This window comes from Miniopterus natalensis, chromosome 8 (assembly GCF_054644295.1).
Source record: "Miniopterus natalensis isolate mMinNat1 chromosome 8, mMinNat1.hap1, whole genome shotgun sequence".
Classification (NCBI taxonomy): domain Eukaryota; kingdom Metazoa; phylum Chordata; class Mammalia; order Chiroptera; family Miniopteridae; genus Miniopterus; species Miniopterus natalensis.
The window spans coordinates 70,769,138-70,841,226 of NC_142088.1; the positions used below are offsets into that span (position 1 = coordinate 70,769,138).

At 38.9% G+C, this 72,089-nt stretch overlaps 1 protein-coding gene and 1 pseudogene across 2 annotated transcripts; both read right to left on the reverse strand.

Annotated features, from left to right (window-relative positions):
- Positions 1–17,401: 17,401 nt before the first annotated feature.
- On the reverse strand, positions 17,402–52,018 carry SLC35F5 (solute carrier family 35 member F5). 2 transcript variants are annotated; one of them, XM_016199495.2, is made up of 16 exons: positions 51,940–52,018; positions 51,077–51,167; positions 50,792–50,933; positions 46,857–47,000; positions 44,387–44,449; positions 42,355–42,436; positions 41,399–41,589; positions 36,027–36,108; positions 35,195–35,282; positions 33,868–33,932; positions 31,850–31,954; positions 28,448–28,607; positions 24,721–24,811; positions 21,138–21,292; positions 20,546–20,632; positions 18,225–18,303 (listed from the first exon to the last, which is right to left on the reverse strand). In XM_016199495.2, exons 1-15 carry the CDS (start codon positions 51,977–51,979, stop codon positions 20,557–20,559), a joined length of 1,575 nt encoding a protein of 524 aa, XP_016054981.2. In that variant the 5' UTR covers positions 51,980–52,018; the 3' UTR covers positions 18,225–18,303; positions 20,546–20,556. The 2 variants fall into 2 exon arrangements, with proteins under 2 accessions (XP_016054979.2, XP_016054981.2); XM_016199493.2 differs by lacking the exon at positions 20,546–20,632 and having other exon boundaries at positions 17,402–18,303.
- Positions 52,019–71,529: 19,511 nt separating this feature from the next.
- LOC148092638 (U6 spliceosomal RNA) lies at positions 71,530–71,643 on the reverse strand (annotated as a pseudogene).
- Between the last annotated feature and the right edge of the window lie 446 nt (positions 71,644–72,089).

A 72,089-nucleotide genomic window follows, 5' to 3' on the forward strand; every position in this document is an offset into this window, starting at 1 on the left:
TGGTAATTGAAGACCAGTAAAAATGTGCCAAACACCACATTCACCTGATTCATCACCACTTGACTTCTGGCTTTTCTCCACGTTGAAATGAACTATAAAATGAAAGAAATTTGGCACTTTCGAGGCAAACAGTTCTACACAGCAGACTGCCCGAAGGTGATCAGACAGATGCCAGTAAGTTATGTGATTAGTGGATTGAGTGTGCAAGTAGGGGAGGGATTCCTTTGAAGGCCATTATCACTCATCAGTCATCATTCATTCATTCTTCTACCGAAAAGCACAATTTCTTTATTCTATTGTTAACTAAATCTGTGATTGGCCTCATAAAAAGAGCTTCTATCAATCAATAAGTAAAATACCAGTAACCCGTTGGGGGAAAATCAGGAAAATATAGTTCACAGAAAAAAAAAAAGATTTAAATGTGAAAAAGTACCCATCCTCCCACAAGAGAAAAATGCAAGTTGAAACTACCTCAAAATTCCATATTTTTCCTGTCAAGTAGCAATTATTAAAAAGCTTACGTATGTGCTGGTTTTTCAGAAGTGTTAAGAAATAAGACCCTCATGCATTATTGCTGCAGAAGTAAAGCTGGCCCAGTCTTTCTGGAAGGCAACCTGACAGCATCTAACAAAACATACAACGCCCCCGTCCTGCGTCCCGGAGAGCCCCTCTGTAGTCTCGCTACGGATGCACTTTCCTCTTTTCTGTCTTCTCCTCTCTTCTAATCTCCACTCTATGCCTCAATTGAAATCAATAAATGGGTAATGATTCCCTTAAACTCTACAAATTAATTTCTTTTGACTATAGGAACTGGCTGTTAAAAAAAAACTACATGCCTTAATAATTAAAGAGAAACCTTAACAGTTCTTTCTATGAAGGTTCACAGCTATAAAAGTAATAAATGAAGCTCCCCAAACATTGCCCCGTAGGCTGGGTTAACAATCCCCTTCAACTAGACCTAGCGTCACAGATTCTAGGAAGCGGAGCCCAAGCCACCAGCATCTGTGCTGCCATAGCGCCCCCTGCTGGCCTAATGCTAAAACTAACTTATGTGGTAAATTAGTTGCAGGTAAATTAGCACCTGCTCACTCTCCATTCTTTCCTTAATCCAGGGTTTTTAAAAAATGAGGTCTGTGGCCCATCTACATACTATGACTCAACTGGCTGCTTGCTAAAAGTGCAGATTCCTGGGCAGCCTGAATCAGACCCCCTGGAATCCCGGAACCTACATTTATAACAAGCACCCTTGAGAATTCTTATGTACACACACACACACACACACACACACACACACACACAAGCACATACAGATGCACACACTACAATTCACCCTGATTTTTTTAAAAAATCAAACCATACACTCTTGTCTAGAAACTTGGCATCGCCCCCAACCATCTAAAGAATTAAGTGCAAGAGATTCCTACTGGTTTTCAAAGGTTTTGGTAAATTGTTCAAAATAGCTGCTGTCCCTTTCTTTATAGCCCCACCCCGCTGATGGCGGGGTTGGCCACATGACTTGCTTTTGCAAAAGAAACCTGAGTGGAAGAGATACCTGCCGCTTTCACAGACAGCGTGAGAGCTACTGCAGTTCTCCCCACGGCCAGACCCCACGGCCCCTCCGAGGGGCTGCTTCTCCGCCCGGGCCTGGTGGAGCGGAGCTGCCGCAGCCCCAGTGGAAAGGGAATGTGACCAATGGCTCGCTGTATAGTCCTGATTGGAGACTCCTTTGTTCCTGGGTCTGATACAAAGTATGTCACAATTTGCTTTTCTAACTCTGTTTCCCATGACTCCCAAACGCTTACTCCCAGCTTCCTGCCAAACTGGACTTGCTTTTCCTCAAACACTCACAGATTTTTCAAACTCTATGCTGTTCTTTGCTTTCCAGTTCCTGCCCACCAACCACGCCTCTCAAAATCCGACTCAGCCTGCAGGGCCCACGTTGAATGCCCCTTTCTGTGGAAAGCCTTCCTCGGCCCTCGGTGGCTGGGACACCCTTTCCTTTCAACCCTCTCTAATGGCAACCGCTGTAACTTGCTTAGTTTTGTTGTTTTCAAATGATTTTCTTATCCCCCCCCCCCCCCCTGCCAAAGATCATTAACTCCTTGAGATGAAAGGCAATCTTACTCTTGAGGGTATGCACTGAAATACGAACAGTAGGTGTCCATACGAGTATTGTTGGGTTGAATTAGTGCTCAGTTAGAGAGCTGCTGTGTAATATATTTATGATGTTTTTAAGGGTAGGTTTTTACAGAATGCTTCACATCTCCCATGGAGGCAGGGGTTCGAATCCCACTCCTGACAGAAAAAATAAAGAATGCTTAACATACTTGTTGAGGAAGCAAAATTAAGATGCAAGTAGAATTATTTCCAGTAGCTAAGGTTCCTGCTGAACAAAATAGAGCTGAAAGTTTAATTTACCTGTGTGTGTGTCTTGTAATCATCTGCAAAAAACAAGCAAAGAAACAAAACCACCACCCCCAGTCAAGATTTTCATCCCTTTATCTCCCTTGCTAAGCCCAACAGGTCTTATAGCAAAACTTCAGCAAAGAAAAATAATGTATCATAAAGTTATTGTTCCCACTGTTACATTCCATATGCTAAGGGCAGTAATTTTTACAACTACGGCTCAAATTGGCTGATAGATATTCTTACATTCAGGAAAATGTACTTTGCTTATAATTAAAATTCAACAAGCCCTAGCCGGTTTGGCTCAGTGGCTAGAATGTCAGCCTGCAGACTGAAGGGTCCCACGTTCAATTTCAGCCAAGGGCATGTACCTCGGTTGCAGGCTGGATCCCTGGCTCTGGTCAGGGCATGTTTGGGAGACAAGCAATCGATGTGTCTGTCTGTCTGTCTCTCTCTCTCCCCCTCCCCCTGCCCCCTTCACGTTCTCTGAAAAGCAACGCAAAAAATATCCTCTGATTAGAATTAAAAAATAAATTCAACAAAATATTCCAATTTTAAAAATACACTTACTAATAACAAAGTGCTGCCCCTACAAATGCTCGTCGCAAATAGAGCCTTATTTTTGGTGACAAGCACCTGCCTCCTTTCCCACCCTCTCCCAACTTCCTCTAACCTAACACCCTCTGAAACATTGGAACATTTTGGCAGTAGTCGCAAAGCTTTCAGGTTTTTCTGAATCTAATTTTAAAGGAATAGGAGATATTTTTGAGCTGCTTACCAATCTAGGGATGCGTCATATTTTACTACAAGCTGAAGGTAAAGGTACTTTGTATTTGTTAGGGCTGTGGAGTTGCTTGCCAGCGCGCCTGAAATCGGCCATCTGTGCCAGGAAAACATGACATCCATTCAGCCTCTTCATTAGCTCAGGAGACAACACATTTCTTCTCCCCCAAACTCCAAATGACACAGAAATGCATAAAGATTCCTGGCCTTTTGTCAGCCGTTTGCCATCTTCGATATCAGCATTTTTTAAAGCATATTTTGTGCAACAAAAGCGTCTCCACATAGATGGATGTTTAGCAAAACAGCAAGGCCTTGGGGGGGAGATCAGTGCTTATATGTTTGAAAAAAACTGAAAATCGGACCTCATTCCCTTTAGGAAGTTATTGTTTATATAGGATATTAGTGTTTCATGTGATCCTATAGTGAAACAGGAGCATGTGCGTGTGTTTCCCAGTTTATTTGACTATGGAATCAGCTTCTATTTCCATGTTTTATTTTGTTTGTATTAGGAGCCCCAGTAAGTTACTCTCATGGGACACTAGGATCCAGCGGGACTTGAACTGAGAAGTAGTTTCGGGCAGGTATACTTAAATAACCCACCTGAGATAGGTGTCAAGAGAAAGTTATCTGAGCTGTAAATTCAGTTTCACACAAGTACATCCAGGACTGAGTGGTTTCTCAGCACTGTCCAGGAGAGTGGGGCTAGCACTACAGCTCTGAATTAAACGCACCCAAACGAAAGGTCTCACAGTCATTCCGTTTTAACTGGTGAAGGGCCTCAATGCACTTAGTTGAACTTCTGGGATTTTTTCAGGTCCAGCTGATGCTGTTGGTCAAAGTGAGTCTTCTTTTTCTCTCCATCACATTTACAGAACTTCCATAGTTGATATTTAGAGAGCCCCTGATCACATTTTCACGCTGCTCACTGAGCACGTTCCTTGTGTTCTTTCCTTTCCTATGTGCACGTGTTTTCTTACTCCTTACAGAGGCCTAACTATTTGCATTTTTTGCGGGTCTATATCAGAAATGTTTTCTGTTCCAGGGAGTGAAAACTGCTCCCTTATTACAGCAATTTTAAAATGAACCCACTAAAGTCATATATATATATATATATATATATATATTTTAGGACTCACCATCTTGATTATGTTTCTGGAATTCAAGACACTGAGAGGTGATGCAGTAGTTGGTCATTTAACAAAAGCACGGTTACCTGCTATTTTCTGTTTGAATGTACAGTGACTTACCTGTTAAGGCTTTTTCCTTAATATGGAAGCGGCATCCATTATATATTTTAGATTTCCTTAGCAGGTGATTTGGGTTGATGTGGCCAGAGTTGATTTTAAGTGTTTTTCTTCACTGCCAATTTAAAACCAAGTATTTGTGGTGCTCAGCAAGATTCAAATAGGGGTGCTCAAACAAGAGGAAGGCCTGCGCAGCCCAGAGGAAGAACTATTTGCCGCTTAAGAATGTCATGCCAAGGACACTGCCAGGGTGGCTGGATAGGAGGTTCATGACTTTCCCTTCCCCTTTGGACACACTAAAGATATAGCTGCACGTGAGTCAATTCCTTCTGTGTGAAGTCCAGACCTAGTTCAGTGACTCCCAAACTCAATGTGCTCTGCACATTAATGATTGAGAAAATACACCAAAATGGGTAGGAAAGGCTGAGACACACTCTCACCATAAACCCCACCCCAGCACAGCACCTTACAATGGAGAGGGAACCCCAAACTCCCAGTTTCTCTTTGAAGAGCAAAGGGGAACCACATATCTAGTGCCCGACTTTTATGGCTGCTACGTAAGGGAGAGGCCCACCGCCCCCCATCTCTGACAGCCAACAGGGCTCAGCATTCAGGAGTTTCACAGGAGCATATTAAACAAGGCAGCAATGTATAAAAATCAGATGTGTTCCTAAACACTAACAACAAAATACTGAAAAAAGAAATTAAGTAATTCCATTTACAATAGCATCGAAATTCCTAAAGTATTCCTAAAATACTTAGGAATAAATTTAACCAAAGAGGTGAATGACCTGTACACTGGAAACTACAAGATACTGATGAGAGAAACTGAAGACACAATAAATTAAAAGATATTCTGTATTCATGGACTGGAAGAAGTAATTGTCCACACTGCCCCAAATGACCTCCTGATTCAATACACTCTCTATCCAAATTCCAATGACATTCTTCTCAGAAACAGAAAAAACAATCCTTAAACTTATATGGAACCACAAAAACCTCCAAACAGCCAAAACAATCTTGAGCGAGACGAGCAGGAGGCATCACGTTTCCTGATTTCAAACAATATCACCAAGCGGCAGTGATCCAAACAGCATGTCTCGGCATAAAAGCAGGCACGCAGGTAATGAAACAGAATAGGGAGCCCAGAAGTAAACCCATCCACACATGGTCAATCCATTTTTGACAAAATCATCAAGAACACACAATAGGGAAAGGACAGTCCCAATGCAGCTGGGAACACCGGATGTCCACTTGCAAAAGAATGAAATTGGACCCCTATCTTACAACACTTAAAAAAATCAGCTTGAAATCGATGGACTTGAACATGAGAACTGAAACTGCAAAACTTCTAAAAGAAAACATAGGGATAAGCTCCTTGACATTGGCCTTGACAATGACTTTTTGGTTTGATACCAAAAGGCAACAAAACCAAAAATAAGCAAAAAGGACATCAAACTAAACAGCTTCTGCACAGCAAAGGAAACCACAGCAAAATGTAAAAGCAACTGAGAAAACATCTGCAAACCATATATCCAATAAGGAGTTAACATCCACAATACATAAGGAACTAGTACGACTCAATAGTAAAAACACAACAAAAACAAATATCCCAATTTAAAAACAGGCAAAAGTCCTGAATAAACATTTTTCCAAAGGAGACATATAAATGGCCAATAGGTACATGAAAGATGTTCGACATTACTAATCATCAGGGAAATGCAAATTAAAGGCACAGTGAAATCTCACCTCACACCTATTAGGATGACTATTATCGAAAAGACAAAAGATAAAAGCTGGTGAGTGTGTGGAGAAAAAGAGGGCCGTTGGTGGGAATGTAAGCTGATACAGCCACTCTGGAAAACAGTAAGGAATTAAAAATATAATTACCATATGAATCAGCAATTTTACTTCTGGAATTAGATCTAAAGCAATAAAATCACTATTTCAAAGAAGTATCTGTACTCCCATGTTCATCGTAGCATTATTTGCAATAGCCAAGGTGTGAAAGCAACCTAAATGTCTGGTGATGGATGAATCAATAAAGATGCGTGTGTATGAATATTATTCAGACTTAAAACAGAAGAAAATCCTGCCAGTTTTGAAATGGATGAGCCTAAAGGGTATTATGCTAAGTGCAATAAGCCAGACAGAAGAAAGACAATTACTATATGGTATCACTTATATGTGGAATCTAAAAAGAAGAAAGTCAAACTATTAGAAACAGAGTAGACTAGTGGTTGTTAAGGGCTAGGGAGTGGGGCAAATGGGTAGAAGTTGGTACAAGGTACACACTTTCATTTATAAGATGAGCAAGTTCCAAGGATCTGAAGTACAGCAGGGTGACTAGAGTTGATAACTTATTGAATAACTGAAATTTGATGAGAGATCCTAAAAGTTCTCAACAGAAAAAAAAGAGGCAACTACGTGAGGTGATGGATGTGTTATTTACCTTGACAGTGGGACTCTTTTCGCAGTAAGACTATCAAATCACCACATTGTATGATTTAAATATATTACAATTCATTTTGTCAATTACATCTCAACAGAGCTGGAAAAATAAAAATAAATTTTTGTTAAAAAAATCTACTTCCTCCTAATAATTGGTTTATGGCCTTAGGAAGGAAATTTGGGCCGATAATCTAGTGGATAATTGGTCTGAGTGACCTGGTTCTTCGCTTACCTCCATGAAGAACCCTCGCATTTTATTCCGGGGGGGGAAATGAATCCAGGGTAGGACTCAACACCCTGGTCGGGAGCCCCCAGCGTCACGCTGGCCAGTATGGCTTCCTTGAAGCAAGCACACAGGCCCAGTGCGAAGAACAATAGATCGGGATCCAGAGAGTGTGAACTCTGTCAGTGGCCGAGTTGTCAGAAACAGGTATATTAGGGTGGCCGTATGGTCATATAACTTTTTATCTAAACTGTGACAGTTTTGAATGAAAGGAGGCACTATTAATAATTACACCAGGACAGCAAATGTAAACTGGGACTGTCCTTAGCAAAGTGGGACACGGGGTCACCCTGATTCAGTCACTCGATATTCTGTAGAGATGCTTCCAGTCGTAAAGCAATGATCCTATAATTAGTGAACTGGTCTACATTTATTTTTTTTCTCTAAAGGTAAGGGATGGCATACGATTAAGTGACTTTTCTAAATAATTAGGTAGATGAAATTTTAAATAGAGGTTTTGAGAACACTATCTTCTTAAGATTTATTTTTTGTCTTTGATAAGTCTTTTAAGAAACGAAGAAATTCCTGTTCTTACACCCTTTCCCGACACTTCCACGAAGGCAGTATCCTGAATGCGTTAGCTCTCTTCCTGTCAGGCACTAACCATTTTTTCATGTTCTATTTTGGTTTGATTTTTAAAAAGCAATACTGTTGGCTCACATTTCCCACCAGCCCAGTTTGAGGGCAGGAGGAGCCGGGGAGGGCGGGTGGTGGGAAGTGGTAGGGGAGGGATGCGGGTGAGAAACAGAAGTCCGGGCAGGCCTTCCCCCAGGTCTCTTTCTGGGGTGCACTTAACATGGACAAAACCAGTCTTGCTTCCAGAGTATTCCTTGTCCTGTGGCGTCTTCGCCTTCTGCAAGTCTGTTCTTTAAGGACATGGGTTCTCTGCACAATCTGGCCTCCAAATGCAAGTCAGCAGCTCGGCGCCTGTGCCGATGCTGGACCTGCTGGACTTCTGCCCTCACTCAGGGTTGACACCCAAGGGCTACACCTCCCAAGCTGCTGGGGCCTCCGGCTTCCAGTCAGGTCCTGCCAATGCACGTCAATGGCAGAAAGAAAAGCCAAAGTAATTATTTGCCCTCTTTGCCACCAGCCGCATGGCCTCTAAAGCCCCCGCTCTTCTCTGCTATGGTTCAGTTTCCTCTGGATGACCCTGGCCTTGGGCTTGCCCCACTTAGTTCCTTTTTCCAGCCAGCCTAGGAATGGTGCTGGCTTCCTGCTGTTGCTAATTTCTGAGTGACAGCAGTCTTTTGCTTGTCCTCTCAGCTCTTAATACTGAGCAATCAGTAGTTTTAAATTCCCTCTACTTAAAGTGCTCAAGAGTAGTTTTCTTTTCTTGGTGGAACCCCGACTACTATAATACTCAGTAGAAGAGTGAGCTTTTCCAACTTCGAGGAAGACTCGTTGGAAGGGCCTTATCGTGAGATGGGATGTAGATCTCCTCCATGAAACCTTCCCAAGAATAATTTGACTATTCAAAAATTTCACCTTTTATGTTGGTTTTAGATCTTATTGTGCTTAAGATGCGACTCGCTGAGCATGTCTGGTCTAAGCGAACCATGTTGTTCCACAGGAAGATCTAACTTACCAAGAACAAGAGATATATCTTAGAGATTGGCGCATGAAAGAATGAGTAGAAATGTTTTAATAAAAGGAAACTTTACAAATCAAGTACTTGCTTGTACAAAGATGGATCTGAGCTTTTGGTGTATTTTTACTGAAATAGAAAATACATACTTATAAGTAGAATACACAAATGATTTTACACAAATAATGAATTAAAATAAATCATGCATATTTTACATTAGGTTATCCACAGTCTATAAAATAATCTTTCCCAAATTACATAGTATAAAAATAAGAAATGTTTCAAATTGCCTCCAAAACAGGGATAGTTTTGGCCCCAAATTATAACTGAATTAATAACATAAGCAGAAATTACAATTAATTTTATGTTTAACTTTTAAATACTCCAGGGTTTGAAAATATTCGTTTTATTAAATAGATGGAGGAATTAAATGATCAGGTTTAATAACAAACTTGAGGTAAAAATCTGCATTAAATTATCCACACCAAGGAGAATATATCTAAAAGACTATTTCCTTAATTTATCATAAACATTTCATCTTTCTAAAGTACTCTTTCATTCAAATACACTCTGGTATTTGAACTATTATATGAAATGATTTCTATACTACCTGCTCCTTCCCTGGGAGTATCTGCACATAGGTACTGATTACTCAACATAGATCTACCAGATAAAAATCCAATGCTGCAACTTGACCAAAACTATACATTCTTGTTTTATGTAAAAATACAAATCACAGTATGCTGGCTTCTGACAACTTCCACTTTAATTTACTAGCCAAAGGGGATTAAGAATATACTAGAGACAACAAGGTGGCGAAGGTAACTGAGGTCCCTGCCGCCTCCCACAACCACATCAAAATTACAACTAAAATACAGAACCACCATCACTCAGATCCTCCTGAGATCTGGCTGCACAGAAGCCCCACAACCAGGGAACTGAACAGGCACCGAGACGGTAGGAGACGCGGGCGGATTGGGGCTGAATCTGAGACTTGCCGTGGGCCTAAACCTGGTGCTGCGGGGTAAACCCTGGAGGGAATCTTGGTGGCAGAGGTTTCCCGGAGGAGTGAGGGGTCTCAGCCCCACATCGGGCCCCCAACCCAGGGCTCCAGGGCTGGGAAGAGGCGTCCCCACAACTTCAGGCTGTGAAACCAGCGAGGACTGTCGCTGAGGGTCGCAGAGACTGTGGGAGCCCCAGCAGCTCCTCTTAAAGGGCCCGGCACGGACTCACTCAGATGCTCCCTCTGAGCCCAGTGCCGGGCAGCAGCCTGAAAGGACCTGGGACACAGGGAGGAACTAACCTGCCTGGAATCAGGGTGAGAGGTGGAGGGGCAGCTTTCTCCCAGGAAGAAGAGCTGGCAGAGGCCTTTGCTCCTTTGGCGAGTCCTCCCCCACAGAGCCAATGGGCAGGCGCCTTCTCTGAACCTCACTCACACCTTTGGCCCCGCCCCATGATTCCCGGAGGCCCCGCCCCTCCCCACCTGCAGGCTCATCCAGGACATTTTCAGGGGCTTTTCTATGCAAGTGGCCTCTCTAGCCTTATGCTTAGGACCTTTCTAAAATTTCTCAAACAAGCAGCAGCTGGCCTCAGTGCGCCCCATACCTCTTGATAAGTGGTCCCAGGCCTGGCACTAGCGGCAGCCTGCACTGGCTCACAGCTTGGCCTCTCCTGGACACCTCTAAGCCCAGCACAAGTATCAGCCATCTATGGTTTGCTGTGTCGCTCATGCTGGGTGGCCCTAGATAGGACACAGGCAGAGGCTGACTTTGCACCTCCTGGGGGGCCCCAGAAACAGTGCACGCAGTGGTCAGCTGTGACCATGTTGGATTACAACCCTACCACATCCACGAGTGACACATTCAAGGAGCGCACTTGGTGAACACCAAAGCTCCACTGAAGTAAATCCTGCTCCATAGGGGTGTCTCCAGCACAGCAGCTCTCTGGCTGCAGTTGCAGCTGGTCCTCACAGCTGATTGGCCTGGGGGTCAGTTCCTCCCAGGGACGCCAACAACAACCAAGGCTCAACTACAACAGGACAGTGCACACAGCTCCCTCTAGGGGAGCACCTAGAAGGCCCAGCTCAGGTGACTGGGGAGGCTGAGCCACTGGACCCTACAGGACACCTACTACACAAAGGCACTCTACAGATTCCAGGAGACATAGCAGCTCTACTTAATACATAGAAACAAACACCAGGAAGCAGCCAAAATGCAGAGGCAAAGAAACATGTCACAAAGGAAAGTACAGAAGAAATCTCCAGGAAAGGAACTAAATGAAAGGGGCCAAGCGCGCTAACAGATACAGAGTTTAGAATAATGGTTATAAGGATGCTCAAGGATCTGACTATTAAGAAAACTAGTGAGATCATCAATGACATAATAAAGAACCAATCAGAAATGAAGGCTACACTGATAGGAAGAACAATTTACAGGGAGTCAACAGTAGAGGACACTGAGAATCAAATCAGCAATTTGGAACATGAGGAAGCAAAAAACACGCAATCAGAAGAGCAAAAAGAAAAAAGAATCCAGAAATATGAAGATAGTATAAGGAGCCTCTGGGAAAACTTCAAGAGGCCCAACATTTGTATTACTGGGGTGCCAGAGAAGAAGAAAGACAGCAAGAAATTGAAAACCTATTTGAAAAAATAATTACAGAAAACTTCCCCTACCTGGGGAAAGAAACAGACTTACAAGTCCAGGAAGCACAGAGGGTCCCAAACAAGAGGAACCCAAAGAGGCCCACAGCAAGACACATCATAATTAAAATGCCAAAGTTAAAGACAAAGAGAGAATCTTAAAAGCAGCAAGAGAAAAGCAGTTAGTTACCTATAAGGGAGCACCCATACGACTGTCAGCTGATTTCTCAACAGAAACCTTGCAGGCCAGGAGGAAGTGGCAAGAAATATTCAAAGTGATGAAAATCAAGGACCTACAACCAAGATTGCTCTACCCAGCAAAGCTATCATTTAGAACTGGAGGTCAGATAAAGAGCTTCACACCAGACCAGCACTATAGGAAATGTTGAAGGGTCTTCTTTAAGAAGAAGCTAATGAACAAAGCAAACTCATGAACAAAATAGACCCAGAGACATTGATGCAGGCAACAGGCGATCATATCTCAGAGGGAAGAGGGAAGGGGGGTGGGGGGTGGGAAGAGATTAACCAAAGAAGTTATATGCATATATGCATAACCCATGGACACAGACAATAATAGGGTGAAGGCATGGGGAGGGAGTGGGAGCGAGATGGAAGGGATCATTGGGGGGAAAATGGGACACCTGTAATACTTTCAACAATAAAGATATATATATATATATATATACACACACACACACACGCACACAATAAAATTTTAATATAGGAAATATTTCAGATGCAAAACAAACTTAGGAATTTACCAGAATGACTATAAAGAAATGGAAACTAAATATACAGGGGCAGAAGGTTTATAGTTGTGAGTACGTGAAAGTTTATTCTTGTATTATTTTTTATTATTTTCCATACAAACAACTATAAACCCACTTTTGCCCAACCCTGTCTCTAGCTGATCCCACATAAGTATTTCTGCCTAACCACTAACACTAATCTGGATATTGAGACCCACTTTAGATTATACCAGTTGAACTTTATCATGCATCGAATCCTGGCATTTATTTTATCATCATGTTGTGCTAATAAAAGAACTTAACGTTGTCAGTGTCTTGTATGCATTTTTTTTAACCTATTTTTGCTGAGGTTTTTAGGAATAGATATTTCAAATGCAGCTACAGGACCCAACGTGTGGGGAAAGCCACCCCACCCAGGCCCCCGGGCTCGTTCTGCTGGCACTCAGCGGTCAGCAGTTTAAGGCCATTTTGATGAATTCAAATGTTTTATTCAAGCCAATTAGTTACATACACTTCTTACGGTATGTACTCTTCTCCATATTTACAGCACAGAAGAGTTAGATAGCGAGGGAAAGGCCAGGGGACCCTCGTGGCAATTATTTTAACAAGATGGAATTAAAAGATGAGAAACTCTAATAGTATTTTAGCGTCCTCAAATTTTAAGGCTGCAAGTTCACAATAGTGAAGACCTAGCGACCATTTTTAAATAAAACCGAGTTTACATGCTATAAAAATCATGTTTGCAATGCGTTTGGATTTGTTTTGCAGCTTGTTGAATGCTGTCTGAAAATCAAGCAGTTAATGAAAACTACGTGTTTGGAACATGTGTTCTAAGAGGCAGCGCAGTGGAGACTCATAAGGCCAGTCACTTGGAAAAGTTAGCCACTTCATCGGACAGCCGCGGCCTCCAGAGACCTGTCCTGAATGCCCACTGCGCAGTGCTGCTTTCCACACCCAGCTGAAAGCCTCCCTTAGTCTAGATGCCAAGGCCTAAGAGAAGCAAACACGGAACCACGGTCGATGCGGCATCACCGTTGTCACTACTCTCTCCATGAAGCACCTGGGACACAGGTGGCGGTTGGCATTCCTCTTGAACTGGAGAACTGTCAGCATCACAGAATTCGAGAGCGGAGAGGGCCTGAGAAGACAATGAGCTCAGCACCTCACTTTCCCCTTGAGGACAGTGAAGGAGGGTGATCCAGGGGCCCAGCATTTAGCAAGGAAGCGGGCACGCGGAGCTGGGCGCTTCCACTTGACTCTCGTCTCTCACAGTCCCTGGGAGGCAGCATTAACCTCCCTCTCACAGCTAAGGAAACGCAGGCACACCCGGGTAACTCCACCAATGGGAAACGGGGAATCTGACCCCAAAGTTAGTGCTCTGGCCTCAGAGTAATGATTCACAAAGTGTGATCCTGGGAACAGCAGCAGAGACGTTACCTGGACACGTGTTAGGAATGCACATTCCCAGGCCACACAGACCTACTGAAGTAGAAGCTCTGGGTGGGACCAGCAGGCCCTCCGGGATGCACACTCAAGTTTGGGAGCCACGGCCAACCTTCAGCATGCTGTCTCTGTGAAACTTTACTTGGAGTATGTATATTAAAATACACATAATTTTACACTTAAGCTACTACAAATGTCAAAAGAACTTAGTGTATTATTTATACTTTATACATAATTAAGACAAGGATAGACTTCAACAAAATTTTACTTTGGATGTTACATAGTCTGATTGACAATAAATTTTTTCATAAGAAAAGAAAATGTGAAAACTATTCAGAATAAGCAAATACTGGTAATGAGATTATAAAGAACTATTTCTACATGGTGTCAAAAATAAGACTCTTGAAGCAGGAATGTTCTACAAACCTGCAAGGATCACTGAAATTAATGAATATGCTCCTGTTGGCTTGATTACTTGCCATCATTACCACTAGGTATAGGAAAACCAAGTTCAGAAATATTGAATGCTTAGCATACAAGGATCTAAGTTAAAGTTAATAAAAGTAGCTCTTAAAAAAGAAGTCACATGTAAAATTAAATTAAAAACTAAAAATTTCACAGAGTGCCTTGTTAAAAGTCAATTTGGAAGTTTTACTTTAGAAGTTCCAATCTGGAAGTCTTTCTTTTCCAACTTTAAAATATCATGAGGAAATGTCTTCATCTGACTTGTTGCCACCCCAAGTCCCCAACTCAAAAATAAAATCACATTCACGTTACCAAATACTCAAAATGTTCCCACTGGATATTTTGCCATTTCAATTAGCATTTTGGCAAATATGCCTAGAAAACTAATTATTTTCATATATAATTTTTCTTAAATATATGTCAATGATTTCATTTGACATTCTAATAATGAACATATATTGCATATAGAAAATTTTAGAGGAAACCATCGTTTTTTAAGTGCAACGGCATTAAAATGATGCTTAGTTTTAATATATATGTAATAAACTAAAACTTTTTAGATAATCAAATGAGAATGAAAATATGGTAATTTAGTAAGAGTTAAAGATTTCAATTATTATGTAATCTTTATGCCCAATAGCAAAACAAAAAAGTTTCATGTTGATACAATAGTGAATTCCCAAGAGCCATTATTTGCTTCTAATTTATAATGAGCTCCTCTTCTGTCTCCAGTTTATTACAGGCTCTTAGATTTAAAGGGAAATTTCCTGTATATATACAGTACACAACCTATGTATTACTGTATTATTAATTTTTGTACAGATGTGGGAGGCTGATACTAAAAAAAAAAAAAAAAAAAAAGGAAATGTGGGTCTAACTATTGTGACTCTATGTAAAAATGTACCTCAATCTATCTAAATGGAACTTTTGGTACTTAACAAACATATTAAAATAGAACTCTAACTTCAAAGTCTGTAAACCGAGAAGCTCATATATGCCATGTCACCATTACAAAAATCAGCACACAATATGTTAGCTATATGTTAAATCTGTAGATGTCACAGATAATGATACTCATCTCTTATTTCTGTGAATTTTTCCTAAAATATTTAGTAGTAAAGAATTCTCTCAAAACGAGAGAGAAATGAAGCTGGATTATAACAACAGAAAATGCTTAAAATTTCATTTATTTGCTAGTACAAATATGAAAAATTATCTAATTAATTTCTACTTTATCATCTTTGAAGATATTTTGCTTCTTGGAGTTAGTGCTACAGATCTCACCACAGTGCATTGTGAAAAACCTTGGCTTCCACTGAGGTCATATTCTGCAACCCCAAATTGGCTCTGCCTGATTGACTGTAAAGGGAAATTAGCATTCTTCCTGAAACAAGGCTTCATACATTTGAGAATATTTACATTTAACCTGTGAGCTCACATCTATAGCGACAATGAACTTTATTCGTCAGCTTCCAGGAGGAAATTGGTTTAATTTAGAATTAATTAAGTCAGGCTGATGGAAGCCAATATTTCAACTTTTTTAAAACATCAAAATTTATTAAAGGAATAAGTACAGGTGCATTAGATAAATCTAAATGGCCTTTCTAAGCTCCAGAAAGCACTCATCTAAGCAATCCCAAGGCTGCTTTATCTTTCAGTTTTGTTTTAGTAGAGATTCTGATGTTCATGTAACAAAGTCTTTCTGAGAAAGCAGCAGACTTCCTCAGTCAAGCCGTAATTTGAAACATCATAAAATAATGGGATTTAAATTATGTATGGGAAGAAAAGTAGAAGACTGCAACGAGGTACTGGAAATCTCTATTTGAGTCTTTACTTTCAGGAAAACATGAACACAAGCCAACACTGTTGTAAGAGAGTGTAACCTCTCCCAAGCGTCCCCAAAGGCCTGCAGTGTGGTTGCTTTGATCCTAGGGCTTTGACACCTAGATTTCTGGGTACTCACAGAGTGCCCAGAATATTTACACACAATATTTATTTCTTGAGAACATGAACCCTTAACTACAAAGGTGCAGAAAGAAGTCCTCAATTGCTCACTCTGGCTATAGTGACCGAATACAAAAACCATTCAGATAAATAAAACCTGAGAGAAAAGACAGTAACAAAGCAGCAGTAACGCTTACTTCAGTTAACCAATCTGAGGGTGCTTCCTTCTACAGAAGGTGCTCTTCAATAATAAAACGGCTCAACAGAGGCCTAGAAGTCCTCCTCAGGATCTAACCAGCATGCTAGCTAAGGCTTACTACTTCCTGAATCCTGAGTGACAACACATGATCTGCATGACGTGGACACAGGGCACATGAAGAGCCCCAAATTCTAAGTTCAACCCCTTTTCCTACCTAAATAATTTAAAATTTGAATGTCACTTCCACTGTTGCAACTATTTACCCTGTAAATTGTGAAAGGTGTGGGTGAACTGTCAAACAGCAAAAACAGAAGGTAGAAGTGGCTAGATAACTTCAACCAAAATTAGTCGTTGAGTAATTGAAATGTTACTTCATTAAGTTCTTTTTAGGAGAACAATCCGTAAAAGTCCACACTCTTTACATGCCTTACCCGTGTCAAGCTAACAAAATCAGTATTACTTTAGCTTAACAAGAATTGCTGGTGGCACCAAATAGGAAAACAGCTGTCTGGTTTTTAAATATAATATCATACATGATCTTTTAAATTAATATAAAAGTTCTCAGAACAACCAGAAAGAGGGCTAAACTTCATTTTAGACTCATTGTAACACCAAAGCATGTTGAAGAATTTGAGTAAGACAAACTAAAGCTAAACATAGCAAAGGGAATTTTTAAAAAAATTGATTTGGCCCAGCCAGGCGTGGTTCAGCGGTTGAGCGTCGACCTGGGATCCAGGAGATCAGGGTTTGATTCCCAGTCAGGGCACATGCCCGGGTTGCAGGCTCGATCAATGACTCTCTCACCATTGATGTTTCTCTCTCTCTCTCCCTCTCCTTTCCTCTCTCTGAAATCAATAAAGATTTTTTTTTTTAATTGATTTGTTAAGTTTTGAAGAGTAATGACCTATTCTCAAGAAATTTTAAAAGGAAATTGGTTCTGATTAATCAAAAGCCTGGATGAATCCTGAGACATATGTTCATCCCCGATGTCTACAGTGAACAGAGTTTAGGAGCAGTTGCACAATAAAAATATTTAAGACCTAAGTTTAAGAGTTAAAATTAGGAGTATTTTATATTTAACGTAAGCTTGGTAGAGGAAAATTTCAAATGTAATTTTAAAGTAGAATTTCTTCTTGCCTTCCTTTGGTATTTTACCCATTAAAAAATTATTTAAACATAGAATTATATAAAGAAGAGGCATCCAATTCTATAGTAATTTGGAACGTTTATATGTGAAAAAAAATCAGAAACCAAGTGATAGATCTATAATACACAAATATATATATAAACATTTTATTTTTATAATACTCTTTATCACTTCAATTTAAATCATTCCATTATGAAAATGTCTTAATTGAAGAGAGAATATTTCTCAAAACTCTAAATTAAGCAGAGCTTTATCAACTAAATTTACAGCAACACAGTGTTTAGAAACACATGATTCTTCATTTTACAATACTTCCCTTTTAAAAATTTGTCATGTTTGTCACAGATTTAAAATACAAGGCACCTAATGCTATGAAAGGATAACACAGTATATGTAGTGTCAGTGAACCAGATCTTTTCTCAAATATTCTTTCTAAAGTCTAACCAAATTTGCATTACTTGACACGTAAATTAAACATTTTTTGTGTGAATTTGCAATAGTCTACAAAACATAAAATATAATCTGTACCTATTACAGGCAGCTTAATTTAGCATTTTACCTGTAAGAAACACTGATCTACATACTAAACGATTTCTTGAAAACATTTTCATAGTATAGTCCAGCATTTAACAAATAATATGTGAAGATAAAGTCTCCAGACATTAGGATTATATCCCTTGATTAGTTCAGATTATTTCATCAGCTGAATTCCTTGAGATGCGTAAGGCAGGTGGTCCTTTAGATGGACTATGGACTGAAATTTCCTATAACTGTAGTGATGTGTACACAGCTATATAACAAAGTACTTCATCAGGAAAATGAAGAACACTGATATGAGGAAAATATATTTTAGAGTTCCAAAGAACTGAAACTATTATTTTTCAGACTAGGCACTGAAACATTTTTCTCCAAAACCGTGCCAGAGATTGTCTCTTCGCTATATAATGTTCCATTGTCAAGCTGAAAATAAAAACAAACACAAAAAAATCATCATTAGATAACAACTACCACAGCTTTCATTTTCTATAGTTTGTATTTTAAGGAGTAAATTACCTTTACATTGAAATATATACCAAACACAATATATATAGTGTATATAACTGGATACTGAACTTGAGCTGAGTCCTGAGAACTCATGAACATGAGTTCTACAGCATTCAGCACTATCAGAGGCGGACACCCAACACTACTTCAAGATCATGTGATTAAGTTTAGTCACGTGTATTTCACCATTTCACCTGAGACAGGCTTCCCGCACAACCTGTCCTACTTTATTGTAGTCCATTTTCTTTAGTCTTCACTATCTCCCCTTTATCCAGCTCTCACTTCCAAAAATACTGAAACTTTGTGTGGGGGTGGACATGAGTGTGAGTATGGGAATAGCACAGCACACTAGGGAGGGAAAATGCCTAAGTCATATCAATAAAAAGCTTTAAAGAATAACTAGGTATATATTTTTTTAATTTAAAGATGGCAAATAAACACATATTAGTTCCACCTTGTCCCTAAAACCTCAGTAAAAAGACAATAAAGGGATTTTTTTTTTAAAAGGAATATACCACATGGGCAAAGAGAAGAGCAGAGACAAGAAAACAGTGGCTAACTCTTAGCTAGCAATGGAGAAATATGACCAGATATCTCTAAAGTGAAGACAAGCAAAAACAAGCAGATTGGTGCAAATTTTATAGATAAAGCAGTTAGACCCTCAGATGTCCTCCTCTTATTTCCACAGTTGGTGCCTCTGCTCTACCTCAGAAGAAAATCTGAGGTTTATTCCCTAAAATAAGTAGTAACAGAGGGTCTCTGGACTGGGGAAACGCCAAGCACATCCTACATGGCTCAGGAAAAAGCAACATTTGTATAGTCATAACAATGTAAATACTGATTATAGGTCTACCCAAAATTATGCAATAACGATAGTGAGCTGATGAGGAGGAAGGAATGATATTGGGTTGGCAAACAGGCAAGTGGGGTGAGAGCAGAGGAGGGGGACACTTGAAAGTAACCTATCCTCATTTACCATAGTGGGAAAATCAGCTGAATATGCCTAAAACTGAGAAAGCAAGAAACAGAAGTATAAGCATGGTACTTAGAGCAACAGGGAGGAAAATATCAAGAGAATCCACTAGGAGTTCAAAGTGTCTCCTAAGAATGGGAAAAGAATGACCGCGGGATAGATGGGCAGAGCAGGAGCAGCTGCTCTGTGCAGGAAGTCCTGCAGAACCCCAGCTTCCGAACTACAGGCACGTGCAGCCATCATAACAGGCGGGAGAGGACCAACCACGGAGGAACACACAGCCAAGACAATTAGCTTTAGTTTACATGGGAATTCACCATGAAGAATTTACTTAAGCTCCAAGGTCTGTGTGAATGCGAGGAATTGCCAGGAGTTGTCCAATGTTCTAGGTGAGGAGGGAAACCCAGTTGCAATCAGGAAACATTTCAATCAGAGTTGCCTAAAGTTATCTTAGAAGAAAGGAGCCTGACTCTAGAGAATTTCAGCAACTTATTGTGATCTCTCATTCTAAATAATTACTTTTGTACCTGACAAAGAGAAATGTCAGGTATATTTCAAGCACTCATTCAGTGAAACATAAAATATAATGTACTCTTTCTGTCATGTAAAATATAAAAGATATTTCTTAAAATTTAAAAAAAACTGGGGAAATTTTCTTGAAACATTGGTAAATGAAAACGCATAGAAAATCAGGATGTACACTGTGCCAGTTATAGTAACACACATACATAGAAAAAAGACGGAATATACACAAAAGTATTACATTTTTCTAAATTTTATACTCAAAGAAAAAATACGTTTCTAAAGTATATCATTAAGTAAAATGATGACCCTGAGCATGAATAAAAGTAACAGTTAAAACTTGGAATCACTTAGTTTGAGTCAGGCACTAATATTGTACGTACTTCAAACTTACGAAGTGTTTAATATTTCTAACAGACTTAGGAGGGAGGTTCTATCGTAACCCATTTCTACAAACGAGAAAACGGAGGCACAGAGAGGTTAAGACGCTTGTATAACGTCACACAACTAGTCAGGGAGGAGCTGGAACCGAAACCCAGGCAGCGTGACTCCGTCAGCCTCCAGGCTGCACCGCCTCTCAAACATCTAGCTGCGCAGACTCGGCTCTGCACCGAAGCCGCACAGGAACCAGCCCCGGCCCACACGGCGCCAGCCAGCACGCACCTGGGCGGCGGCTAGCTCGCTGCATCCTCCTGAGAGACGCCGTGCATGGCGATGAGGCTCTCGCACTGCTCGCTGTCCTCGGGAACCCTTGGAAAAAGGCAAGAGTGAAGGGAAGCTTTAGAGCTCAAAGGGCCCTTAAAAATATCCATACAAATGGCTGAAGCTGTGTGCTCAGAATAAGACTAGGACAAAATTCCCCAACAGTCTGTCCCAAGTTCTTTTTCTAGGAGAATGTGAAGACTTTCTCTCTTTAAAAAAACTGAAGAAGAAAATTTGAGGCAATGTTATCATATTTTATTATGAATTTTATTCAAACCAATAAAAGTTTTCTACATTTAAATTTGTTATAGCAAAACAGTAGGAACTTTGGTTTTACCTGTGAATCAAAACATTTTTTAAAAAAGTAGATCCTATCTTATCACCCAAAGGAGCTGAACAAATTATCTTAATTTCACCTGGCATAGCACATATATAAATTATAATCTTTCAATAAGTCTTCATAAAATCTCTAAAAGCTAGGCCAGCATGATATGATCCCCAGTTTATTTAGCAAACATTATTTTTTTAATAATTATATTGTAGCTAAACCTACCTCTGAATTCGATGTTTTCTGCATATAAAGGCAAAAATTCTCCTGATTCCCACCATCACAGGGTCCCAATTATTATAATGGCACAGGAGAGTTACAATAAAAAATGAAAAAAATACAGGGATAGCGCCTGCAAAAAATAACCAAGAAAACTGCACCTAAAAAAAAGAGATAGAAAAAATTCACCACAATTATCATGAAGACAATTTTCCCCTTTAATGTAAGTTTTCCTTTTATGAAAAGTTGCAGTAATAAGTTAAAACACCAAGAAAATAATACTAAGTATTGACAATGCATTGCTAAATGCATTATTATTAAATATAAGGATTCAGGACTTCGACATACTAACCACTTGCTTAAATTACCAACAAGAATATTTCTCACTCAGAAAACAGCCTAGAGGAGTCAGGAAGGCATGCTTTTCATTCATCAGGCAGCCGCACTGCTGAGAGCAGAATTATGAAACTTTAAGTTTCTGTCTTACACATCACATTGCCCATTTTCTCTCCACTGATTACTGCTTATCTCAAGTTGATCCCTCCCTTCAGTTTCTGAAGGCATCGTCAAAAACTCAAATTTTAAAAGACTATGTTATGCTTTAGTTGTGATATGCTGTGTTGTTACAGTTCTTAAGTCAGTATTAAAAAAATTCTTAACTGCAACTTATATAAACCTTTTATTAACAATCTACAACAAACTCTAATCCTGACACTTGAAATGAGCTTGATTATTTAGTAACAAGTAAAAAAATTTCACAAGGAAATCAGGACTAAGTAAAATAAAGACTACAAACAGGATACTTTTACTAAGAAATGTGAGCCAGAAAAGATGAGCAGCAAGCCAAGCCTCAGCGGCGCAGTGCCTCAGACATCATCAGGTCTGATCTGCCATCCCATCATTTTATCAGCGTTGTCAGGAAAATTAAAAATAATGAGATGCCAGAAATTACCAAAAAACAAAAACAAAAAACCATTCTTCTCTCTCAGTAGTTTACCTTTACCACCTACATTCAACTAAGATAAAAAACATCTCTTGAAGAAGCCTGCACTGATAAACTACCGACACTTATCTACAATACAACGGTGGTTCGCTTTCAAAATAATGATGAAAATATAACTCCTACCTTTAAAACAGGGAGAAAAACTGTGCTTGCCCTCTTTAAGAGTTAAAAAACAAGGTTTAGAATCACAGGCAAGACTCCCTCTGGTGGGAAACATATGCTATTTCATTTCACAGCACCGTGAGTCAGAGCAAAGGGGTTTTGTGGGAATGATGTTTTTATGAGGGACTCACAATGCATAACACATGAATAATCACTGACAGCTTTAACACGGACATCCTGCGTGTATGGTACACACACAAGCTAAGTCAGCCTAAGAACACCCAGGAAAGGTCAGTCAGTAAAAGAAAAGAAAAAACCTTCATGATATCAAATTATTGGTATAACAAATTCTTGGAACATTTCCCAGCATATTCAATAATCTAGAAAAACCATGATGCACCTAAATGACCCATGACCAGAAAAGTATGATAAACGTATGACTAATGAGAGCTAAAAATGCAGATATAGTTGACAGAATGATTTCATGAATATTCAGCTAAAAATCCTATTTTACAACTGAATTAAAGCAAACTTCATAAAGGTAAGTAAAACCCTAAAGAACTTTTAAAGGCAAAGTTCACTTTTAACAATGCAGTTGTGTGTTGCCACATAATAAAAAATTTTCTATTTGATTTCCAAGAAGCTAGGAAGGCTCTTTTTAAAAATGAAGACATTTATTAACAAAGAAAATTGCCCATATAATCAAAAATATGTCTAATTCCTAAATAAATCTGAATAAAAATCTGAATACAATCAGATATGGTTCCTATTATACAAAATATCAATTATAAATAGGTTAAAATAATCAATTTGTTTTAAGCACAATACATATTGTTCATAAATGTTAACACTTCAGAAACTGTATTTAGACATGATTGACTAATAGGATTAAAAAACCCAAGAAAGTGGATTTTTCCTATCATGCTTCTCATACAGCTCTGGGGCCTACCCTGCTACTTTTCCCATAGGTATCTTCCTACCCTCAATGCCTACCAGAGACTCAGCCTAGTCATTTAAATGGTTGCCTAATAATATATATGAAGATGATCCAGAAAAGGCCATTTGGTTATGCTTTTCTAATCAATGATATATTCATTTATATACACACATATATATCTATAATATGTGTTTTATATATATACACATTTTTTCTTTTCTTATGTTTTGCCTTCATCTTAAAATATTTGATTAAACAAATTATAATTTAATTAAATTAGATCCCATGACAATACTTTTTTTAAAATTCCCTAAAGTTAACCTTTAATTTTTATTTTTCAAATTTACACAAGCTAATATTTTCAGAATATTATTAAAGTTCAGTTTCGCAGTGGTCTACCACAATCCTCTAAGAAGCAGCACTTCCCCCAGTTTCAGTGAAATAATTTTGGTTGATAATCAAGATTACGACCCAAAATGTAGAAGGACCTGGATATTATTTAAATCCTTAAAAAAATCTAATATGTATAACTTTAGTGTCATATATATTTTATAATATTCACATTCTTTGAAAATGCATGGTACATAAGATAATTAATTCTCAATTACAGAGCTCTCATTTTTAACTATGACAAATAAGGATTTACTGAACCACAAAACAAAGTTAATTATCACTACAGAATTTTTTTTTTAAATAAAGAAGATTGATATCATTGAAAGTATTTTGCCTTTATACTAAAAAGTGCACAAAGATCTAAAGAAAATTAGCTTTTAAAATCTGATGATAACTTTTATACATTATAAGCCTTTGGGCTTTCAAGTATTTCCTCTTCCAGTTATATTAAACCCCCCCCCCCCAAACACATATACACACACCAATTTGTTATTTAAAAACTTACAAATACTGAAGTGAGTGGTCCATGGCTCCACTATATCTTTAGATTAGCCAATGGCACATCTCTTTTGTCCGTTAACCCCTAGGAGTACTAAAGAAACATCTCCCTGCAGGCTGCTGGAAGGGACATAGATTCTCTTTTCTGCAATGTTTGCAATATTGCCAATATTTATCACAAGATTCCCATATCCAGGCCAGGACTTCATAGAGGAGGGAGGAAGCCCCCTGCCCTGCTAATTCAGATAGAAATGACCATTCGCTGAGAACCAACACTGCTCATATGCCTCTCATATCTATAGTAGTATTAGCACAGTTAAGGAGTTTATCTTAGAAACCAAAACACTACTACTTATATGATAAAATACCCTTACTGCATACCACTGACTTACCAAAGAACATATGGAACATATCTGCTCCAAAACTAAAAAACTACATATGAAGTTACTGCTCTTAAGATAAAAAAATGAAAAGCTAAAAATGCAAGAGATCTCTTTCAGTACTTCTTACATCTCTATGTAGTAAAGCACCTTGGGAGAGAAGGCAGCAAGTATTATTCATGGTTGCATCCCTTGTAATTTAGTCACATCCCTTAACTTTCATTAGCTCAGTTTTTAATAATATACATAAAATATATAATAAATAGCTTGCCTTACCTTTTGCATACACATGTCAGCTATTATGGACAGAGGTATTGTAAGGCTTAGTGCAAGTGTGCCTATCAATGATGAGGTAAGAAAGCAGCCCCTAAAGAGGAAAAAACAAAACATACATTTCCATATTAAAAAAGTAAAAGGACCAAAGAAAAACAATGATCAAAGACAACCTATCATAAAATATAGATGTGAGAGAGCAAAAGCAAAAATAAAAGCTCAAGATGGACTGAGACATAATAAATAATAAAGTTACTAAGATAATTCTTAAGGTTTATCTTCAAATATTAAAAATTCAAATATATAAGTATAAAAATTTTGAGGTATTTTATGCTACTTTCAAGATCTGCTTACAGATATTATTAAACTTTGAATATATAGATTTCCTTAAAATTTTTTATAAAACTGTGATAATGATATTTAGCTAACAAAGCAGGCAGCGTTATTAAAATTGTAGGACAATACCTCACAACACAGGCTTGAAGAAAGTGATAAGCCAACATGTGAGTCTATCATTAAACCAAAAATATCACATCCTCATGAGCTTTAAGTCTTTAAATGTGTGCTGCTCTTTTGGTTTGGCTTAGCATTGAAAAGAAAAAAACTGAGTATTTTTAAAGGATATTCTCTTGTTGTTTTCTATTTTTCTAGCAACTGTCCAACACCTGTATTATTTTCACCTTAAACTATCAATATTGGTATCAAATTTTAAAATATCAATCTGCATATAATTTTGTTCAGTTGAAGAAAAAAGAAAGCAAATAGATGAGCCATTTATAAAGACTAATAATTTGGGTAGATAAGAAGAAAATGAATTATAGGCCAAGATAAAAACCATAATATATATAATTAGGACTACAGAACCCATGGAAATTATAGGCAAGCAAATTCTAGCTTAGTATATGTTAGAATTAATAATGCAGTCCTGCAATTAAAGAGGCTATCTCTTGAAAGTGTCACTTGAAGTATTTAACAGAGGCTGGACAATTAGTTCTTATTGCTGCAGTAAAGAGAACTCAGGTACTAGTGGTTCCCACTACTCATGAGCTGCTCTGTGAAATGAGGGTTCCAGGATTAAATGAGTATATTTTAATGTAGCTTATGTTCTTAGAGATTTATAATGCAAAGTGGAATCATAAAAAGTCTGATAGGCTTGTTACGGTTGTTCTGACTTACCAACACCTAGAACATAAGGGCTATGTTTGTTTCATTACTTATTAACTTAATGCTACTGAGTTATTACTATGAGTCCTCTTAAACACTTGAGTGTAGAAGTGAATCTGGAAAATAAACCTTGAGGTCCTGAAAAATCCATCCTGGGCAAAGATAACACAGCTTTGATCAAAATATATGACTTTAGTGTCCAATGTAACTATTCAATAATAAGCACTCGTGATACACAGTAGGGAATATAAACTGTGTGCCCTCTGTGGAGGATGATTTTGCAATTCTCTACCAAAGTCTAAAGTCTACATGTTTGACTCAGTCTTTCCCACTTAGAGGCATTTATCCTATAGAATGCTAATATATAAATGCAAAGACATATATGAGAATATTCAATGCTATATTATTCACAAAGCAAAAGGCTGGAAACTTAAAATGTCTCTCAATAAGAAACTGGTAAAACACATTCTATCCACTCTGTAACATAATGGGTTAGAGTATAGTATTTTAAAATACTGGCTTTAAAAAAATGAATTGAATCTAAGTGCTGTTATTTGAAGACTGACAAGACAAACTATTTGTGAAAAACAGTAAAGTACAGAACAATATTCATAGTATGCTCCCATTTGTGTTGAAAATAAAACAAATTGAGGGGAAAATTAAGAGACTGATACACACTTCTGCAGTAGAGAAAGTATTATAAAAGGTTTAGAAGTTAATAGTGGCTGCCTCTGAGAAAAAGGAATAAACATTTGGGGGAAAAGGGAAATTTCCTTTTGATTGTGAACCCTTTTGTACACTTTTGTATGTATTACTCTTTTAATTTTAAAAAAGTTAAATAAAAAGAGAATAAAATATTATAAAACATGCTATTTATTATTTCTTTAAATGTAAAGTTTTCCAACAGAGCAAACTACAAAATCTCACATAATGGAGAGATTACACGTCACAACTCATATTGATCGTCCTCAAAGCGTACAGTAAATTCTCCTGAAAATAGTGAAACTCTACTGCATATGTTTAGTATTAAAATAAAACTCTAGATAAAGAATGAGCACTTGAATATCCGTAGGTGGTACAGTCCATGTTTACCATGGGTCTCTGCAATAATAATGTAATAAGGATCAAACTAAACCCTTTGTTAGGCAAATATCCAAAGAAAAATGTAAGTATTTCTTTCAAATATGTAAAAGTGCTCTGCTTTGAAAATTTCCAATTTAAACTAAACTTAGAAAATTAGAGAATGTGAACTTGTATTAAAATACAATGAATACACATTATTTAAAGCAAATGGTTCACTGGGCTGAACCAGGCTCTCAAACAAGCAAAGTGAAAAATGGCTGAAGGTGAAGAATTACTGATACTTCAACTAAGTTCAATCAAAACACAACCAGTAAATAGTTTTATTGGCTCAGAACCAAGAGTGAAGACAGACAAGAGAAATGACAGAACAAAAGAAGTGATAGGACAAGAGATCAAGAGAGATATGATATATATTAAACTATAAAAGAAAATATGCAACTTTTTACTAAAAGAAGTTAGCACCTAAAATGCATGTAAAGAAAGGTGGGAAAAATGAATGAGTAAGTGGATTCTGAGATCAGAGTTTCAGAGTAGCAAAGGAACTTAAGGTAAGTACATAAGTTACTACAATACGAAGTAAATCTTTAAGTACCACATGGAAGAGAGTGAATGTGGAGGATATCAAGAAAATAAGAGACATTTCCTTAACTGGGGGGGAGAAGGGAGTATAGGCAGAGCATAAAAAACCCTTCATACTAAAGACTATTTATGTTGCAGTCTTCTGCAATGAAAGGCTAGTCAGTAGTCTTACTTGTCATATAATAAAATTCGTTCAGCAGGTTAAGTACAATTTGGGTTTCTTTTTAAGTTCCTATTAGGTGGAAGCAGGACTAAGTATCAAGCTCTGTATTTGAAAGCTTTCTTAAACTCCATACATGATATTGTCTTCCAACTATTTTAGAATTATTATCACATATCAACATATTTGGTATGACAACATTTCAAAGTATGTTAACATGTCTAATCAGAGTTTAGGGTTTACATATGTCAGTCACCTGCATGAAAAGTCCTGAGAATAAACAAAACAGTCTATGAGCAACTAAAGAGACAAAGTCTCTAAAATAAGCAAAGGCTCTCAAACAAGCAAAGTCCCCATATTCTCACCAGAACTCACGTCATTAATACTTAGAAAACACATCTTGTAAGTTTGGATATCCATTAGATGATGCCTTTCATTTGCATAACACTGTACTTCCAAAAATACTCTATAGATTTAGATCATTCATATTCATTCATTCATTCATTTGAAATATTTATTGAGCTGCTTTTATGTGCAAAACAGTACTCTATACAATAGATAATTAGAAGTTAAAAATAAAAAACAAACCTCCCACTCTAATGGAGTTACTGTATTAAATTAAGTGTGTGGGGTAAGAAGGTGCACAGGAAGGTCCATCAGAAGGAAAAAAACCATAAATACTTAAACTATCCAAAACTCACAAACTGATAACTAATAAATCAGAGGGTAATAAACAGTACATACCACAACCACAGGAACTCTGAGAGAACTGTTCCAATAAGGCCATTAATGATAATGCACATTAATACTACTTTATTGGGAAATTCAAAGTCCTCAAATCCAGTATAATGAAGTAAAAAGAAACCTGGCCATAAGAGCAGCAGATTAAACAGACCTACAAAACCTAAACATGTATAAAGAGACAAAAGTTAGTTTCTGTGATTTATTTTAAATTTCCAAACTTATAACTCTATACTTAGAAAACAGATTTTTACAAAGGGCTCCAACAGGTTTCCTTAACTGGAACTTCTGTTTCTTTTTTTTAAGTAAGTCGTGTGGATAATTCAGCACCAGAAAAAACTGAATCAAGCAACTGGTGGTCACTGAGTCTTCAAGGTTAAAATGTCCACAGTGTATGGAACAACTACTATAGGATAAACCACTTCAAACAATTCAAAAAGAAGGGTTAACTTTAGCTACTAATAATATACAGGGTGAAGCAAAAGTAGGTTTACAGTTTGAGCACGCGAAACAGAGTACATTCTTATATTATTAATTATTGTATTGTTTTCCATATAAACACCTGTAAACCTATGTTTGCCCCACTCCGTATTATGCTAGAAATTAAAGAAATAACTGGTGCATGTGTGTGTGTTTGTATATTCAACCTAAATTAATTATAAGGAATTGCATGGTTTGTTCTCTGACTCAACTCACAGTTCTGTTCAGCGCTCCTGTGCTATACTAGGAATAACAATGGAGGAAGGGTCCAAAACAGGCTAAAATTCTTGGTTCCCACCTTCCCAGAGCTCATTAGGTAGTTGGTGAGACGAAACACACACAAATACCTATTCAGCGAATGCTAAGCACAGACTACTTATAAGGAAGACTGAAAGTTTAGTGGCTAGAAGCATATGCTCTGCAGTCTGACTGCCCTACGTTCTGATCCCGGCTCCACCGTTCACTAGTAGTGCAGACCTGAGGCAAGAGCAGAACCTCTTTTCAGCCTCAGTTTTCCAGTCTATTAAGTGTAAAACAATATTTAATTAGGTTATTGGAAAGATTAGACATAAATATAGCACAGTACCTAGAGAAGAGTAAATAGTTAATAAAGGCTAGCTGCTATTATTATTAAAATGTAAGTTTATATATGACTATATACATGCAATGACTAATAGTAAAGACTATAAAGAAAAGTTATCGTAATTTTATAGTAATTTTTATTGCACTTTCTATATAGTTTAACATCACAGATCCACTATGAGACCTGTGAGGTAACTATAGAGCTTTTATAAAAAAAGTTAAATCACAGTAGATATATTTTATATTGGCTGCTAAATAATAAACTAGTATTTAGGAAGCCCAGTTAAATCTAAACAAGACTGGAGCACCCACTCTCTATCTGCTGCTAAAGTCTTACAGCCATCCGTCTTCTCTAAAAAACTTCTTGGAGAGCAAACAAGTCTGCTTTTCCCAGGAAGTTCCCACCCCTGCGTACCCCACGCCCTCTGCAGTCAATGACTGCGCTCAGAAGGCAGGCCCTGGTGGCTGAAAGCCTAATGGCCCAAGGCCAGGGCATCTCTAAGGAGTACCTAGACATTACCCGCTGCCTCCCAGCATACTTCTCTATCCTGCCTCTCTCACTCCCTTGCCAGTTTTTCCTGCAGAGCACTCCCTCAATAAATCATCCACACTAAATCCCTATCTCCTCCTTGCATCTAGGAAACCCAATTTAAGACATCTAGTGATAAAAATCAAATCAAACAAAATGACACACATACAGAAGGGACTTGTGATCTAAAAGGTTTGCATTACATTAAAAAGTTGTAATTAAAATACCAAAATTTGGTATTATCAAGAACCAAATCTATCTTCTGGTCCCCGAACTATCAAGCCTATGAAATCCCACATAAATTAACAACATTGGGTCTTACAGATCGTTTCATCTATTCTCCAGACCCTCCAGAATCTGGCCTACACACCTTCCTGTTCTTCCTAAAGTGCACGTTTCAGCACAATCACAGATCTACTCCTTGCTCGCTACCATGCTCTCACTTCCCCATCCTAAGGAACCCTCCACATTCCACTCAACTTCTTTTCTAATCCCTTCAATTCTAAAGCTCAGGTCAAATCAATACTGCTTTCCATATTGCATCACATATGAAGACAACTAATCAAGTTACATGTCTATGTGCATTCTATTACATTAAGCAATTTTTCTTGAAAGTTGCCAATCTTAAAAAAACAAACAAAAACACACCAAAAAATTAGCATTTCACTCCATTACAGATGGAATTTTCTATGGCTCTAAAATAAGATTATTAAAATGATCTTCCTATTTAAAGTATATTTATTGAAGTCTATACTTAAAAGGCACTTAGATGATCACTCAGTTTGGTGGCTTTTCAAGTGTTTTATTTTTGTTAATCTTTAGTAAAGACAATCAAACTGCTTTTAGCAGAAACATCTTTTCTACAACTTAAATTATAAGGCACAAAGCCAGCAAAGCAGAGCTGTTCCAGGGGAAGCAGCAAAGGAGTCCAAAAAGCAGGCCCACACATACAACTCCACGTCCTACCAACCTGCCCAGAAGCCTTTGTAAGTCAGCTTGGAAGCTACTCATCTAATCCACGTTCCTCATTTTCAGTGAGTATAAGATAACTGAAGTTATAACAGCTATATTCCAGGCCTCCTGATTCCCTGTAAGCTGTACTTTGAACCCTCATCTCCAGGCTTCTTTATCTATTGTTATTCTGGTATTTTTTGAAAGATAGCCACACACAGCCTATAGATAACACAAGTTTTTATTGAGCTGATTTTTGGCAAAAGAGAATTTATAAATCATATCAGGTATTTTATTTCCCAAAATTAAGAATGGATGGCAGAAAGTATAATTGGGTAATCTGAAAAATCTATGTCATGAAAGAGTTCGACTCTTAACGTACAAATGGAAAAACCTTATATGGCCCACAATTTTTAATGAAAATAAGTACATAGACCTGAACAGTATTATACATATCATTTGGGGGCAGTTTCTCCAATCCTATGCTTCCAACAATTAAAAAATGGCAAAATACATAACACAACAGGTATACTCCCACTTGCTTATAACAGCATGATTCTATCATATCAGTGAGAAAAATATCTGATTCACAGACTGAAGACATTAATGCAAAAAAGGCAGTGGAAGGCATTTCTTTCTTTACCTCACTTTGAGAAAATGTGCAATCCCTCACAGGTACACGACTATGCAGGACAAGGTAAGAGAAAAACACTGAGACTGGACTTAATGATCTTTAAAATCTGATGGTTTTAAAGAATTATATAGGGGATGGGAAGGCTTTTTTATTCCCTCCAAAAACCAAAAACAAAACCCTAAGTTAATCATTCAGAGTAAACAGCCTCACAAGTTAAACATATTCTTACCAAAGAACATCGGAATATCCAACTTATCTTCTCGATCTACTTTTCTCTTAATCATAACAATATAGACGGCATAGAGCATGGCTCCAGCAAGAGACCAAATGGAACCTGTAAAGATCCACATAATGATTTAACACATTTGATCATTAACTCATTCAACACACATGTATTTAAAATCTAACAATGTGTCAGATCCTGTTTCAAGAAACAAGCGTAGGAATAAGAAAAGGTAAAGTGTAGCTCCCCCTTTGCCGTCCAGGAGTACAGCAAGGGGTTTAAAGTGAAAGCAAACATGCACATTCACCTCAATGATCTAGCCAAACACTAATACATGTCATGATACTAAAATTTACATAAGCAACATTTTCTTTTTTTCTTTTTTTCCAAACACATCTTTATTGATTCCAGAGAGAGGAAAGGAGAGGGAGAGAGAGAGAAACATCAACGACGAGAGTCACTGATCGGCTGCAGCCCGCAACCCGGGCATGTGCCCTGACCAGGAATCGAACCCTGATCGCCTGGATCCTAGGCCGATGCTCAACTGCTGAGCCACGCCCGGCCGGGCAATATTTTCTTTTTAAATCTTGAAGTGTATACACTTCCTATTTCCCCTGCATAAACAATCTTGCCACCTAACAAGGTCCAACTTTAACAATGCTCCTTTCCCTATTACATGTGTCATTTTTAACACATAGTCCACTACCATCTTCATGGCCCTGTTAAAGTCCCATCTCTGCCACAAAGCATCCTCCTTCTCCTCTGCTGAACTTCCACCCTACCTGTCTTCTATTTTAGACAATTTACTACTTACTAAAGTTAAACGTGATATAATTTTATTCTCTAGTGGCTTCATTTTGTAAATCTCATTTACTGATTACTATCAAGTATTCCTTGAAAACCACAAACATCTAGTTTATACTCTTTAATGTTCCAAAATATCTAACATAACACAGGGCTCACAGTACATGCATAATAAATACTGATCCTCTTTAATGTAGTAATTCATTCTCAAAAGCATTTCAGTAAGCCTTTAAAAACAGCTAAATAATGTGCTTCTGCCAAGTGACCATATTCAACACTTTAATCAATTATCCAAAAGTCCAATGTCTTATTAAATCTGTTTATCATCAAACTTTAAAAATAGCAACAGAAAAGCCTGTCAAGCAAATCTCACACACACAAATACATATAATGTTTTACACATACAAAACTGTCCTAGGTGAGAAAGAGGTAAGGCAATTCAAGACACAACTAACTGGATAGTAACTAGGAATAGTTTAGGAGTATTCTATTCAATAAACTTCAAATATCTAAAGTATCCAGAGGAAAACCATTAAGCTGGGTTCTGATTAACATTCTTTCTGTAAATCTAAACAATAGATCAAAAGCAAGGGGAAAACCTGTCAGACACCACCTTAAGATTAACATCATTAGTAATGCCACTAGTAACATCAACATCATGTGTCTTTTGAGGCAATGTCCTGATCAGAACATAGTATCACTTCCATGGTATTCTTTCCATAAAGGTACAACATAAATTTAACCATAAGGAAATATCAGACAAACCCAAATTGAGAGACATTCTACCAGACAACTGGAGAGTATCCTTCAAAAGTGTTAAGGTTATAAAAGACAAAAAGACGACGGAGGGGTAGTTCCAGATTGAAGGAAACTAAGGAGACATAAGCAAATGCAACAAGTGATCCTGGATCAGAAAAAGAACATTAGTGGAAAAATGATGAAATTGGAAAGGGATTACAGACTAGATAATATAATTCTAATCAATGTTAACTCCTGACTTTTATAACTGTTTTGTAGTTATGTACAGAGTTAACAGAGAATCTGGGTGAAGGCTATATGAGAATTCTGTGAACTATTTTTAAGTTTTTAAACATTACTTCCAAAGGAAAGTTTTTTTCAGGAGGCCCTGTTAGTGCCCACCCTCTGTGGGTATGTGATGATGATATGCACAAATTTTTCCTATATATTCTAACAGAAAGAATGCACCATCAGATACTTACCTATTGTATTTCTTCCAGCAGATTTTTCAGGCCCTGACAGGTTTACCAGCACAACACCTCCAATGCTGAGAATAACAGTCATTACTGATGAGTAAAATAATAAATCCCTTAAAAGGACTAATCATAAAGATAAAAATTATTTATAAGTGATTAAGACTAATTTTGAAGTAAAACTGTCAAAGAACTTGTGATTTAATTAATTCCTAACAACATTATTAGTATAAAATAAGAGCTATAGTATTAACTCATTTAATCCACACAAAATGCACATGACCTTACAAGAAAGGTATTATAGTGCCATTCCCATTTTACACACGAGAAAACTAAGCACAAAGAGAGGAAGTACTTGACCAAAATCACACAGCTGAGATCTAGGAAGTCCTCCCAGAGAGTTTAAGGGAAGTGCCCAGGGACACAGAGCACAGCTATGATTCAAACCTATCTGATAGCTAATACCAATCTCTCCATTAAATCATTCTGGTACTTTCTCTGATTTCCAATTTTCTCTCACAATAACAACAGCTTTATCAAATCAACACAAATCTTTTTTGAGTACTGTTGGTGAGCAAAGCCCAAGCTAGGCCTTTGGTGACACAAAAGTTTTGGCTTTCAAGGGTTTACAATCTCATAGGAAAGAAAAGACAAACATGCACAAAGTTAAATAAAAATAAAAGATTTAAATGTAGTTATTAACAATGTTAATGCTACACAGTAATATAAAATGGCCAAATAAATTATACAGAAAATAAGTGAGAGATTGAGGCTGAGACAGTAAGAGAAGACTGCATGTTAGATTTCTAGAAGTGGAAGGAGTAAAAATCAAAACCCAAACAAAAAGAGGAACTTGTTTTAAGGAAAGAAAATGGAAACTTGGGAGGTTATGGACATTAAGTTTCCACATTAACTTAAATGTGAACGTCAGTACAATACTTAGGGAGTATGCGGTCACATAAATGGGAAACCAAAGCTGCCTTGGGTCCTTCCCTCACGTTTCCCTCCCCAGGAAGGTTTAGAAAACTAGTCTAGGATGTGACACATGACTGAGCAGCATGATTTCCATTTAAAACTTTCTTCTACCCTCACCTTCTTTGCCTATACAGTCTACAATGTAAGTTAATCTCTCACCACCAGAAACATTTTAATCATATTTTTAAAAATTTATCTTTATTGTTCTAAGTATTACAGATGTCCCTTCCCTGCCCCCCGCCCCCCTCTGTTGACCCCTTCCACCTACTCCTTCCCCCTCCCCAAGCTTTCAACGCACTATTGTCTGTGTAACATTATATTTTTAAACAGTGTAAACAAGCTATTTACATTATATTCTTACCTTAAAACTACGGCTAATAGTTTAGAAAGAGTAAATCTATCCCCACTGTTACTTGGAAACACTGCAGCAAGGATTAAGGTAAAAAGTCCTATGGAGAGAAAAAGGTGAAAAAAGGTACATTGACTTAAATACTGTCAAAATTATTTACTATCAATTTGACTTTTTAAATAAGTTAATTATACACCTAACTTTTAAACTAATTTTAGTCATTTTTAAATAACTAAGAGTAAGACAGCAGTTACCTAGGCTGAAATGTTCAAACAGCATACACAAAAACATCCACTAAACTAAATAAAGCATGTTTATTTCAACAATGCAGACCAAGTATAGCGCTATTTTTTTAAACTAAGGAGAGTTAAACTGAGCATTCAGAGTAACGTTTTCACCTCTTCATAATCAAGCCTGTATGCAAAGTTATTTTTACAGCTTGAAAACACTTTTGTTATGTTCTAGATTTAGAAGGTGATGAAATTTTAAAAATAAAAACACCTTTCATAGGGTAAATTACAGTTCTAAGATAAGCAATTACATTTAGCCAAAGAGTCTAGAAAAAGATCTTTGGAAAGAATAGGCAAAAGATAGGACAACTATAATACAAAGAGCCAGCATATTAGTTAAAAAAAAAAAATGCTGCAAATTATTTGTTAGAAATATACACAGTACAAGGCTATGACATAAAACTATAAAGATTGAGAAGTAGTTACAATACACTAACGTAATGATAAGCAATGAAATAATTTATAACTAGATAAAAATGTGTATATATGTACACATGTATATATTAGAAATAGGTATCAATTCATAATGCAGATTTTGAAGATACACTTCTTACCAGAAGTTGAGGACAAAATATTAACAATAGCAACTTGTGTGTCTGAAAGTGCTTCTTGATATGACAAATTTGCCAAAAACCACTAAAGAAAAAGAAAACAAAGTGAAACCTAATGCATGATAGGTTTATATTTGCCATTACAATTTAGAATCCCTCTTTTTTCTCCCCCAAATACGTTATCATGAGAGGTTTTATCTGCTTTCTATTGAAAAATCAGTGATCCAAAAGAGAGAAAACCTTTATAATCAGACCTAAGATTTTTTTCCTTTAAAAAGTTAACAATAGTTGGTTAAAAATCAGCATACAGGTCTTTTTTACAATGAGGATAAAATTTAGTATCAACTCAGCTTTAAATTTTCTTTATCCAAGCACTGCTAGCACTCTATTGTTTATATAAATCAAATTTAAGTTGGGAGAAACTCTCAAACATTAAAATACGTACAAATGAACACAGCATGATGAGAAATGAGTAAGATGATGCCTATGGGGATGCACAGAATTAACTACCCAGCTAGAATGTTGGATAAAAGGCTATATTAAATGTCCAGGAAAATTGTGAATTTACTGGCTAGTCGTGACTGAGTCTCAGTTTAGAGACACAATACAAAGAGTTCTCACAATCTTAGACATAATAAAGGAAGTTTTCCACCTATGAGAATTTTTTTTTTTCCCTTTTGCTCATCTAGGCTAGGATATTCTTATATTCCCAACACTGTGCCTACTTTGATTTGGACAATAAGAAATAAGGCCTCTTTTGATGAAGCCTGGTGTGTATATATGTGTGTGCACGTGCATGTGTGTTTCCAAAGTTCATTTATTCTCACTGCTATGCTAATCTGATGCATATTACCACAACTCATCCATTTTTCTTTTTTGCCTATTTCAAACAACGCTGCTCTGAGCACTGCAGTGTATGCCTCCTGGGACATTTGTACATGAGTGTCACTAACATATCTACTAAGAAGAAGACTGCTGAGTCTAAGTAAATTAACTACTGTCTGTTTTGGCATCTCTGTTACTTAAATAGACTGGATAATCATAGTCTACTGAGGAATGACTTGTCTCCATGAAGAGGGACCTCTCAATCTCTCTCAGAGCTTGTGAGTAGTATAATTATTAGCATTTACATTTCATTTCTATGAAGCAAAAAAGACACATGATTTTAGAGCACTGCTAAAAGGTAGCAGACAGCTGAGAGTCCAGAAGTCTCCATTCAGCCTAAACTGTACCTCAAGGCTAAAGCCAGGATGAAACTACGGCAAAGTTATTCTGATTCTGCCTGCAGTCCTCTGACTACCTAGATCAGTGATTTTCAACCGGTGTGCCACAATCATTTTTAAAACATGCAACACCTAACTAGGTAATTTCACCTGACTATCTAAGGAAGAAAATGAAGTAGCAACTGGTGAGATGGGCAATATCAAACTTACACAACAACAGGAGCCACAATTTACTTGTAGTTGAAATGCTAGAAAAGAGGCAAAGATTCTGCCCTTAATTATCTTTTGGAGATTTTCTGCAAGAATAGATAATGCTCACTGGGTGATAATTAGCTTTCTTGACCCACTTTCCTTACCATTTTAATACTTAAATATTGTGCTCATTTTCTGAACAACCTCACTAGTCTCTGCTAATGCAAGATAAAGAAATAAAAACAGAACACTTAGATGGCAGGCATTCAAAGGCCATCACAACTTATCAGTAGCTATGAAGTCTTTCCAGAAAGACCTGCCCATTCTCCACCTCTCTCAAAACTCCATTCTCTGGCTCTCAAATCCATAGCATTCTCATCACAAAAAAGACCCATCTAAAATACCCTGCAATAAAATTATCTTTACAATGTTTCCTTTCATTGTATTCAGAGTTAAGGACAACCACTTACTAATAACTAATCTATCATAAATAATTTATACAATACTTATTTCATGAGTGGTCATTTGTTTTTAAGTTGCCATAAAAGGTATTCTTGATGTAGTATCTCCATGTACAAAAATTAATTCAAAATGGATCGAAGACCTAAATATAAGATCTGAAACAATAAATTACATAGAAGAAAACATAGGTAATAAACTTATGGACCCTGGTCTTAGAGAGCATTTCATAAATTTGACCCCAAAGGTAAAGGAAGGGCAAAAATAAACGAATGGGACTATATCAAACTAAAAAGCTTCTGCAAAGCAAAAGAAATCGCCAACAAAAAAGGCAACCAACCGAATGGGAGATACTTGCAAACAACAACTCCGACAAGGGGTTAATATTCAAAATACATATATATATATATATATATATAAAGAACTCATACAACTCAACCCCAAACAAACAATCCAATTAAAAAATGGGCAGACGACCTAAACAGACAGCTTTCCCAAGATCACATACAAATGTCCAAGAGATATATGAAAAGATGTTCAACTTCATTAGCTATTGGGGAAATGCAAATCAAAACTATAACGAGATACCACCTCACACCTCTTAGAGTGGCTATTATCAAGAAGACAAGTAATAACAAGTGTTGGAGAGGCTGTGGGGGAAAAGAACCCTCATATACTGCTGGTGGGAATGTAAACTAGTACAGCTACTATGGAAAACAGTCTGACGGTTCCTCAAAAATTAAGAATAGAGCTATCATATGACCCAGAAACCCCTCTTCTGGGGATCTACCCAAAAAACTTGAAAACAATTATTTGCAAAGATATATGCACCCCTATGGTTCATTGCAGCATTATTCACGGTGACCAAGACATGGAGACAACCAAAGGGTCCTGGGTTAGAGGACTGGGTAAAGAAGGTGTGCGACATGCACACGATGGAGCACTACTCAGCCATGAGAAAGGATGAACACTGCCATTGGCAACAACATGGATGGGCCTTGAGAATATCATGCTAAGTGAAATAAATCCGTCAGAAAGAGCAAAGAACCGTATGATTTCACTCATACGTGGAAGAGGGTGAGGGGTAGTAAAGAGAAAAGGGGGGCAATATATGGTGATGGAAGATGATCTGACTGTGGGTGGTGGGCACACAGTGCAATATGCAGATCATGTATCATAGAAATGTACACTTATAACCTATATGATCTTACTAACCAATGTTGCTCCAATACATTTAATTTTAAAAAAGTAGAAATTAAAATTGAAATAAAAACTGAAAGTGAAACAGAAATTGAAATGCTTAAAAGATTTCAGTGCAAAAGAATTTAAATTATCTCATCAATAATTTTATATTAAGAATGTTGAAATATTTTATATATAGTGGGTTAAATAAAAATACAGCACAGTATTAAGATTAGCTTCACTTGTTTCTCTTTTTTTTAACTTGGGTACTAGAAAATTTTTAAGTACACACATGACCTGCATGTGAGTCTCAGGTTATATTTCTATTGAACAGCAGATGAGGTCAGCTCTAGACCTCATTTGAGCTTATCACTCTATTAAGTTAGGTTTCCAAAAAAGCTATAGACCTGGACTACATTACTCTTTCTGCAGAAATGCTTTTACTAAAGACTATCATAACTCTCTGCTCTTATAACTTACTTAAGGTTGATTTTTTAAAAATGACTATTGAAGGTGGAAGTAACCCAGTGTACGTCAACAGATGAGTGAATAAACAAAATGTGGTACATATGTACAATGGAGTATTAGTCATCCTTAAAAAGGAAGGAAATTCTGACACATGCTATAAAGACGTTATGCTAAGTGAAATAAGCTAGTCACAAAAGAAAAAGTACTGTATGATTCCACTTGAGGCACTTAGAGTAGTCAAATTCACAGAAACTAGAATGGTGGCTGTCAGGGGATGGGGGAAGTGGGCAAAGGGAGTTATAATTTAATGGGTATAGAGGTTTTTTTGTAAGATTAAAAAAAGAGCTGTTGATGGATGGTGGTGATGGTTGCACAACAATGTGAATGCACTTAATCCCACTGGAGGTACACTTACAATGGTTAAGATGGTAAACTTTATGGTATGCACATTTTACCACAATATTTTTAAAAGGCTATTATCTGCACATATCTATCTGTAAATTTGCCATACAGAGTAGTGCCTCAATGCATTCTCTCAGAGTTCTGAATTAGGAAAAAGTTTGCTTTATCCAATGAAGAAGAGATACTTCCTTTTAATAGACAGTGAGCTGTGTGACTCAGAAGGTTTCCCTTTTGCCTTCTTGCCAATTGCCTAGGGATGAATTGTGTGCTCACCTGAAAGAGCTCTCATCCTTTAAATCTAAGTGCCTGATAGGTCATCCATTCTATCGCCAGCTTCCTCCACGCTGCCCTGGCCCCACCCCCAACCCCACACATATTACATGTTTAATCTGGCTCTTATCTCCCCCTCCCCCTGCTTTTTTAAACTTTTACTACATAGATCTTTTTATTATGTTTCAACTCAGGTTTTATTTGAAAATTAGGTTACATATAATTAATAAATCTTAGTTTTGCCTTATACTCATTTAAACTAAGATATCACAACAAAAACAAACAGCAAAATCAAAATACATGAGCATTTAAAGTTATTACTTATACAATTATCATATTTCAACTCCCAAAGATTTCTTGATTCATATTGTTGAATATAATTAATTAAGGTGTCACTAAAACAGAGGTTATTCAGGTAGAGGATGGAGGACAACAGGCTATGCAGTAAGGAGAGGCAAATTGTGAAGTAAAAAGCCTTATAAACCGGGCTAATAATATTAACATTAGCAATACTCAGTAAAAATTTAAATCTTAAAGGCTCATGCTAAATAAACTTGAATCAGGCGACTTCAATGATATATATATGCATGCTGAAATACATTTTTTAAATTCTAAACTTCAAGAGTTTTCACAAACTCAGATAAGTCTCTAATTCCAGTTTAACCCAAAATAATATTTTATTTGCTATATGATTATTCTTTGTGAAATCTTAAGACAGTTTCAGTTTCTATATGAAAATAATAGAGAAGCTATCAACAATATTACAAAAAATTCCATAAAAATGTTTACTACGAGTATTTGCTAAAATATCTGGCCATATTTACATGAATTTAATATAAAACTGTAAATACACTGTTTGAAGAAATCTATACAGTAAACTCTTATCTGGCTATTTACTAGCCCTTGTATACAGCATAGCATAAAATAACTCTCTTCATTATTCTGACCATGAGTCCATGCTCAATTCTGAATATATGAGTAGTTGTAGTGTTAAAATATGCATTAAATTCTTTGAGGTATGACAAGCATTTATTAAGTTCAGCACTCTAATTCCCAATGATGCCAATTAGCAGCGTTTGAAGCCATGATTAAGCAACCTAAAAGTCTTATACTTCCACAGTTGGTATGTATGCTATCTTAAAATTCCAGTTCCAAACATATAATAAAGAGAAGACCTACCACAAAGCAAAAAAAAAAGCTAATTTTTGCTACTTGAGTTGCAGTAAGTTTCCCCACAGTTTTGAATAAGGATTCCTGCTCTTTCACAGTAGGATGTGACATGCGAGACAACTTAGCTTCCAACGCGTGGCTTGATGGGAGCTGTCGAATCTCCATGATATTACTGAACCTTACACGAGACTTTTTGGGAGCTTAAAAGAAAAAGTACATACAAATCATTAAATGTTTCTCCTTATATCGAACGAAAGTCAGAGGTCTTAATTTACTAATATATGCATATTATTAAATCCATCTATGATCAGACTTGAACAAAGAAAAAACAGTTATATCATCACCTGGGGCAGCTTTGCTCATTCAAAATGTTAACAGAAAAAAACGTTTTCATCTATAAAAATGTTTTAAAGGTTTAAGGTAAGACCAATATTCAAACAAGATTTCTGCAACTGTATACACACACAACTGTCTAGTTCAGAATTATAGTATGATTATCATTTTAACATTTATAGTAAAACCTGGGATTTTTCCTCACTGATACTCAATTTAGGAGAATTACTTTCCAGTTGAGCATATGGAATATTCCTCTATATGTCCATACCTTGCAAAAGAACATTATGGATAAATACTGTGCCCCTTATGTTGAAGCTGGTATTCTTTAGTCGATTCACAGAACCAGCAAAATTCCTATAATTGGCCATCAAGTTCTTTGACGGCATGGTTGAAGAGAACATTACATATATACGTAACAAAAGCATAGAGATTTCTGGTATTTGGAAACTATTTCCAGTTGAACTGATAAAAACTTCCAGTCAAACTTCTGGAAGACTACAGGCAAGCCAATACCTTGTGGAACAGAAGAACTGTCAGGTGATCCAAAAAATCACTAAGTTTTGGGATGGTATGAAGAAAGTGATGATTCCCACCCATTCTAAAGCTAGGAAATTCTAAGTATTGCTTACTTTTTTCAGTATCAATGCTTGTGTTCTCAGGTTTTTCACTAGGGAGATCATGAAATTTCACAGGAACATACAGAGGTTCACTCTGGACCATAATAGAAACAGAAACAAATATAAACAAAAATATAATAGCTGATATATTGGCTAAAATTTAAGTGGATGGTTTGTACGTAGATACCAGCCAAAACATGGCTGTTCACCATGTTTTTACAGCACAATTTTCCCAAAATGTATTTTTAAGATTTAAAAAGGAAACTCAAATGATTCACACAGGTACAATGACAGAAAAGAATCAGTTTAAAGTTTATAAGTGTAACAATATAGCACTGGTATGTTCTGATACTTAACACTTAAATGTCCTAAAAGCAGACCTCTCTCTCAACTAACAGTTTATCTCCCATTCCTTTTCATTCATTATTTTAACAAATACATACTGAGTCCCACTATGTCAGGTGATGTCCTAGGTCCTAGGGATATAAGAGTGAATAAAGACAGTATCCTCAGTGATTATGTAGTCCAAAGGGGGAGGCAGACAATAAATAATCACCTGTTATATATAGTATATATACATATTTTCCAAATTGTTTCTCTTATTACTTAAGATACAACAAACACAAAAAGTTGCTGAAAACTTTTTTAGCATTAATAGATAAGAAAAAGTAGGTACCACTTACAAGTTCTTACTATGTACCAGGCACCAATTCCAGAGCAGTTAAACATACATTTCTCATTAGTCCTTGCAATACCCTTATAAAACGGTATTTTAAAGGAACTTTTCTAGAAGCTGAGATATAATAACCCAGTGGTAGAAAATAGAATTAAAGCCAGATTGTCTAACCATGTTCTAAAGGTCTACAGTGGTTCTAAATTCCTCAACTGTTTCTGCAAATATTGTTCAGATGATCTATATTTAAGGAACAATTCTCCAACTAGAGTGTTTCTTAAATTTACATAAAATTGTGTCTTATATTTTTCTCTTTTAACTCCTGGTATAGAACTCCGCCATGAAAAATACTGAGTAAATGAAGAAACAATAGGACCTAGAAATAGATAGTCTCTTTGTTGCATTGAATTTTTCATTATAGCATTTGGCCTAGACCAATCTGACATATCCATCTTACAGATAATAGCAAAAATTAAAAGAAGAGTAGTTAGGAGAGTAGGCTGCTATCTCAGCTCTGCCTTCTACACTGCAAGAGACAACTGATAATAATCTTGTTGATGATTAAGATCCCAGAGAAAAGAAATGACATTTTCTCTTAGCTTCATAAACTCTTCACAGCACCTGGTAACCTTCTCTGCATACAAATGTAGTTCTAGAAGCCAGACAAACAAAAAACTGTACTGTCAATAAGGTCCACCAAACTAGTGCTTCACAAATTGGTATTAAATTTTAGAGCAACTTTAAAATTCTTCTCAGACAGAATGCCACATTTTGGACACTACATTAAAAAGAGATGTTTTAGTGATGGCCTAAAAAGAATAGATTTTTATATACTATCTCCCCAATGAGCTTATAAATGCCTAAAATATATGAATTACTTTATTTGTTTATTATCTGTCTCCTTCTCATTCCCAAACTTACGCTCTCACACACTAGAATATAAGCTATATTTTTAGAGTCAAAAACAAGTGCTTAATACATATTAAACACTTAAAAATTTGTAGAATAAAAACTCTGCTTATATATTCTCAGTGTCAAGCAAATACATGTGTTTCTAAGTGATAATAATATAATAATAAACATGAAGTGACAAAGTTAGTAAGAAACAAAGGAAAAAGCGCTGTCTCTTTCTTTACTATTTTCACTCCTTAACTATTTCCCTTCCTCTTTCTCCCTCATGGTGGCTGAATCGCTTACTTTTTGGCCCCAGGTATCCCTAAGGAAAGAGAGTACCAAACTGAAATAATCTTGGAGAGTCTCTCCCCCCCCCCGCCCCCACCAATATAGCTGTGTGTAATCAGAGCTATTCAGTCCTTCCCACCATGGCTCAACTCCACCCGCTCCATTCCTGACAAGAAAAGAAGCACTTACCAAAGAACTATTCATAGTTGTATCTGTTGTGCAAGCAGCAAAATAACCTTCAGCATCTGCAAACTACAGATAACAGGACAAAAAATTCAATTAAACTCGTGATAAAGTAGGACTAGTGTCAGTCACAACTCAAAAGAATAAAAAATCCAGAATAGACCTATAAGACTATAACTATTATTAATAATAATAGCAGCTAATGCCAAGTATTCAACCATGCAAGGTAGGTATTACCATCTTCATTCTAAAGACACTGAGGCTGAGAGATTTCAACTAAGTAACAGAGTTGGGATTAAAACCCAAGGTAGTCTAACTCTAAAACGTATGCACCTTTCACAATACTATTATAATATTTTAGATTAGTAAGGAAAGGAAAGAACGAGTGGGTTAGTGAAAACGACATCTTTGCCATATCATGATAACAGTATTAAGAGCTCCCTAAGTGGATCTCAGGGACTGGACCACACTCTGAGAACGCTTTGCCAATGCTGTACAAGCATGATCCTACTCACACCCACAGTTATACTACCATCATCCCTGCTCGAAGTCTCAAAAGGTTAAATAACTTGCCCAAGGTCACACAATTAGCAGTGATAGAGCAAGATTCAAACACCAGAGCCCATGCTATTAAGCATGCTTGTAAATCATCAAGAAAAAGTCAATGTAGAAAAATGGACAAGATGTAGACAACTGACAAAAGAATTCTATTGTGCAACAAATATATGAAAAAGTAACCAAACCATGCATATTAAACAAGATGCCACTGATCACTTATCAAGTTGGCAAATGTTGGGGTTTTGGTAAGGGTTCGATCTCATATACTGCTAACAGAGATAACTAAGACTAAACTTATTTAAACTTAAATAGGTACAACTATAAGAATAAACTTATTTCTGCTATAAATAATTTTAAACTATATTTGCATAAATACATAGCTATAGATAATGTCAAATATTTACAGCAGCCCTAGAATGGTGAGATCATGGGTAGACCATTCTTGTTCTTCTTGTCACTATAATTTGTCTTCAGCAATAAGCATCTATTGCTACTACAATTAACAAATGCTTAATGTTAGAAGTATTCTAGTAATACCAAATTACACAGAAAGCTGTTCGTGAGAGCAGGTTACAAAACAGGACATAACAGTAAATTGCATTTTTGTAATAAATGAAGCAAAAACGCACACATGAAAAATAATGGCAGGATATATGCCAAAATACTGTCAATGGTTATTCCTTGAATGGTAGAATTTATAATTTTTTCTTTTGGTCTGTCTATATTTTATAAATTTTTGACAATGTACCTGTGTTAACATACATATAACATTCCTACATGTAACACTATAACGTATATGCATTTCTATAATATATATGTATTACTCTTAAAAAGCAATATAGATATACACACACATATTTTTCACAAGTTACATTTTTGTGCACATATAAATGTATCCTTCCAGGCCTTACCTCAAAAACAGTTATTGAAAAGCCCTTGAAAAAATCAAATTAGTACATTTGTCAAGAATGTACTCATTAGATAAAACAAGAAATAATAGTATTTTAACCCACAAAAAAAAGTAGACAAAAGGAAAGGAGTAACAGAGACAGAAAGTAAAACTGGTTACCAGGGGCTGAGGGGAGGAGGGACACTGGAGTTGTTTAATAGGGACAGTGTATTGGTCTGGGGTGACGAAAAAGTTCTGGAGATGGATAGTGGTGATAGTTGCACAGAAAAATAAATGTACTTAATGCCATTGAACTATACACACTTAAAAATGTTTCAAATGGAAAATTCTGTTATATATATATTTCCTACAACCAAAAGGGAAAAAGAAAAAAATGGTTACAATGATAAATTTGATGTTATGCATATTTTATCACAATTTTTAAAAAGAACAAAAGGGAGAATGAAAAATGATTGATATAAGAGACAGTTTTACATTCATTCTCAAAAAATCACTTTCTGTTTCTATGAATCAGCATGTTGTTACATCAGTGAAAGAACATAATTTAATTAGCAAAAAATCTGAAACATGCCCCGAAATATGCTATTTTCATTTTTATATATAAACCTTCAGCTATTTCGCTTTTCCAACCAACTTTACAACCGATTCAATGATACTCATCCAATCTGCAAAAGATCAAAGATCCAGATATTCTTATTCCTTACTTTATCATCTTCTCCACATTGATTGATTTAAGCTAGTTCAAAAATTTTTATCAACTCAGAGGATGTCATGAGGTAAGGAAAAGGTGATTATGTATCTTTGATTTCTCACAAGATATTCTGAGAGCAAGGTGATTCAAACAACACATCTAAAATTTTGGAAAAAAGTAGGTTTTTCTTATAACATGTTATGTTTACTCACTTAACTGAACAACAAAATTGGACTGTCCTTCAAGAAACTAATACATCTTTAAACTTTGAAAAAATATACCCCCTCTCTAACAAACACTTAAAATCTGAAACTTACAAAAGCAGCATGCTTTCCTCGAAATCCTCTTGTACACTGTTGTCTCCATGGCTTCCAAATAATAAAGCCCAAAAGGTACAGAACAAACATCGATGTTTTTGCAAAGGTGCTGAAGAATGGTTTGTTGTACTGAGTAAAAACATACTGCAGAAAAAAAAAGTTAAACTATGAGATAACTTTAAACCTTATAACTTATCTCCGATAAAACAAGGCCATTACATGATTTTTAACTCTAGGAGTTCATTTGGAAGGGAAACTCTGAAGGGATTATAAAAATGTTTTAGATTCATTTCTGAATATTATATTTGCCTTGCAAAAAAAAGATAATATACCCAAAAAAATCACAAACTTACAAAAAAAGTTCTGTTCAACATTCACTGAAAACCTACTATCAAGAGGCTAAGGAAAAAGGCTTTCTTGAAAGGATGGATGGATGGATGGATGGATGGATGGATGGATGGATGGATGGATGGATGGATGGATGATAGATAGATAGATAGATAGATAGATAGATAGATAGATAGATAGATAGATAGATAGATGATAGATATGGAGAGAGGGAGAGAAAACACAGCATAATGTGCTAAATACCATTTCAGGGATGTACAGAGGATACCACAGGAGTACCAAAGGGAAACACCATTTTGAAGGTTATGGAAGTTTCTCAAGAAAAGCTATTCTTGAGCTGTCTAAATAGTTAGGCCAGACAGAGTAAAAGGCAATGACATGGAATGGTGTATGAAGAGAACGGCATGAAATTTAATGCTATTAGGAAGTTATACTAAACATGTAACCTTCATTTAAATTGGAAATATCAGTAAGAACACATGATTTTTTCTTTCCTAAAAAAGTTTTTCTAGTTATATGCACTGAAAGGCCCAGAAAAAATGACAACCCTGGAGGAATAAACACCTCTAGAACCCAGGTAGTGATCTGAACCATAGGTTATTGAAGAAATGACTACATCCAGGTCTGGGACAGGAAATGTACCTGATGAGCCTGGGTTGTCTTGTGCAGAGAGGGTGTTAAAGATAAATGAGGTCATATTTAAAGACAATATGAAGGGACTCCCAGTGGTCAAAGACAGGACAGTTTAAGTATCAAAAGAAGTAACAACTGTGAAACATCAAATATACAAAAATTCATGAATGTATAATAATACTGAAAAAACCCTCAATGGTTACTACTGGAGGTAACGTTACTCTAAAATGAATAAAGCAAAAGCATCAAGATTTATCCAGCCTTTCCTATATAAGCCATATTTCCGGATAGCCAAACAGCAGTTGTGGAAAAGCTCTCCTTAAAGAATTCCAGCTAATAAATGCAGAAGGAATGACCCTTAGAAAAATCGCTCGGCCAGGCGTGGCTTAGGGCTGAGCATTGACCCAGGATCCAGGAGATCCAAGGTTCCATTCCTGGTCGGGGCACATGCCCGGGTTGCGGGCTCAATCCTGGGTCAGGGGTGTGCAGCACACAGCCTATCAGTGACTCTCTCATCATTGATGTTTCTATCTCTCATTCTCTCTCCCTTCCTCTCTCTGAAATCAATAAAAATATTTTTTTAAAAAGAAAGAAAAAAGAAAAATCACCACATTACCACTCCTAATGAAATATATGTGGGCAATAATCACAAGGATATTCAACTATTACTTACAGGTTGATAAGGAACTTTATAGTTCTTAAATTGGCATCACCCAAAGTAAGACTTGCAGCCATTATGTGCCTCATGCTGTGATATGAAAGGGAGTGCTCAGTACCACTAACGCATTTTTTCCTAAATACTGAAACTGAATCAAATTAAGACTTTACATCTAAGTACCATTTTATAGGAAATAAAAGAGAAAAAGGAGCAAGCTGAATGACACCCCAAGGGAGCAATCAGCCAAACCCAGAATGTGTGTTGTAAACTAAATTTTGGGTTCTCCCCCAAAATTCATGTTAAAATACTAACTAACCCCAGTGTGGTGATATTAGGAGGTGGGGCCTGTGGGTAGAGTCTTCGTGAATAAAATTAGTGCCACATAAAAAGAATCCAGGGACCTCTCCCACCCCTTCTGCCTTGTGAGGACACACTGAGAAGACTGCCATCTAAGAACTAGGAAGCAGCTCCACACAGAATCTGCCTGCACCTTCTTGACCATGGACTTTCCTACCTCCATAACCATGAGAAATAAATGCTTGCTCTTTGAACCACCTAGTCCATGGTAGTTTTGCTAAAACACCCCAAACAGACTAAGACATTGTGATATATTCTACAGGAAAAATACGGTTTCTCCAACAAATCAGTGGCATGATAAAGGGAGGGGGTAGGAAGAATACAGGTAAGGAATAAAAGTGACTTAGAAGTTATAAAAATGCAATGTGTGATCTTTGTTTAGATCTTAAACTAAAAAGATGTCCTTGACATAACCAAAGAAATTTAAATATGGACTGGATATCCATATTTAAGGAATTACAATCAATTGTGTTAGATATGCTAATGGCATGGTGATTATATTTCAAAAAATTAAAAGTCCTTTTCAGTTTGAGATGAATATAAAAGAATTTTTACATGAAATGACAAGTAGCTAGAATTTGCTTTAAAATACTCCAGGAAAAAAATGTTTAGGGAGGGGTTAATAAGACTGGCAAAATTTGACAATTGTTAAAGGTAAGTGATGGGCCCATGAAAATTCATTATACTACTCTCTCTAATCTGTATATATTAGATAGTTTCCATAATAAAAAGATTGATTTTCTTTTTGAAATACGCAATCTCGAAAGTTTGATAAGCATATTTGGCTGAAGAATTAGACACATTCCATATGCTCCTGGATAATGAAATTATAAAATATCCTAACAGACTTTACTTTTTTAAAAATAGGGGCAAGTTTGTGGGTTTTTTTTACTTTGCTTAGATATGGGTCACTAAATTATAATTTAATCAGGTGCTCTTTTGCCATAAATTTTATTGCCTGATAAATAAACAAACCACTTATTTAACACTAAAATAAAATTTTAAAGATACGCTTATTATTCTGTCAACATTAAAGAGATTTCTTTATATTTAAAACACGGAATATTAATCTCATAAAAAGGGGTATAGAAGAGTTAAAAATAAATGGCCTGTTTTATTCCAGAGCCTAATTCCAAAACGACTAAAAATTTATTTATTCATTAGATGCAATGTCAATGTCAACTATTTACTTAGCTATGAGGTGAGAGGACCAGCAATATCAAAATGCTTCTTTTGACATTTAAGGTCATTTTATAAATGCTAGTTTATTTTTGTATATTAGCCTTAAGACTGAAACATGTAAGTTTAAATGCAGTAATTTCTAAAAATAAAATTGTCTTTTTACAGGGATCATTAACCAAACAGAATATAGTAACTACACAAATAGAAAGAAAAACTAGCTTGTGAATTCAAAATACAACATTACTACCAATAGGTAATCAATAAAGACAAAATACAATTTAACTAAAGGCGATCACATGAGCACTGTTTGAATCAGCAGACTAATGTGCACGCAACCATGCATATGCACGACAGTGACCTGTACATGAAAACCCTGATCACTTTCACTCATTTGTCCAAAAGCGTTCTTACTTTCTACTAAATGGTGACAAATGGTTTTGCATCCTAAATGGTTGCTCCCCTAGAAAACAGCATTTATAGAGAAAGTAATTGGAGTTAGAAAAAAACACACACAAAATATGCAATACTCACTTTCTAAATAACCCCTACAAGATACAAGAAAACTGCATGAAACAAAGCGTATCCTTTCCGTTTCAACCTGAACTGACACTAATTCAATATCAAAGAAAACATAATTCAGCAATATTCAAAATAGTGCTTTAAGCAAGCATGAGGGGCAGTAATGACTAGAGATATTATAGATTACCAGGAACGTATTACTACAATGCAACACCATTCCAAGACAAGCACTACATACCGAAGTAAGTTCTGAGGACGCGACCCACAGCACATCAACCAGCAGGAGAATAACAATCCCGAGCGCCATGCGCCTGCGCTGAGTGAAACCACTGCTCTGAGCGTTCATTCGGTTCATGATAAATACACACACCATTTGCAGTCTGTTTAGAAAACAGAGACGATTAAAAAAAACAACAACAAAAAACATAAAAATGAGAAAATTAGTATAACAGAAACTTCTGACATTTGTTAACTGATCTTCAGTTTGAAAGCCGCACAGTAATTTAAAAGGTGCTTGATTTACCTTATTTTAAAGGCCTTTCTGAGATCTTCAAGAGCAATGCCTGAAAACTTGGCAGATCTGAGTCTAAACGGAGGCGAAGAACTCGACGCACCTAAACGGAGGTGAACAGCTTAAAACAAGATTCATCACGTCTTTTTCACTCATCTTTACAGAGAACTCAAATGAAAGAAAAACACCAAAGTGCGTTACACATGATTGACACTCCTCTCCAGATTTCAAATTATATAGAGGACACCATATAGGAAAAAAAAAAAAAGCAATATTCCACAAACTGCACCTAGAAGAACAGCTAGCTACTGGAAAACAGCTTCCCGTGGTCCATGAACACAGAAGTCCATTCCCCTCTCTCCCGAGCCCGCCCCGGGACAGCGTCTAGACGCGCGCCTGTTTCTAAGGGTCTTTCTGTCGCTGATCTCGAGCGGGGTTCGGCTGAATGGAAGTCACTTGTTTTGAGTCTTGGGGGCACGTTTCCAGTCACTCCCGCGGCAAAGGGAAAGGATCCTCCACCCTCCTCACCCACGCCTGTCACTGTATCTGGCTATTTTAGACCGAAACAGCAATTCGCCAGAGCGGAGCGGAAACAGCTGTTAAAGGGAATCGTCCTCCTCTTCAGGAGGAACAAAGCGTTAAGCCAGCGGCGCCTCCCGGGGACCGAGCCCAAGTCCAGAGGCGGCGGAGCGCGAGCAGCTTCCTCCCGCGGGGCCGGCGCCCGCGCCAGCCTCCCCCTCGGTCCGCGCGACGGACCGTTACCACCTCGGTCTAGGCGCCGCGGCCGCCGCCGAGGGCTGGAGGCGGGGCTGTTCGGGGACACTCCGTCCGCTTTGGGCTCCGGCTGATGGCGGGGCCCTCCCCTGCCTGCCTACCTGGCCTTCCTGCCCACCGAAGGTGTCGTGGCGGCACCATGAGCGGACCCGGCCCGGCCCGGCCCTGCCGCCGCCCAGCGCCACGGCCGCGGCCTCGGACTCACGGAGCTGTCGCGGCGCCCGACATTGCGCTGCGCTGGAGGAGGCCCAGCCCCTGAAGCCGCGGTGCCCCTCCGGGCGAGGCTGCCGACGCCACCCAGCTCCACTCGGCCCGGGAGGGCGGGGAGCGGGCGAGGGGAAGGACCGCGCAGGCAGCTATGGCCGCGGAGCCCCGGAGCTGGACCCTGGCGCCGGCCCCACCCCCGGCCGGCCTGCCTGCCTGCCAGCCCCGCGGCCCCGCCCCCGGCCCGACGGCGGCGGCGCACGGGTTACGTCACGGAGACGCGACGCGACGCGACGGCGACCTGGGGCTGTGTCTCCAGGGTGATTCGCGGGGCTGCGCCGGGTGCTGCCAGGCGCCGGGCACCGGGCGTGGGGCCGCGGCGGGCACGCCGGGGAGGAGCGGAGTTAGGGGGAAGCGGAGCGGGCGCGGGGAAGGAGGAAGGATGGGGGCGCGGTGGCTGCGCGGAGCTTAGGGCCCGGGAGGTGGCCGAGCTGCCCCGGCCCGCACTGGGGCGAAAGCTGGCAACTCCCTTCCTCGCAAAGCTGTGCCACGAAACTCCCGGCAGTTCTTTCCTGAGGAGGCGCCTAAAAGCCGAGCGGCCCGGGAGGACTTGCTCTGCGGAACCTTGTGTGTAAACTGGACCCCAGCTCTAGGAGTTAGAAGCCGTGTCCCTGTAATAAGGCAAGTTCCTTCACCCCCCGGGCCCTCAGCTTCTCATCTGAGAAGTGGGCATAATGATAGGACCTGACTCATCTATTTTTTAAAAAACATGTAATGCCAGGATTACATGTGTAGATAAGTTGTGGCACATAGTAACTCCACAAATGATAGAAATAATTAGATACTTTTTTCTTAACCATCTTTTGAATATTCCACAAGAAAAAAGATTTGGCCAGTCCCGATTTGTATTGAGAAAACAAAAACGAGACAAAAAGATTTTGTAACATAACCTTTTGTAACATCTTTATCAGATGATGGGAAGAAATTAAATTTTCTTACGCCTTTAGTCACACTGTAGTGCACCTCTTACCTTTTAAATATTGTTTTTCTGACACTTAATACATATTCAAATGACAAAACCGCACCAATGGACTTTTTGTGTTGATCCAATAAATTATCATTTTCCAATAAATTATCAGCATGAAGCGTCTCTAGTAAATCATTCAGAAATCTATCATGCAGAGTAGAAAAATCTTAACCATCTATTTGAATTACTACTTAGGGAAAATTTGGTTGTATGACATTAATCAAATTATTTCAGCATCTGCTTTGTTCTTTCTTTCACTGACTTTAAGGTGTCAGGCTCATAATATGCTTTAAATTATTTTGCTACATCTATGATATGTAACCTGAAAAAAATAATAGCATAATGAATAACTCCCAGTATCCAACAGGAGCACTAGGTTCTAATTTCTAATCTGACCACAATTTGTTATGTAATCTGAAGATTATTATGTACTCTCTTTGCTTTGCTTCAGTCCCCCATCTATAGGTATGCTGATACTGTTGTTTCTAAAATAGTGTAAATGATAGTACTTTTAAGTGTATGTAGATATAAATTACCATTATTACCACCTATTTTCAGAGCCTCTACTGAAGGACAGTGCTGTGACATTCTTGTGAAGACTGTCTGCAGGTAGTCTCTAATCCTAGATTCGTTTTCCATTAACATTTTTTCCCACCACTCTCTGAGGGAAATTCCACTGGACTACTCTGTGACATCAGGACTTGGGTGATTTCTGTGCTGTGACACCATCCTGACCTCAGGCAATACTTTCTTTTGTCCCCATTTATCTTGCCGAAGGCTAAGTCCTCAGTAACTTCAAAGTCTTTGAAAACTGCTTTCTGATCTGACAACTTGAACTCTTTTCTCTATGTGAATAAGTTTTATAAGTCTTATCTTTACCTTTCTCTCCCTACCAAATCCCAACTGTCTACAAATATAAATTCCACAAGAGCAAAGATTTTGGCCTATATTGTTCTCCACTATATCCTTTTTTAAAATATATATATATATTTATTGATTTCAGAGAGAGGGAGAGAGAGAGAGAGAAACATCAATGATGAGAGAGTCATTGATTGGCTGCCTCCTGCACGAGCCGCCCCCCCGGGGATTGAGCCCGCAACCTGGGCATGTGCCATGACCTGGAATCGAGCCGAGATCTGGATTATAGGTCGATGTTGAACCACTAAGTCATACGAGTGGGGCTCCACTATATCCTTAACATCTAGAGTAGTGCTGGCAGTCAGTATTTATTGAATGAATTTGAACATCCTCTTGTCTCTTGATCTTTTAAAACCTAATTCCTTTACCACATCTTTTTTTAAAAATATGTTTTTATTGATTTTAGAAAGAAAGGAAAGGAGAGAGAACAAAACTGATTAGTTACCTTCTCGACAGGGGACAGGTCTGCAACCTGGGCATGTGCACTGACTCAGAATTGAACCCTCGACCTTTTGATGCACAAGACAACACTCAACCAACCAAGCCACACTGGCCAAGGCTTTCCCATGTCTTTATTTCTGTCAGTATCATTATTTTCCTAGTCTCACAGGTTTAGAAGGTTGAGCTTTCATTTTTACTAATTTTCTTCTTAATCTTCAAAGTTAAGTACTATTTAAGTCCTTTTGAATTTTCTCAATTGTAGACCCTTAAGATTCATCAGGTATGAAGTTAAACACCTTAAAAAAATTTCCCTGAAATATAGAGAATATAACTTTCCCAGTAAAGTATATATGCCACAACATGAATATAAAATCAAGGTTGTATCCCTGGCTGGGTAGTTCAGTTGGTTAGGGCGTCATCCAGCTATGCCAAGGTTGTGGGTTCAATCTCCAGTCAGGACACATACAAGAATCAACCAATGAATGCATAAATAAGTTGAATAACAAATTGATGTTTCTCTTTCTCTCCCTCTTCCCCTTCCTCTTTCTAAAATCAATAAATGAAAATTTAAAAAATGAAAATAAAAGCAAGGTTGTATGTGTATACAGAGCAGTCACTAGCTAACACTCCTGTACACCAATGTCAAAGACTACATTTCAAATTCAAACCCTAGTAAAATTACAAATGACTATGTCATGAGGCTTTGGGGCCTCTAGTTAGTAGTTGAAACTGTTATGGTCATAATTAGCTAGTTAATTAATAATATGAAAATAGCAAAGGGGAAGCCAGAAATTATAAGCATGGTAATCTAGGCAGCTTGACCAGGAATTCACAGCTTCACTCTCCCTTGGTAACTACCAGTGCATTCCCAGCAGATCACTGCGAGAAGGAAACAAACTTACGGGGTGATGGGCACATGGGTAGTAAAGTCGGGGTGATGTAGGGAAGGTGCTTGCCTGTCAGTCTAGCCTGAGAAATAATGCATTGGCCAGGGGTTGGACCCCATCACAAACACACAAAATCTTGGAAGATTAAAATCCCCAAAGAGTTTTGCTTCGTGCCCCACTCTCGCCTGTGTGCTTGCCTGTTCTCTCTCCACTTGCCTGTTCTCTCTCCACAGCCATGTGGCCTTAAGCAGCCGCATGGCACATGGCCGTGCAGACCCCACACGCAATGAACTGCAGCTGGGAACACAAGCTAAGCTATCCAGATGCGGTACTGGACCATGCTTTAATATAGAACAGAAATTCTGGGCAGTGGCCTTAATTCTGGCCCTGCTGAAGACAAGATTGGACATTTTCCATAGCGAGGCAGATGGAGAGGAACCTAATTTTATGTCATCACAAAGCTTTCCACAAAACATGTGGGGACCTCAGGAAATTCTTTTCCTCTCAGCATCCCAAGAACTCCACTTCCACTAATAAAACGACCTATAAAAATTCTGTAAATTCCAAGTATGGAAATAACACCGAAATGAGAATAAGCAAAAGATATTTATTTAGAGATGATAGCAAGGCAATCAACCACCATCACTTGCATTTGATGACTCAGACAGGCAGAGGGATGGAAAAGCTTTAGAAAAAAGGGAAGGCTTTAGGTATGCCCTAATTGAAGGAGGTTGGCATGGGGAAGGCTAACCAGAAGCAAGGCATTCTGTGTGGCTAGTCAGGGGTGTACCTTTGCCTTTCTTTGGTTGGTCCTAAGTTGTATATATAACAAAACTAAGGACACTCACAGTAATTGTTAAGACCTAACCATTTTGGGTCAGTTGCCACACAGGTCACGGTTGTCTTTCTGGAAGGATTGTTGCAGGGATTGTGGGTCAGTTTTATTTTTATATATGCTCTGGCCGTTGTCCCTTTGTGTAGTCAGTTTCTCACAAGAGTCTGCTGTGTATCATATTCTCTTTAGTACGCACCAGAATACTGAATACATAATTCAATGAATATTTGGTTTGGTTTGCTTTGCTTCTAAGACATGATTTAATGAATTGAGGGTCGTAATTAAAAAAATATAATGTGTGTAAAAGAATGCTTTGAATTTGACCACTGCATTTTATGGGGTAAATCCTATGCAATAATGGAAATTATAAACTTGGGAGATTCTGATACAACAAAGGTACTAAGGATTTATTGTATACAGTCAAGTCCTAGATTTTAAAGGATTTACAGGCAGGTTGGAGGAGCAAAATATCAACAGATTTGAAAAGTTCCAAACAGGTATTTGCTAAGCTAGAAGGTACTGAATCTAAATGTACTCCTTTAGTATCTTGTCATTCTGTACCATGCTGGACACCAAACTGATGCTCATTTTGAAATGGCCTCACTTGAGTATTACTTGCTTTTATATCTTATTGTTGAAGGCATAATTGACAAGAAACTAGGTAAGAAAATAAAAGGCCCATCCAGTTGATCCTGAGGAATTTCAAATGCCTATCCGATGCCTTCAACAAGGTGCCCAGCTCCCTGCCAGCCTAGTGGCCATTGCAGCAGGCTAGAGTGTGGCAATGGGGAGCTCATTGTCTACCACAGCCACTGCCCAACGCGATCTAGACCCCCTCAGCTTCTAACTTTCTCTCTTACCTCCTGTTTTTGGCTTGTGCTCTGCTCACAATACCTGACACCTGATGCCTCTCACCCAGTACAACTTTGGATCTTCCCTCTATTATCATTTGCACCAACACCTGAGCTGCCATCTGCTACTAGGCACTAAGAGAAGAGCCCAGCCTGAGCCTCACAGTCTCTGGAACCCTTCTTCAGCCAGGTGGTCCATGTATGGCCCAGGTTACCTCAATTCCCAAGTGAGAAATTTTGAGAAAAAACAACAGACAGGCTTAATATGTGTAACAGGTTGTTGGATGTGACTCTTCCTATTGTCTCCTGCTTTGAGCAGAGGCCCCCTGAACACAGAACAAACAATAAGTAGCAAGACTGTGACCCTGCAAGAAAATCTTGGTCCTCAGAAAGGAGAAACAATCCTAAGTAAAACATTGTATTAGTCTCTTTCTAGTCATCTCAGCCTCACTGAAGACTAGAGATGGAAGGTAAATAAAAAGCTGCGTCCTTTGAAAGTTTTGTAAGAAATTGAGAACAAGCAACATTCTAAAACAACACAACACAAAGCATGAAATAAAAACCAAACTGCCTTGGTGCCATCAAGGGAGTCAGCAGAGGTGCCAGCGATGCAACAACATGCTGAGAGGTGGAAGTCCTCTGTGGTGCCCCAGAATGTAGTGGCTCCATCCAACAAGAGAAGGCTTGTGTACATGTACACACATGTTCACAGCAACACAATTCACAGTGGCCCAAAGGGAAAACAACCTGTCTTAGTCCGTTCAGGCTGCTATAACAAAATACCACAGACTGGGTGGCTTATAAAGAACTGAAATTTATTTCTCTCAGTTCTGAAGGCAGGGAAGTCCAAGATCAGATCACCAGCATGCTCCTGTTTTGGTGAGGAACCTCCTCCTGGCTCAGCCAGCACCTTCTTGCTATGTCCTCAGGTGGTGGAAGGAGCAAGGGATCTCTCTGGAGCCTCTTTTATAAAACACTATTCCATTCATGATGGTTCCACCCTCATGACTTCAGCACCTCCCAAAGGCCCTACGTCCCAATACCATCATGTTAGGCATTCCGATTTCAACATAAGGATTGGGGGGGGGGGTTTACAAACATTCAGACTACTGTACAACCCAAACGCCCACCAACAAATGGATGGACAAATTGTGGCATATACATACAATGTAATATTATTCAGCCACACAAAGGAATTAAGTTGTAACTCAGGCTACAACATGGATGTACCTCAAAAACATCATACTAAGTGAAAGTCACCAGACACAAAAGGTCACATATTATGTGATTCCATTTACATGAAATATCTAGAATAGGTCAATCTGCGCTGGCCAGGTAGCTCAGTTAGTGAGAGCTTCATCCTGATGCACCAAGGTTGGAGGTTCATTCCCACTCAGGGCACATACAAGAATCAACCAATGAATGCATAAATAAGTGGGACAACAAATCGCTCTCTCTCCCCCACTTTCTTTAAAATAAAATTTAAAAGATAGGTGAATCCCTAGAGACAGAACATAAATTGGTAGATTCCAGGGGCTTGGATGGAGGGAATGGGGAGCACCTGCTCAGTGGGTAGAGGCTTGAGGCATGATGAAAAATGTTTTGGAACTAGAGGGTGGTGGTGGTGGATGTGCTAAATGTCACTGAATTGTGTACTTTAAAATGGTTAATTTTATGTTTGTGAATTTCATCTCCATAAAAAAAATGTTTAATTTTGAGAAAAAGAGAAAGAGAAAGCTATATGTGAGCATATGTGAGGAGCAACTAGAAACTCCAGGAATCACTGGAGGAAGAATAGATCTTTTGAGGCATGAAATCCAACATTACATGCATATGCAGATGGGAGTACAAGTCAGTGGAACTAGAGGTGTATCTGCCTTATGACCTTGTACCCACTCCAAAGCCTGGGAAAATTCAGGTTATAGGCAGAAGATACCTAGATATGAATTGTCTGTGCCCAGTAGTTCACGTCAAAGATGCTGAATTTGTCCAGTCCCCATTTGACTTTTTAAAAAAAATTGTTTTTATTGATATTTAGAGAGAGAGAGGAAGGGAGATGGAGAGAGAAACACCAATTGGCCGCCTCTTGCACGCCCCCTGCTAGAGATCAAGCTCGCAACCTGGACATGTGCCCTGACTGGGAATCGAACAGGTGATCTCTCAGTGCAGGGGACGGTGTCCAACTGAGACACACCAGCCAGAGCCCAATTTGACTTTTGAGAGCTATCTGTTAGGTAGAGGCAGGTTATATTTTGGAGCCATGAAAAAGTTTCTCTCCCCTTTGGTAAAATTAATTACTTCATGAAAAGATTCAACCTACTAACACTAAGAATCCTAAGAAAAAGGAGATTTTTGTACTTGAAAACTGTTCCGCAATGGCTAGCAGTTCTCCATTAGCCACTTGTCACTTTAATTTGCCTGGCTTATTCCCAAGAGTGTTTGGTGGGTACAGGAACCAACCATCTCACCTCTCTACTTACTCCTAACCAAGTAAGAGATGTTCCCTAGGAAAGGGGCTCCCTTCTGTGGCTGGAGTTACATTTCTAAGAAATCTCAAAATTACCTTTGCTTCAGGCAAGCCTTCAAGGGCTTTGTTTTTCTCCTGGAGCTCACAAAAAAGACATGTTAACAAGTGAAGTTTACTTATGATGTGATATTTTTAAAATATTTAAAAGTGCCTTTTTCACACACAGGGTGTCCTTTAGAAAGTGTTGCAATACAGACTTGTACAAATGTCTGTATATATATTATTTATTATTCTAAATATTTCACAGTACAAACTTACAACACTAATTCCTGGAAACTCCGAAGAACAAAATGTTATAGAACTGTAATTCAAAACATAATCTACAAAGGTATTGATTCCTAGCAAAGGACCTTCTACAGCAATTGACCAAAAAGTATTTACTGATGCCGTCTTGTATAACCAGAGCTAGACAATGTGGGGGATTCATTGGCTCTGCAAATATTTACTGAGTTCCTACTACCTTCCATCTTCAATTCAAGACCCTGGACCATCTTAGAATGCCCTTAACTTCAAGGTACTAGAGATATAGCAGAAACAAAACCAATAAGGCCATTAGGTTTTGAAGCTCATTCTCTGGGGAGGGAGGTAGACAATAAATAAGCAAACAAATACTTAAATAAGTAAACACAGATTGTGATAACTGCTCTGAAAGAAATAAACATGGAGATGTGACATAATTAGGAGAGGCCAGTTTTCAACGGATCTATTAGGGAAGGCATCTCCAAGGAGGTGACTTTGTTCTGAAGACTGGGATTGAGCCAGTAACGTAAACAGCTGTGGAGAGAGCAGCCCAATGGAGGGAATACCAGTGGGTTTAAAATAGAAGACCAGGTATGGCTAAAACCTTGGTGGACAAGAAGTATTAGGAGTGGAGAGGTAGGCAGTGGCCAACACGCAGAGTCCTGAGGGTCTTGGTAAAAAGTTTAAATTTCCTTCTTAGTGCAATGGGAAGCTATTGATCAATTTTAAACAAGGAAGTGACAATATTCTGGGTGCTATTAAAAAGATTGCTCAGGCTGCCATATGAAGAATGAGTAGAAGGGTGGATAAAGAGGAACAGGAGAAATCAGAAGGTTATTGTGGGAGCCCTAAGAGAGATGACATTGTCCTCCTGGGTTTGAAAAGGAGTCATGAAAATGGAGAGAAATGGACAGATTTGAGAGAGATTTTGAAAACAGGTCTTGCTGATAAATTGGATGTGGTTTTAGAGATGAAGAGTATTAAATATCATCCCTAAAGCAGCAGCAATCTGCATATCTTTCATGCCTAAAAGAGCACTCAGAACATGTATATATTTGTTGGCTGAATAAAACTGGTTGAGCATGTAGAAATGTAGGAACCAAACAAGAAATACAGCGTGTTATCTATAATTCATGATATATTCTGTCCTGGATTATTACAGAATTCTCTATGTTATCTTTAAGATCCACTAAAGAATATCACAGATAAAACTAGTGGTTAGCTATTCTGGGTTGGGGGCACTTGGGGCATAGAATATGATTAATGTGGGGAAAATGGACCAGAGTGCTGCCTGATACTGAGAAACGGGGTGAGTTAAGAACCAGCCACTGATAGGGTTCAGCAACCAAAGTCTGTCTTGCAGGAAGTAGAGGAATATAAATCCTGTTGCAAGTATTCTTAATTTGCCTCCTAAAAGATATATATGTATATATATATATTTTTAAGCAGTGTGCTATTGCATGTGTGGATACTGTTAGGGTAGATTTTAAAAGCAACGCCTTGCAAAATTGAAAATACCTGAAATGCTGCTTCACCTTCAAAAGTCCTTTATATTGTCCTTTCAGTGGATTTGAGCTGCAGTTCAATTAAGATACAAATTAGGGACTTTCAAAATCAGAAATCTGTGGGTGGTGAGAAGACCAAGCAGCCAAAGCTCTCAGGAAGCCCTCGTCTTAGAATGACCTTGGCTTCAGCTTCTCCCCTGCCAGGAATTTGCCTCATTAGTGTTTCCTTGGAGCAGCTGTTATCACCGAAACAGTATGAGTTTCGAGATCATTAAGTAGGAGGACACATGAAATAGGAAATTTTGAAAATGTGGTTGGAGTCCACTACACTTAGCATTAAGGTTTTAGCAAATGTTAAAATAGTATTTTTCTCAATACACTTTCTTAAGGGCAGTTTCAGGTTTGCAGCAAAACTGAGCAGAAAGTATTAAGTTCCCATGTATTCCCTGCCCTTCCATCCACAGCCAACATCCCAAACCAGAAGATAGTATTTTAAATGTGGTGATCTTACATGCACACAATTTTTCCCTGCCTCTCTTGCCTGACAAAAATAACCCAGTTAAAGATTGTTTTTCCCAATATGCATTTGTTGCAGTGAAGACGGAGTCTCATAGTTTAGCACGATGGACCCTTCAATGTGCCTCACAGACCGAGTTGATCACTCCCCCGGGGGCATTAAAACCAGCCCCCTCCCCGCCACACAGTCCAGAAAGGCTTTTTCTATCTTCAACGAGATGCGTCAGTTGCCTTCATCCCACCACCTTCCCTGTTGGACTTAAACTGCCAACGGTCCTCGGCCTTACATAAATGAAAAATATTTCTTAAAGAAACTAACTGTATACCATGCTGGATTTCTCTGTCTGCGTTTTATAATGGGTCGAGCCTTGACCTTTGATTGAAATGGCATTTCATCCAAAAGCCCACATGGAGCCAAACCAACCCTTTCTTGTTCCGTTCCTGGGAATGTCTGTGAGACAATTCAATACATGCATAATGGGGATCCAGAGCAAATGAGCAGAAGTCTAGTGCTTTCATTCCTTAGCTTGCCTCTTATCGAATGCCTGCTTTGTGCCAGGTCGGCTGCTTGCCACACAATAATACATAAATCAGAAGTGGCCCCTATCTCTGAGGAGCCCGGGCTAATGTGGTGGTTCTCAGTGAGCTGATTGTAACTGCTCCCCCCCAAAGGACATTTGGCGGCATCTGGAGACATTTTTTGGGCTGCAACAAGGGGGAGGTGCTACTGTCACCTAGCAAGTAGAAGCGAGGGGTGCTGCTAAATACCTTTAATGCACAGAACAGCCTGCTAACAAAGGACGTCAACAGTGTCAAAAATAGCCCCAGCCCAAGATGTCAATAGTCCTGAGGCTGCAATACCGAAGTCTGATGAATGGAAATACGTTACTCCCAGATTCGCTGCACAGTAAACGAAATCCTCCTTGGAGGGTCCTAACTGACGATGAAGTGTTTTAGGTCCATGGAGACAGCTCACGCTGCGAACAGAAATAGGTCCAGCCAGCGGTTTTGCTCCCTGTGGCGGTTTCAGGTTCTAGTACAATGATGATCGGCCTAGGGGGCCGATGTAGAGTCACGTGGGCAGTTCTTGTTGTTTTTTCAATCTTCACCCGAGGATATGTTTTTATTGATTTTAGAGAGAGGAAGGAAGAGAGCCAGGGCAATCACATGGGAAGTTTTAAAAACTCTTGGCGACTAGGTTGCACTCCTGCTTTGGTAGGCAGCAGAGAAACAGGGCCCAACGCCCAGGGTTGTAGGCAACCCTGACCCTCGGCGCTCGTTAATGCTCCCCCTCCCTTCCCTCGCCTCCTTCACGCTGTCCTTCTCTTTCTCTCTCCTCCCTCCCTCCCTCCCTCCCTCCCTCCCTCCCTCCCTCCCTCCCTCCCTCCCTCCCTCCCTTCCTCCCTCCCTCCCTCTCTCTCTTCCTTCCTTCCTTCCTCTCTCCCTCCTTCTCTCCCTCCCTCCCTCCTCCTCTCCCTTTCTTATAGTCTAGTCACTTCATGAATGGAAACATTGTCTTCCCTAGAGATGACTCAATAAGATATTTCATCTCTACTTCTTTGTTGTCTTCTGCTAACCTAATATAAGGCTAACCATTTAACAGGTGCTAAATAATTGGTATTTAGTGACTTAAGAAAAGGCAATAACCAGATCTTAATATAAAGGCTCCAACTGTAGGGATAGGAGGGGAGCATCACATATTTTATAAGATGGCAACTAGACACAATGCAATGGTTCAGAGGGGAAATCACTATATAGGCTGTTACTGGAACAACTGGGGCAATTTGAATATAGACTGTACCTTAGATGGCAATATGGTACCAAAGTTAAATTTATTGAATTTGGTCATTATTCTGTGGTTATGTCTGACAACGTCCTTGTTCAGAGGAGAAACATCAGGAAGGGTAAAGAGTTCTGGCATCTGAAACTCACTCTTAAATGGTTCTACAACACAGATGGCAATATTAATAATCACATATGTGTCTGTGCATTGTTATGTGTATATATCTATAAAGAGCTGATGACAGAATGCAGCAGAAATGACAGAATGCTGCCAATTAGAGAATCCAGAGTGTATTGTACTCTTCTTGGCAACTGTTCTATAACTTTAAGTTTTTCAGCTTTTCAGAAGTCTTGCTTTCACTGCTCCCTTGTCCTCCAGGGGCCTCTTAAAGGCCAGGACGATGAGAGGGCAGAGAAAGAGATGGACAGTTTGAAGGAGATCCGTTCGCTTTTCAGGGCTGGCATTACACATTGGTGGCAGAGTAGGTGCCCAAGCACATGGGATCATGAGATGACAGGAAAGGCATCTGTGACAAAAAACACCTTCTCCGCTAAACTATTACATAGCCTGAAATTCTATTCTTCGTGATTAAGTTATTAAGTCACCTACATCAAGGTATCAATTCTTCTTCAATTATTCAGGCCATTAATAAGCTCTTAATTAATGTTTTCTCTGTCCTCAGTGCCTGGCACATGACGCACACACATATGTACTCAACAAATATTTGTTAGTAAGTGAGCAGACTCCCTCTTTGAGTTGACTATTTTCTTGCCATTCACTTAAGTCTCTGCATATTTTTTTTTTACCTCTTCACTCTCATACAGTTCTTTCCCTAATTAAATGGTATGCCTGGATTTTTTCCAGAAACAAAAATGCTAGCAACTGGTTAACAGCAAAAACCTTGGCAGCTGAGATGAAGGGCACAGATGCGTTTCTGAAATCTAATCTCTTCAGCCCAACGTTCTGACTTGCCAAGGGGCTGGTTCTGACCCACATCCCCCACATGTATCTGCCCGGCCTCCCAGCCTGAGCCCTCCCTCCACTGTAAGGTGGCTAGCTTCTCCAGTGTCCTTCCTGTCATTTTCACTCTCACCTTCGTAATTGCTCTACCCCTTTCCTTCTCAGCCCATGGAAATAACACACTTTCTTCAGGGTTTGGATCCAGGAACAACTCCTCCATGAATCCATCTCACATCATGCTAAACTAATCTCTCTCTCCTCTGAAATCCTATAGCAATAAGTGTTAGCTGGCCTGCAGTTAGCTGGCCTGCTTGTTTGAACACATAATTATATCTTATCCTGGATCATAATCTAATTTTTCCTACATTAATCTTGTCTCTCCAGCTTGACAGTATAATCAGGGAATATATTTAATTTTTCTCATGTATTTCTTCTGTATTTCACACAGAGCCCAGCTGGTTGCTTTTACACAATGCCTAGAGCTCAATTTTGTACTGTTGAATCGAATTGAGTGATGAATTAAATATATTTGGCAACAGGAGAGATGTAGCAGCTGTCCCTAGGTTTGAATAAAGCCAAAGATGGGTTCTAGTTCTTGATAGAAGATATCATGTTGCTTTGGTTTCCGGACTGAGGAGGGGATGAAGCTGACATGACATATAATGGTGATTTTCCTCCCTTGTACTCTCCGAAGTCAGCCCTCCCTAAATATGGCTTGGCTTTCCTTCAGAAACACAGTGAAAACAATCACACTGCCATATTAAACAATTTGAATTATTAAAGTATATTTCATATATAAGTTAACAAAGTTGATCTTTCAACAACTAAAAATAAACTCTTCAGGTACATTAAATGAGTTGACCATCCCTAGATCTATGTAAATATCATAAAATTAAGTGTTGAATGCCTACTTTCAGGTCTGGAGCATCCTCTCATACCAGGAGAAAGAAAGCTATCAGAGATTACTTGGTCATGTCAAAAGATTCAGAAGCAACTTCACAGAGCTCCTACTAGCAAAAGATGGGACAAATTGAGCAAAATCAGAATAGTAATTGCAATAAATTTTGAAATACCAAATATATTTGAAATCCATAAGTTAATTTTTAAAACAACCTTTTAAAACTCACTTAAAACTTCTAAATGCCGCCCTGGCCAGTGTGACTCAGTTGGCTGGACACTGTCCATGCACTGAAAGGTTGCTGGTTCGATTTCCATTCAGGGCAGACGCCCAGGTGGTAGGTTTGGTTCCCCGTCGGGGTGTGTATGGGAGGCAACCAATCGATGTTTCTCTCTGTCTCTTTCTCTCTCTTTTTCTCTCTCCCCAAAAAACTCAATAAAAGCATATTTGAAAAAAACAACCCACAAAAACTTCCAAAAGCTAAGAAACTATTTTGAAAGACTAGCACGTTTCTCTTTATAGTATACTAGCTAATTAATAAAGGAATAATAATAATGAAATATCACTCTGATAGGTTGTTACTGACCCAATCCTTGTCTCCTTCCAGTAACCACACACTTCCCTGTGTAATGCTGCAGTGCCCTCCTGTTGAGCCGCCAAGGGTCAAGGTGTTCAAATGGAAAGCAACGATTAAGCCTTATTCACATCCTGCAACATGCTAGCAAAAGGCAAAAGAGAAAGCAGCCAGCTCCCAGCATTGCATCCCCCCCCCAGCAGCGAGGGGTGAGGGTGTGGCAGATGCACTGCAGACCCAGAGAATCGTCTTCCCCCAGAGGAGCTCTGAACAAAAGGCTCCTGCCCCGGCCCTTTGTGAACGCAGGAACTGGGAGCAGGGAGAGAGGAAAGGTTCCTAGTGCAAAAGTACTGAAAAGTAGAGAAAATGCCTTGGCCAAGGCCTCAATAAAGAGAGCCTGGGGGGGGGGGTGCCTGGGAAGTGCCCCAGATGAGGTCCCCAGTAAAGAGAACTCTTAACAGAGGCACCTAGGCTAGGGATTGGACATGTGTAGAGCACGGCTTGTTGGACCAGGGAGGATATGAGTCCCTAACTGCGCCCCCAGAGACTATGACGTACCTGGTACTCCGCCTGGCATGGGAAGGACGGCTCCCCATAGGCCCGCCAGGCAAGCCTTGTAATTGCCTATGCTCAGTCCCTGAAGGTCATGTAGAGGTTTTGGCCTGAGCCTAACTCGTCACCTGCCACTGGAGGCAGCACCTCTTGCCTTTGGATTTGGTCATGCGACTTGCTTTGGCCAACAAGAGGAGGCGCAAGTGATGGTACATAAGCTAAATAAATACTTACTATATGCTGCAGAGATCCTTTGATCCCTTCTTATATAGTAATCCCTAACTGATACAATCTCCATTTTGCAACTCCAAATTAATGAATGGATCTAGGCAATGATTGCCAATGGCTGCTAACATCACGAAACGAGACAAACTGATGTGATATCAGTTGTATGATATCTCCTGAGACATCGCCTATGAAACAGCTTCGTCGCGAATCAAACCTGAAATTGATCAAGCCTCTACCAATTTGCAGAAACACAGGTGATAGCAGAACATATTAAATAATACTAAAATCCAGATTATAGGAAATTCTGAAAACAGATAATCCAGTTTTTTAAACAAATAGCTTGAAAAAAATAAAAGGAAGAGGAAACCATAGATTGAAAGACTTTTAGAGATATAAAAATCAGTTGCCACATATGGACCTTACTTAGATCCAAGTTGTACCAAAATGTTTTTAAAAAATAAAGATCATTGGTGATTTAAACACTGGCTCTTTGATATTTTAGGAGCAATAATGGATTTGTGATTATTCCACTTTTTTTTATTGCAGCATAGTAAATAACCCCAAGGTGAGTGGCCTACAATAGCAAACTTAAAGCCATGTGGGTCAGGAATTTGAGCAAGGCTCAGTTGTATGATTCTCTGCTCTATGTGGCACCACCTGAAACCACGCAGTGGTACTCAGTTGGCAGATGGGCAAATCTAGAGGTTCAATATAATTTTATTCATATGTTTTGTGCTTTGGAAAAAAAAAGAAAGGCTGGACTCAGTTGAGATTTTTGACCAAAGCACTTACGTGCGGCCTCTTCAGTGTGGCTGTTTTAGGATTGTCAGACCTACTTGGCAGCTCAGGGCTCTCAGAGAATATGTCTCAAGAGATCCAGATGGGAGCTCCAAGGCTTCTTAACACCTAACCTTGGAAATGCATTTATTAATTCAACACATAATTTTGTGCATATAATTTTCTGTTTCTATTTTGCTATCCTGAACTTACCTTCAAGGAGAGAAGTTGGAAGCCCTTGTGTCACAGAGTCTCAATGCTCAGTACCTGTCAGGCTCCTGGTTCCTTCTGAGCAGAGTGACTCTAGGTGGGTCCTTGAATAGAGCTGACTTGCTTTGTCATTTAGCCACAGCTGAAATAAAGCAAAAATTTGTTCATTGACCAAAGGCAACCAGTTTATAGGTTGAGGCAGCCCTGCCCCTAAATCAAGCCAATTGGGACAATCTATTTTGAAGGCCAACTCATGGACCCAAATAGATTCTCTCTTAGGAAGATACAAATGCAAAAGGAAGAGCACTTGGAAGAAGTGAAAAGAGCAAACAGTTGAAAGGGAGGCCTAGTGGGGGAGACACATACAGAGAGAAAAGCTAAACTGCAATTGTGTTGGAGTCACAAGCATAGGAGCAATGCATCTGCTTCTGAAGCGGCCACGTGCGTCCTGGGCAACGCAACTATTGAACCTGAATGATGTTAGGGTTCGCATGTGGTCAGCGCATCAACTGCCTAGAGGCCTCCTTGGTCTCCAGCATTGCCTAGTTTTGTAAACTTATAATAAACATCTCCTATCTGTTTATTACAACACTGTGGTGGATTTAGTTGTGTGCTGCAAGGTCCATCTCTCTCCTTCCCCAGCACTGTCTTCTCAGGAGTACAGCCCTCGTTTCTCTAGCTACTGGGAGTAGTGAAGGCTCCCAGCTGAGTCACCAGAGAGCTGCCTCATCCAAGGTCCCTGCCCTGGAGGTGGCCCTCATAGAAAGGTGGGCTGGGGCCCTGCCAGGCGTGGCTCAGCGGTTGAGCTTCGACCTAGGATCCAGGAGATCGAGGTTCGATTCCTGGTCAGGGCACATGCCCGGGTTGCAGGCTGCAGCCATCAATGACTCTCTCATCATTGATGTTTTTATCTCTCTCTCTTCCTCTCCCTTCCTCTCTCTGAAATCAATAAAGATATTAAAAAAAAATTCTAAAAAGGTGGGCTGGGAGGAAGATGGGAATGAGGATGCCCTTGTCTCAGTTGGGACAATCTGTAGGTCCAGTGCTCCTTAAGTGAACAGTTGGGTTTTTGTTGTAATTGGATAGCAATTTGTTTTTCCCCTCTGCTTATCCCTGTTTTCCTCACTCGTCCGTAGGTGTTATACTAACAACACCCCCCACCCCCCACCCAACTTCCTACATGCAAATCTCAGATTCCCAATGTTTTCTCTGGGAACACAACCTGCAACAAAGAACACGTTGGTTCTTATGTCAAATAAGACAATCCAGCCACTTGTTTCTGTCACCCATCAACATCTCTGAAAGTTCTTGCCAGACTTAAGTTAACAGCCGTCAAACTCCTCTTCCCGAATGTAAGTTATTCATCAACACTAGCAAAACTGTTGTGGTGGCGGGAGCGGACTGGGCGTTAGTCCTGTGGGGTCACACGGGACTTGGGTTGAGCAACCTTGGCACTTGGGTTCTGGCTAGGAAAGAATTCAGAGCCAGGACCCAAACTATAAGAGAACATTTATTTTGTTAATCACAGAGGTAGAAAAAGTATTTCCTAGAAGAAATGGGCTTAGGAAACAAGTTATAGAGGCAAAGGAAGAGCCCTTGGAGGTTGGGAGAGAGGAAGCTAATGCTAACACCCCCGGGGGCAGGGGTAGGCTAGGGCTTGCCCCGGGAGGGAGAGCACACTGGATCCTAGGTCCTAAGGGTTTTAAGAGAGGAGATTTTAGGGGGGGTCCCAGGGGAAGATCTTAATAGAATAGTCAGCAGTTTTCCAGGTGTGTTCTTTCAAGGTTGTGGTCTCTACTGATTGATTGGTTGGCTCCAGGGCGGCGGGGTGGGGGGGGTGGGGGGGGTGGGGGGTGTCATTATTCAGTGCAGCCGGTACTGAGTTCAGCTGTGGCCGGTTTTGTTGCTTTTCTGGGCCTGGAGCTGAAATACAACTGAGGCCTACATGTTATCTCTAGGGAGGAAAAGTCTGGGGGTCCAAACCGCATGACCAGCGGTACGCTAGGGGAAGAAAGGCCACCCTGGGGGCAAGATTCCACCCTACACTTGTCCGGGCTTTCCACCCTGTTGACCTTCTGCACCTGACCCATCGTCCTTGCTCTGCTTATGCCTAACTGCCTATCATAAATCCAGGCAGCTCAACTTCAACAACCTTCACCAGCACAAGCATGGAAAATATTTGCTAGAACATGAAATGACCCATAAAAGCAGCCACCACCTTCTCAGCTGCCTTCACCAGTGTACACGTGAGCCTCTGCTGTCCCTGGCCGGCTAGAGACAATGAAGATACACTACAGCAGGGTACAGTAACCAATGCTCCACCCATGGACCCAAGAATGCCCTTCTAGAGTGGGTATGGCCATCAAACAAGACATCTTGGCAAGGACAGCTTTATGTAAGCCAGAGTTCTGCATTTTTTTAAAAATTTTATTGCCCAGCCTGAGTGGCTCAGCGGTTGAGCATTGACTTTTGATCCAGGTGACCGAGATTCGATTCATGGCCGTTGCCCAGGTTTTGGGCTCGATTCCCAGCAGGGGGTGTGCAGGAGACAGCCGATCAGTGACTCTCATTATTGATGTTTCTATCTCTCCCTCTCCTTTCCCCTCTCTCTGAAATCAATAAAAACATAGTTTTCAAATTTTTATTGATGGATTGATTTTAGAAAAAGAAAAAAGGAGGAGGGGCTGAGAGAAACATCGATTTGTTGTTCCACTTATTTATGCATTCATCGGTTGATTCTCATATGTGCCTTGACCAAGGATCAAACCCACAACCTTGGCATATTGGGACAATGCTCTAACCAACTGAGCTACCCAGCCAGGGCTCAGAGTGCTACATTTTGTTTTAAGTTGTCATTTTTAGGTAGATGTCTGTGTAATTGCACAGAAATCTTATTTTCTTTAATCTGTTCTTTATTTTTACTTTTTTCCTTTGACTCAAACTGGCCTCACCCACCCCCCTCTCCCTTGCTTAATCATTAAGCTCTCAGGACAGTGAGGTTCTGGTCAGCATCCAGTAGTCTTAGGAACAAGCTTCTGGGTCTATTGACTATAGAGACAGAGTTTTCAATCAAACTAAAGAACATATCTTGGTTCCAATTGTGTTTTAGCTCCAAACCCAAAAAAGCGGAACGATCCCACAGAACAAATCCTTGCAAAATTGGACAGAACAACTCCATAGACATCAGGACCAGATGCAATGATCAACTACCCTCTACCTCAGCACCCACCAATCAGTAGAGACCACAACTCTACCTCCTTTAGTCACCATGATTAATGATTTTCCCCTGAAGCCATCAGGAAGCTATGTCTTTGAGCATGACACTACCTGTGACTCCGGCATGGCGCCATCTCCTTAATAAATCCTTACTTTCTTGGCTGTAAACTCCCGTTCATGCCTTATTGGGCTTTGAAGCACGCAGGCAAACAGTCCCCCTCAGTCCAATAACATCTGCAGTACTTACAGCTGGAAGCCCAAGCTTGAGGGACTCAGCTGCTGCAAGTGAGAATGGCAGGCTAGGCATCTAATTATGACAACGCAGACAAGCAGGTGGATTATCCTGTGAATCTAGCTGGGTTCAAAATGTCTGTGCCAATGTGATATGTTTGAAGGTAAGCCAAGAAACTTTATCTCAGACCCAATCAGCAAACATTAACAGTGATGGAATTAAGTAAAACACACTGGCTCTATGTTATGAATTAATGTCAGTGCACAAAGTGAGGTGATGAGGTGACTAAGAATACTGCATTTCTTTCTCTTTTTTTATGGAATTCTTTAAGAATTTGCATGTCATCCTTGCTCAGGGGCCATGCTAATCTTCTCTGCATCATTCCAAATTTTTTTTTTAGTATATGTGCTGCCAAAGCAAGCACAGAACACTACATTCCTTTAAATCAACTTGCTAATCATTGTAAGCTTTCCTCCTACCAGACTGGTGAGAAATTCAACTTCAGTGACTTTGGGGACCTAACTCCCAAGGAGAGAGATGCAAAGGTCCTGGGGCTAACATAGTGCCGCACTAGTTCTTGTGGACTCATTCACCTCACAAATCGCACTCATGTCCTGTGGCTTTTCTGCTTCAATTCTCCCCTCTCAGGTCCCTACAAAGTCATTCCTATGCTATCCCAGTGCTGCAAGGCCAGGGCCCAGGATTCCAGAAGTGCCTCGGAGAACTTTTTCTCCCAGCCTGGGGCTTCTTCAATCAACATTTCCTCCTCTCCTCCTCAAGGAAACCAAGCAGAAACTGCCTCAATTCTTCAGCCCTAGAGATTAGGTTTCTACCAACCCAGCAGGATTCCTTAGCCTTCGGCTGCTTCTG

Bases quoted from the DNA above. Each gene is read 5' to 3' on its own strand.
- SLC35F5 (XM_016199493.2), bottom strand. From the start codon at position 51,979: ATGGTGCCGCCACGACACCTTCGGTGGGCAGGAAGGCCAG. The intron at 51,168-51,939 runs GTAGGCAGGCAG...ACCTCCGTTTAG, and splicing joins TCGGTGGGCAGGAAGGCCAG to GTGCGTCGAGTTCTTCGCCT. The intron at 35,283-36,026 runs GTAAGAAGTGTA...TTCTCTCCATAG, and splicing joins TATTTTGTCCTCAACTTCTG to GACTTTTTACCTTAATCCTT.